This window comes from Sarcophilus harrisii, chromosome 2 (assembly GCF_902635505.1).
Source record: "Sarcophilus harrisii chromosome 2, mSarHar1.11, whole genome shotgun sequence".
Taxonomy (NCBI): domain Eukaryota; kingdom Metazoa; phylum Chordata; class Mammalia; order Dasyuromorphia; family Dasyuridae; genus Sarcophilus; species Sarcophilus harrisii.
This window is the reverse complement of record NC_045427.1, coordinates 427,065,927-427,138,015: the sequence shown is the minus strand read 5'-3', so window position 1 is coordinate 427,138,015 and position 72,089 is coordinate 427,065,927. Positions and strand designations below refer to the sequence as shown.

Sequence of the window (72,089 nt, the reverse complement as noted above, 5' to 3'; positions counted from 1 at the left end):
GGAAAATTAATGCTGAAAAATAGCCCTAAGCTCTCTTGTCGCAGTAATAGCTGAGCAGTCTCAGAATAATTAAACTGTTTTGAAATGTTGATACCTTCCCCTCTGGAAATGATAGCCCTGGCTGAACACATCAGCCTGGCACCAGGATGAAGCCTCTGCCTCCTAATCGGTGCCGGGTCCCAGGGCCAGGCGCCAACACCAGGTTGCTATGTGGGGAAGGACTGGAGAGTCTGCAGGAAGACTGGCAGGCCCTGGCATCAGAGAAGTGCCATGGCCAGGAAGGAGGAAGATGGCACTATGGGTTCTGGGAGATAGCATGGCTCTGGGGAAGAAGCGGCTTTTACCAGGGCTTTTCAGAAAAGCTCCTATCCTGCCCCCACTTCCTGAACTCTTTGGACAACAAATTCCCATTAAGAGTTTTGGCCTCCATTGTGTGGATTTGTTTTGCTTAACTATACTTATATGTTACGAGTTTTGTTTAGTTTTTTCTCTTTTTCTCTGTTTTTTAATTGGGGTTGAGAATTGTAGTGGGGGAAAAAGTGGGCTATTGAAGTATTTTTAAATGCACAAAAGGAAACAGAAGAAAGTTCAAAAGTAAACAAAAACATACGCGTTTTGAAAGTAATGTGAAGTAATACAATTTACTGTTTTTTAAAAAACAAACTGTATGAAATAGAGATTTGCAGTTTTGTATCAGTCTTTTTATGTCCTATGGACATGGAAGTGATGTTGGGCAGGGGAAGGGATATTTAAGTTCAGAATGAAAAGATAAAATTTGACAAAATAAAGAATGTAAATTACTGGGGGGGGGGGAGGTTTGTCCTCCTTAAATCTTCTGTGTGATTTACAGTGGAACTGACCCTGGTTTGGGGCAAGAACTGAGCTAATCTGGGGCAGGTGTTGCCCTCAGAGAAGCATATCTCTTCATGACAAAAAAGTTTCAATACTAAAAGAATGGTATTCCTCAACTAACTTCACCTGCATATACAAGCAATGGGATCTTTGGACAATAATTGTGTCTAAGATAGAACAAGAAAGTCTAGATCTCGGTCCGGCTACCCACTACCACTGTACAATGTAGAACAAATCAAAGTCCCTTTCTGGAACGTACCTCCTCATCAATAAGGAAGGAATAATATAGTAAAAGACCCTTAAGTCCATGCCAACTGCTATCCAGAACCAGAATATGGTTTACCATGAACAGGGACATGGAAATATTTTTGTTAGAGTTTCCTAGGGGTAGTGTGATGTATTAGAAAAATTTAAGGAAATTGTCAGAGAAACAGATCCCATTTTAGCACCTATTCACTGTGCTTTTACCTCAACCTCACTTAAACTCAGAGTTCTGGTTTCATCATTTGTTGTTGAGTAATTATCTGACTCTTCATGACCCCATTTGGGATTTTCTTGATAAACAGAATGGAGTTAGTTTGCCATTTCCTTCTCCAAATCATTTTATAAAAGTAAGGCAAATGGGTGAAATGATTTGTTCAGGGTCACACAGTTAGTAAATGTCTAAGGTTGAATATGAATTCAGGTCTTCCTATCTGTAAAACATGCATAATAATGCTTGTAGTATTGTACAGAATGGAGAAGGTCAAAAGTGACAATTCATATAAGTAAATGCAGTTTGCTAAAGTGTTAGATAAATATCAACTATGGTTTTTCCTTGCTAGATTATTTGAAGTCATCCAATTCCTCAAATCCGTATATTATATTTGACTTCAAACCCTTTCACATCCAGTCATCTCTCATTCACAAGGAAGTAAATCTCATAGGGATGAACTACTGCCTTCTTTTGAAAATCAGTGTTATTCAGTCAATAAATATTTGTTAAGTGCCTGCTATGTGTCAGACACTGAGCTAAGTGCTGCGGTTATAAATATGAGGGGGGAAAGACAGTTTCTGCACTCAAGGAGCTTGTTGTATTTGTTGTTATTTGTCCTTCATTCTCGAAGAGAACCAATGACACTATGTGGGTGATGGGTGACTTGCTCGAGAATTTTAAGATTTAAGATTTGAGTGAGACAGGGCTCTGCAAAGTCATCAGTCTCACTCTCTTCTCCAGAGTCACTGAAATCCAGTGGTAAGGCAAAAGTTAAGATGACGAGGGATGGCCCAGGATGCAGTGGATGACCTTGGTCTTTCTAAATTAAAACCTTTCCCAGGCCTCAGTTTTTCTGACACAGCACCCATTCAATATGAGTTCCTTTCATTTTTGTCTATCTCCCCAGTGCCTAGAATAAGGTCTTAAACATAATAAGCATTTCATAAATATTTGCTAAAGATTTTTTAAAATATATTTCCCTTGGCCTCCTATATAAGAGGTCCTCTCTTTTTGCTTTAAATTTCTCAATGAATTTTACAAGAATGTAATCATTTGTCCCACTCCCATCACCATTAGCTGGTGCTCACAGGAGACTAAGGGATGCTTGCTCCAGGGACATCTTACTCCATAGAGTAGCAACCAGGAAAGGTAGCAGAAGCACAGCGGAGTTACTTAAGAGTTCAGTACCCATTCTCTATTAAGGAAGGCACTGGGCAGAGTTTGATGCTCTACCTTCCAGCCCTCAATCAGAAAGGAGAGGAGGTAGAGAGGGGTGATGTTAATCAAGATAGTAAATTTAGTTAGAAGTGATTAACTTAATCTTGAGTTGACTATATAGATGTTAGCTATTATCACTATTATTATTATTAAATATTATAATATGTACTGCATTACAAATAGAAAATCAAAACAGTCCCTGCTTTCAGGGAGCTCACATTCTAATTGGGGGAGACAACCCAAAAAGAAAATTCATGTTCATATTCAATACCAGGATACCAGATGGAAAGGCCAGGTAATATTCAGGCTCTGATAGCAAATTAATAAGGCCAGTGTTGGTGGTTGCTCCCAGTTGTCAGCCCACCCATAAAGGGGATGGGGAAATAGAGAGTAAGATCAATGGAATCATTTCCATGGTGAAGTGGAAGAAGCATTGGATTTGATGATAGAGGATTTGGGTTCAAATCACAGCTGTGACACTTTCTATCTAAGTGACCCCAAGTCATTTAACCTCCCTGAGCATCAGTTTCCTTCCCTGTAAAATAAAGAGGGTTGGGTCAGACGCTCTTTGAAACATAGATGAAATCTGTGGTTCAGTGATCCCTATGGTTTTTCCATATGTTATAACATTAACCCAATGTATTAGTTATTAGTTCTCCTAATAAGGGTGAGAATTATTGTCTCTTTGAAGTTCTGGAAAATACAAACTTAGCATCGGCCATCAATGTGAACCCCAGAGAGCCAGCACAAGAAAAACAGAAGAAGTGATGGTCCATTTCAGTGGGTCTTAAATTTTGTTCTTAGTATCACTTTATACCACTAAAAATTACTGAGGAGCAGCCAGATGGTATAGTGGATAAACCATTAGCACTGGAGTCAGAAGGATCTGAGTTAAAATCTGGCCTCAATATTTAATACTTCCTAACCCTGAGCAAGTCTTTTAACCCCAATTGTCTTGCCCCCTCCAGAAAAATTACTGAGGGTCTTTCCAAAGAATTTTTGTTTATGTGAGTCATATTTATAGATAGTCTCTATATTGGAAATGAAAACTGATTTTGAATTTGTAAACCCTCTGAAAAAGGTTTCAAAAACCTCCCAGGATCCTCTGAACCACACTTTAAAAACCACTAGTTTATTTATATTCTCCACAAGATGTTTTCAAGGTTATTGGATCATACAGACAGCTGGACAGTAATAACACCTGACTGTTCGAAATTCCCTTTTTCTTTCGAAAGGAAAACTAGCTTGAATTTGGGTAGATGAGAAGCCACATGATAGCATTCAGGTTTTGGACATTGAAGGCTTAGCACTAGAAAAGTTTCTAATCAATAGCCCTTTGCGACCTGGCCCCAAACCGTGTTTCCAGCCTTGTTACACATCACTCCCTTAACTCATTCTAAAATTCAGTCAGATTGGACTTCTCACTGTTCCCCGTACATATTATTCCAAGTCACATGTCTGTGTTGACAATCCCTAGTGCTTAGAAATGCACCTCCTCTTTATTAATACCTCTCCAAATCCTTTGTTTCCTTCAAGGCTCAGCTCAAATACTGTCTTTAACATGAAGTGCTTCCTCATCCTCTGACCTGCTAGAGACTTGGCCCCTACCCCCCCAAAAAAAAAAATCTCACATCTATTTTGAAAATATACCTATGCCATGCCATTTTACCTTGGCTAGATTATAAGTTCCTTTTTGTCTTTGTACTCTCAGCAAATAGCATATTGCCTGGGTCAGAGTAAGTACTTAATAAATGTTTCTCAAATGATTAATTGAATAGCAACAATGCTCATATTTCTAGAACACTTTTAAGATATATGTTTTCCCTCACAACCCTATGAGGGGAACTATTATCTCCAATTAATGGAGGAGGAAGCTGAGTTATGACGTACCCAATGTCATAGAACTGGAAAGATCTTAGAAGCCAGAAATAAAACCTACATCTTCTTTCTCCAAGTTCTAGACCATTTCTGGGAGACCACACATCCATACTAACAACCCAATCTGCAGTAGCCACATCTCTGTGGTTTCTGCCCCCATTCCTTTTTCTGGCATCTCCTTTCCTTCTAATAGAATATGCTCGATTCATCCAAAACTTTTCCTTTATCCTCGAACCTTTTTAATTGAGCTAACATTATTAGAAGGTTTAAAAAAAAAAAAACCTCCCAAATTCCCTTTGCGTATCAGTAGCTCTTTAATATGCGAGGCAGCGAGAGATGAGCTGGGTCTAATTACAAGTCCCTGGAGTAGCCAGTCAGAAAATGAATTGATGCATTTTTTCCTTATGAACAATGCATGTCCCACAAATTAGAGCCGCCATCACCAGAGATTTAATTACAAAATATCATTACTTTCACACATCATTTCAGATTTGGCCTGATCAAATCAAAGTTGGGGAGAGAGGGGGAAAAACTGCACTCCTAGCAGGGTCAGATGTTCAGGGGGACGTGAGCGAGTGTGGGAAGGAGGGAGGGAACTGTCGTTATTGAAGCTTCCTCCCTCAAAGCCTGCTCTGGAGAGGGAACTAAAGGGAGAGGCAGGCAGGGAAGGGCTCAGATTGCAGGGTGTCAGGGTTCCTGATTTGGAACCCAAATACCACCAGTCCAGAACTTAGAAGGGACAGAGATGGGAAGTAGTTTGGAAAGAGGGCCAGATCTGAAGTCAGAATACCTGAATTCATAGCCCCATTCTATTCCTCACTACCTGTGTGACACTGAGCAAGTCACCAGCTCATCTGCCCAATGATGGGCTGAATTGGACAGCTCCTAGAAAATCTCTTATAGTTCTCAATCTTCTGATCTCTTAACTCTCTCTAACTCCCCTAGAGAACCTCAGTTGAATATTGTTCTCCTTTGACCATTGCACTTGAACTAAACTATGGGCTTGCCTTATCTGAAAGACCTCCTGTTTAAAAGAGAAGTGCTTCTTTAACACTAAACCTCTTGGATTCCAAAGTGAACCTCTAACAATTAATTCTGTATGGAATACCAGATATGATTATGAAGGTTTCCTGTGACTTATCATCTGAGCTGAGAAAGCAGAGAGGCTTAGACTCTGCACTGTGCTGGACAACCAGCCAAAGGGATCAGAAATGGCACTATTGAGTTTCTTATTGCTGTCATTCAGTCTTTTTGATGACCCCATTGGGAGTTTTCTTGGCAAAGATAATGGGGTGGTTTGCTATTTCTTTCTCCAGCTCATTTTACAGATGAGGAAACTGAGGCAGGCAGAGTTAAGTGACTTGGCCAGGATCACACAACTAGTAAGTGTCTAACACCAGATTTGAACTCAGAAGTCTTCCTGATTATAAGCCCAGAGCTTCATACACCATGGTGTCACCTAGCTGCCCATTGAGTTTTATGGAGAAATACTGAAAAGTCATCTGCTATATTGGAAAAAAATTTGGATCTGGAATAAGATAAACTTGAATCTCAGCCCTGCCATTTACTTACTATCTGTGTGACTTTGGACCACTTACCACTTATCTCTGAGGTTTGTACTAGATGGCCCCTGTAGTCCTTTCCAGCTCCAGATACTTGAGCCTGGGATCCCAACTTAAATGTAGACAGTTCCTGCTCCAAAAATGAGGAACATCAACTGGGGATTTAGAACAAAGACAAGAAATAAACTTGGCTTTTTGTCCCTGCATCCCAGCCCCTAGTACAGCACCTTGTGCATAAGAGGGACTTTAATAGTTATTTTCAATTCATCACTACATCAGACTGAGAACAACCTCAAATTTTAGCTACTGAGCCCTTCCTATTCCAAAATTTCAGTTCATCTTAAGGGGAAAGGAGCGCTGATCTTGTTCCAAGAAAGACTTAGGATACAAGTAATAACAGTCCCAAAGTTATGGGACTGGGAATGCTTGCAAAGGCAGGAGAAACCTTCCTTGGACTACCATTTGCATCAGGGGCCAGTGGACACCAAGCCCTGATGTGGATTTTGAATCCTGGCCCATGGACAGAGCCATCAGGCCAAGGGCACTGTAAGAAGGCATATTTCTCTTTGCCAGGAATGAAGAAATGAAGGTTTGTTCTGTTTTCCATTAACCTAAGGGGCAATGGGGTCAGTAATCATCCACTATGGATGATGACGAGTCCCAGATGAGAGGACCCCATGGGAGAGGGACATTGAAGCTGCCAGATGTGATATACAAGGGGATGGATCAAAGGAAGTCAATGTGTGAGACAGGAAAAGCAGTCAGGCTCACTGATCACAAGGGAAGACAGGCTATCAGACAGGGTCATCAGCTTCCATGTTCATTCCAGTAATTTGTACAAACATCAAACTGTCCAGTTTGGTAGGAAAGGTCACTGACAATCATAAAGTCATAAAGATAAAGAAGCATAATCATAAGGATAGCTGACATTTATAGTCAAATAATCTATCACTTTAAGATATGCATACATATACTTGGCAAAAATAATTTCCCTAATTTCTCTGTGAGATAACTACTACAGGTATTATTATCCCTATTTTACAGATGAAGAAACTGAGGTTTGACAACTTGTTTATGGTCACAAATTTCTAACCAGGATAGACAGGATTTGAATGTATGGTTTTTTCAACTTCAGATTAATACACATTTATTAAGCAATAATTTTTTTTGGATACAAAGAAAGTCAAAGAAAAAACAGTCACTGCCCTCAAGAAGTTTTCATTCTAATGGAGAAAAGACCAGGTCTGACACTTGCCACTACATCATGCTGCTTTTCAATAAAAGAGGGAAGACTACAAGCAACAATGAATATTAGGAATTTAGAGCAACAAAGAAAGGCTTAAATGAACTAATACTGAGTGAAAAGAACCAAGAAAATAATGACTGCAATAATACAAACTAAAGTAACAAAATTAAGTCAAATTCTGTGTAATTATAATAACTAATCTTGGCTTCAGAGAAGAGATACCAAATTCCTTTCAATGAAGAAGTGGAGGACTATATGAGTGGAGAGCATTACATATGCTAGCAGACATAATCTTTCTGTCAGCTGGTATTGTTTAACTGTTTTTCCCCCCAAGGGAAAATTCCTTGGATTGAAAGGGTATATCTAGAAATAACTTTGACATAAAAAACCAAGTCATCAATAAAAAAATTTTTTTTAAATAAAGGGCTTAAAATAGGGGCATTTGGAGGTAGAAACATTACAATTATCAATCCAAAGCAGTAGATAAAATAGATTCTAAGGCACCAGTCCCTAAGACCATTTTAGGGGATTCTCGGAGTCAAAACTATTTTCACAATACCAAAGCATTTTAATTTATAATATGATAAAATAAATTTCTGATGTGATAAATAAACTTTTAGTATGATAGATTTGATAGCTCTAATCCACATAAACAAAAGCTCTTTGAGGGATCCTCAATAATTGTTTTTTTGATTCAAATAATGTTTATTACAACTAAGTCAGATTTATACCAGGGAAACAAGGATGTTTCAATATTAGGGGGTAAATTTGGCATAACTGATCACATTGAGAAGGAAACCATAAAATTATAGGAATATATTCAAACAAAATCTTAATCAAAACACAACACTCACACTAAAAAAAAAAACCTAAAGCAAAAATATCATTGGGATATTTATTAATTTGAAAATGTATATGGCTAAAATCTAAAGCAACTATTATTTACAAAGGAGAAATTCTAAAATTTTCCCAATATATGCAAGGAAAGCAAAGATACTTTTTTTTTTACCACCAACCTTATAAATTCCAGTCATTGCAACATTAGAAAAGATGAGACAAAATTTGTTGATGACCCAATACCTCAGAAAATCCAGAAAGACACTAATTGAGAGAATAATTTCAGTAACATAAACAGACAAAAAAAATACCCTCAAATCAACAATTTTGTGTAACAATAATAAAAATCAGGAGGAAGTGGTAGAAAGAAAATTCCTTTTCAAAATACCTCCAAATACATGAAACACTTGGGGACTAATCTACCAAGATATACTCCAGACTGGTATTGATAAAATTTAAAAATTTTTAACAGAGATAAAGGGCAAATAACAAAATACAAATTCATAGCAGGATCATAAAAATATAATGAGCACACCACATTTAGTGTCTGACTATTAAACAGACAAAATAATAATAAAATTTATTTGGAAGACCAAAATGTCCAATATCCCAGGGTAAATAATAGCAATATTTAGGAATGAGGGGGAATAGTACTGCCAAACCTTAAAATATCTCAATAACTTTTAAGGTAACAGAATGTAGAAGCTATAATGTGGAGGGGTTTATTTATTATGAACTTAGCAAATACAAACATTTTCATGTTCAATGAAAAAAGTGGATTGATTATAAATGAAAAAAAATGTTATACGATGTTATTTTTAAGCTTATATTAAACAACAGCGATAGTACTAGGACTTCTGTATTTATTTGTATCCCCTTCTAATTTTCCTTCTGCTCTATTCCCTATTTTTTTTAATGTTCCAAAGATGCTTTTTTCTTTTCCTTTATTTTCATCATTAGCACTACCCATTTTCCCATCCCACAATTCTTCCCTTTCAAAATAAAAGTCCTCGCCCAAAACAGCTAAGTATAGGCAAGCAAGATAAATCGACATATTGTCTGTATTTACACATTTGTCTCACTTGCACTTCTAGTCCGTCACCTCTCTGCTAAGAGGTGAGAGTTAAGACGTGCAGTCTTCTGGGATGATGATTGGTTATTGAATTGATCAGAGAACTTAAATCTTTCAAAGCTGCTCCATTTACATAATCATGGTCACTATATAAACTGTCCTTCTGGAGTGGTTCACTTCACTCTGAAACACACAGTACATACAAATCTTTCCAGATTTCTCTAAATCTGTCCCTTTCATCATTTTCTACAGCACAACAATATTCCATTACATTCACCTACCAATTTGTTCAGCCATTCCCCAATGCACTTTGTTTCCAATTCTTTAGTAACGCAAATATCATTGCTACAAATATTTTATGCCTATAGGTCCTTTTCCTCTGTTTTTGATCCCTTCAGGGATATATATCTAGCAATAGAACTTTGGAAGGTTAAAAATGCTTTTATTAATTCCAATTATTTATAAAACAGATGAGAGAAACCTAGCTAATCAACACACAAATTGTTACCACAGAACAACATATTTTATTACACCAGGAAATTTGAGAACATACAAATGTTTTATCATATCTACACTCAATTGTTTGTGTATTTCCACTGAATTAGTATTTTTTCATTCCAATTATCCCTGTTATTTCTTCTGTCCTACTTATATTACAATGACAAGGAGGAATGAGGTTTATTACAACAATATTCCATGCACTACTGATCCTTTTTTCTGCTAATCGTTTTTTTTTTTTCAATCAAACCTAGCAATATTATGGATGGATTCAAGGGTGTAGACAGTTTAATGACTTTGGGGTATGATTTCAATTTTCCAGAATGGTTCGACCAATTCTCAGCTCCACTAACATGTTATACATGAGTATGCTGATACTCTCACTATCTCTTCTGCAATTGTCATTTTCTTTTCTTTTTTATTATTTTTGCTTATTTGATGGGTTTGAACATTATCTTAATATTCATATCTTTTTTTATTAGTGATTTGGAGCATTTTATATTTTATAAACTATTAACAGTTTGCATTTCTTCTTTTGAAAACTTCCTGTTCATATCTTTTAACCATTCAACTATTGGCTAATAGATCTCATTCTTTTATATTTGCATAATTTGTTATATAGGTTAGATATCAGACTTTTTCCTAAGAAATGTAGTGAAAAAATTTTCCCCAGTTAACTTTTTTCCTTCTAATTCTAACTGCAATGATTTTGTTTATGTAAAACTTTTCAATTTTATATACTCAAAATTCTATTTTATTTTTTATGATCTGCTTTTTATTTGATCAAATACTACTTCATATTCAAAACTGAAAGGTAGCACCTTCCTTTCTCTTCTTTTTTATTCATAATATTAACTTTTTAAAAATGTAAGTCATATATCTATTAGATGCTTATATAGTGCAAAATGTTAGTTGAAACTTAATTCCTTATCTCCAATTAAAGTGTGAGCTGAAAAACAGAGATTATCTCAGTTTTCAATTTGTACCCCATAGTACTTAACACAATGCTTGACACGTTGTTTCTATTCAGTCATTTCAGTCATGTCTCCTCATGATACATTTGGGGTTTTCTTGGCAAAGATACTAAAGTGGTTTGCCATTTCCTTCTCCAAATCATTTTACAGATGAGGAAACTGAGATAAACAGGGTCACACAGTAAGTAAATGTTTCAGGACAAATTTAAACTCAGAAAAATGTGTCTTCTTAACTCCAAGCCCGGCCCTCTATCCACTGGGCCACCTAGCTGCCTGCATGGCACACAGTATGTGCTTAATAAATGCTTTCTCCTTCATTTATATTACTGTTAGTCCTGTTTGAAAGCTGAGCTGCATTGACGTCTCTGTTCTCATCTGAGAGACACCCAAACAAGTTGTGAAAGTGACCTTGAACATCCAAGGGATGGAGAGAGCATCTGCAATACTGAAAATACTGCAATAGAGAACATTCATGTTATGCACAGAAAGTCATACTAGAATCCTTCTTTATACCTGAAATTTTGGGTAATTTCATGAAGAAGAAACCAAAGAAGTAAGGAAGAGAATAAGTATGCCCAGATTTCACTGTGACACAAAGAACAGTACCTGGACTGCAACCCTAGCTATGATCTTTGGCATCCTCTCCCCAAGAGGAGTTTAAATATTTCTGGCCTGATTTTTTCAGAAAAATTCAGGGCATCTAGGTAGCATAGTGGATAGAGCACTGGCCCTGGAGTTAGAAGAACCTAAGTTCTAATCTGACATCAGATACTTTACACTTACTTAGTGTAACTTTAACCCAGATTGCCTTAAAAATAAAAATCATTTTTCTTGTGCAACATGATAATGGTGGAAATATGTATAAAAGAATTACACATGTTTTACATATATTGGATTACTTGCCATCTAGGGGAGAGGGGAAAGGGAATAGAGGGAAAACATTTGGAACACAAGGTTTTACAAGGATGAATGTTGAAAATTATCTATGCATATGTTTTGAAATAAAAGGCTTTTAAAAAAATTAAAATCAGTATGAGATTGTGGAAAGAGCAAAGGACAGGAAGTCAGACTGTTGAGCTCCAGTCCCATCTCTACAACTGATTACATTATGTGATACTCAGTGAATCCCTTCTTCTCTCAGTTTCCTCATCTTCAAAATGAAATTCCAGGAGGACCCTGTCAACTCTAATTTTTTCTGTAGCTATGAATCAAGTGTAGAGGGCAAAACCTTTAATCTGAGCTAGGGTTCTAGAAAGAAACAACTAGCCAGGATTCCACTGGAGCAATGAGAGTCCACATATATGAAACAGGAAAGGGAAACTATTCTCCTCTGAGAGGTGGGAAAAAGAGATAGATGTGATAGAGCTAAAAATATACTTGCAATTGTATCTGTGGGAAGCAACATACTCATGAATACAGTGGACTTGGAACTGAGAAGCCTGGATTCAAATCCTGACTCAGATATATATTAACTGTGTGATCCTGGATAAACCCTTTCTTCTCTTGTTTTTCTCATCTGAAAATTATATCATGATATTTATACCACTCACCTCATTGGGGTATTGTAAGAAAAGTGTTTTTCAAATCTTAAAGCATTACAGAAATGTATGTTATTGTTATTGTTGGTAGTTTTATAGGTCTTGATAGATGGTTAAAAAAAAATCAGCCATCCATCTGGCTACATGATCTCTCAGCTTAGAGGCTAGATAGAGCAAAAGGGGAAAAAACCTGGGTTCCTCTTGAAAAATGGCTGGTGAATCTCTCCAAAAGTATAGCAGGAATAGGAAACTAGGATTGAAGGCACTCTGAGTACAATCTAAACACAATTGACAGGGTGGAGGTGGTCCATTTCCTGGTACATCCCCTCCCCTACTCCCACTAATCTGGACTGGCTGCTAGGTCCTAGGCACCTCTTACATTTTTCTGCCTTGATACCTTTGCACATGTTGTTCCATATGCATGTAATACCCCCCCATTCCATTTCACCCATTTAAATCTTATTCTCTTTCAAGGTTCAGCTAACTGGCTCTCTTCCACATTGCTATGTTTGCCTTCTCTCTACTAAAAGTGCTTTCTCCTTCCTCTGAACCCCAAAAGCACTTTGTACCACTTTTATGTGCTTACCACATTCTATTTTGTAATATAGTTATCACCATATTAAGCTTATTGAGAGAAGAGACACATTCTTATTTATTTCAGTATCTCCCCTAGGGCCTAGCACAGAGTCCTACACAGAATGAGTACTTTGATAAATTTCAATTGAATGAATAAAAGAATGAATTGTAATATGAACGAGACGAATCAGAAAATCATTCTCTTTGGAACTCTCCTTGTTCCTTGGGGCAAAAAGGGTGTTGTTCCTATTTTTATTCTCTTAGAATTGATAGGGATTTTGTTTCCCTTGAGCCTCTGGTTGTCATTATGTGAATTGGATGGAAGAGCAAGTGGAGAAGATAAAAGAAATGGAGTTGAGATAGTAAGAAGGAAAACAGGGGAAAATAGGGAGTAAAGGGCCCTAACTAGGGTAGAACAAGCAAAGCTTCACTTCCGAGGAAATTAAATTTAAAGGAAACCAGAAGTACCATGACAGGATGTACTTTCTATTCCCCAAGTACCATGAGTGTCTCTTGAGTTATCCCCTGGGGATGAATGCATCCACATCCACAAAATGAGAAGGCACCAATGGGACAATGCAGACTCTTACACAGAGCACCTTTCCAAGCAAGCAGCACCTGTCTGATACAACTAATGCCATCCCACATTCCCAGCTAGGAGAAATTAAGCCTTCTCCTTCCACTTGTATGCCAAACGATGCGAAGGGGTCACGTTAGATAGGGGAGGAAAGAGCCCAGGTGCCCTACGGAGAGGACCCAGGTACCCTACGGGGAGGGCCATCATGAATGTAGTTACTGTGGGGGAAGAGTCTCAGAAACTATTCTAACCCTAATCAGAAAAGTCTGGTTAAGTTTGCCATAAAGCTGGTGGGGCTGAGACTTGAAGAAATTTGAAATCAAGGCTGCAGGAAGTCAGGGGTTGAAGACATAGGAGGCTGGATGACTTATGGCACCTATTACAAGAAGGAAAAATGAGAGGGATTGATTGGTATCAATTATCAGGGACAAATTGTTGCCGCACACGGTCATGTTAATCACCTCTCTGCTGCAATTCTAGGCAGCAGGATTTTTGACCAATTTGAAAGGTTTATAGCAACAATATGATGCTGATTTATTTCCCCTTAATAAAAAAGTGATCAAGTGAAACCTGCATCTATCATTCTGTTTATCACTCAAGGTGATTTATTAACTAATTATACTTACAGTGGTCTTTTTCTGTAAGGGTGGATAATAGAGTGATGCTGTGTTGGTCCAAGGCATCAGTAACGCTGGGGTACAGAATGTTTTATCATAAGGCTGAGGCACAAACACTAAAACCCCCATGGTGTGGTGAGGAAGCCCTGGCCTGGGAGCCAGGCAAAGTGGGTTCTAGCCCCAGTGGAGTCAGTCACTCCTAGTACAGACAAATTACTCTATCTCTAAGACTCTCCATTTTTTTCTCTATAAAATAGAGTTGAAATTAAATGGAATTAAATTAAATTAAAAATTCTTCCAGCTCTGATATGCCAGTATCTATGATTCTCTCCACCAAGATAACCAGAAGGCCTTGTGAACAGATGAAATGATAGCAGAACTAATGACTTCTTTTGCTTTGTATCCTATATTTTTACTAATGAGACCAAAGATGGCATAACTTTATTTAGCAGCAACGTCATGTTGTCGGATAATATTAAGCTTGTGGCAAAATAAAACCTATAAGTCTTTCCACATAAAATTGCTGTATAGCCATGTTTTCCTAATTCTCTTCTTGTATAGTTGATTTTTTTAGCCTAAATTTAGTTCTTGGCATTTATCCCTGTCAAATTTCATTCTGTTGACTTAAGCCTAGTTTTCCAAACTGCTGATCTCTTTTAAAACATTTATTCTGACATTGATTTTATTAGTTATCCCTCCTTCCTTTGAATAATCTAGAAATTTGATCATAGGTCAAAAAAAAAAAAAAAAACAAAGCCAAATAAAACTTTATGGTAGTTATTGTGTTTTGAGGCTAGCCCCTTTTCAGGTCAACAGCTATTCATTTCTCTTTTTCTAACCAGCTCTGAACTCAACCCCTTATATCAATTCATATTTCTCTATCTTTGCCATTAAAATGTCATGAAAGATATTGGCATACCCTGGTGCATTATTTCTTCTGTAAGATTCCGTCCTGGGAATACTATCAAAGAATGAAAAAAGACTAAAATTATTTTGGTATAATTCATTCTTAGTAAACCCTTGCTGGTTCCTACTGATCACCGTATATTTTCTATTCACATTCACATGCCCACCAAGCAAAGTAAATTCTTCCTTCTTAGATTCTTCATAGTATCTTACCTGACCAACTCATTTGTACACTGTCTTAGATCATTAATTATGTTTATATCTTATATACACATACACCATTATATTATAAGCTCCTTAAAAGCAGAAGTTAGGACAGAGCTACTTTTGTTTCCATGGTATCTGGAATAGCATCCTGCACATAGCAAGCACTTAGTAAAGGTTTATTGAATTTGTTAGATGATCTGCAGGATTTTTCTCTGAGATCAATATCAAACTCACTGGTTTGTCTTCTTCCAGAATCTAGACTTGTCCCTCTTTAAAAATTGATACAAATTTTGTCCTTCCTGACCCTATTCTTGGGTCAGCTAAGATGATGCAGTAGATAGACTACCAAGTCTAGAGTCAAGACTCATTTTTCTGAATTGAAATCTAACACTTACAAGCTGGGTTATCCTGGGCAAAGCATTTAATTCTATTTGCCTCAGTTTCCTCATATGCAAAAGGAGCTCAAGAAGGAAATGGCAAATTACTACATTATCTTTGACAAGAAACCTCTAATGGGATCACAAAGAACCAACACAATAGAAAATGATTCAATACTCCTATTGTTAGAGGTCTTAAAGGTCGTATAAGCTCAAACTATTCTTAATTACGTTCCACTACTTCAATCTTTGATTTGTGCTCTTCAAACCTGAGCTCATCTGAAAATACTCTATGCAATCATACCATTTCATTAGATATCTTCCCCTTTTTTCCTTTTCAGAATTCCCTTTCAAAATGAACAATAATCACATTTGTAGACTCAAACCATTAAATCATAACTATCTTTATTTAAAATGTTTTTAAAATCAGATTTCTTAACTATGTATATCCATTGATCAATGATATAACTATGAGATCTAGATGTCCAAAAAGGCCAAAGAAAGAGAAGAAAAAACTGTGGAAAATTTTTATAGCAATTGTTTTTATCTGTGATCATTATAATGGTCAACAATTATAAGCCAAGAGAAACCCATCAACTGAGCAAGGACTAAACATATGACATATTAATGTAGTAGAACATTATTAAGCTATAAAATATGATGAAAGGGAATAGTTTCAGAGAAACCTGGTTAGAATTATATGAATTGATGGAGAATGAAGTAAGCAAAGCCAATAAAAATAAATTTATACAGCAACATTATAAGAACCAAAAACTTTGAAAGATGTATAGAACTTCAATTAATGCAATGACAGATCACAGTTACAGAAATCCAATGATTAATCATGCTACCCACCAGCTTACTGAAATATGTTTTCAAAATGTACAGAAGATGGCAGAAGAAACCCCAGAAAGAATCACTGATACAGAGGAACAACTTTAAAAGTAATGTGATGCGAATGTTTGTGGCAGCCCTTTTTGTAGTGGCTAGAAACTGGAAACTGAATGGATGTCCATCAGTTGGAGAATGGCTGAATAAATTGTGGTATATGAAAATTATGGAATATTACTGTTCTGTAAGAAATGACCAACAGGATGATTTCAGAAAGGCCTGGAGAGACTTACACGAACTGATGCTGAGTGAAATGAGCAGGACCAGGAGATCATTATATACTTCAACAACAATACTAGATGATGACCAGTTCTGATGGATCAGGCCATCCTCAGCAACGAGATCAACCAAATCATTTCTAATGGAGCAGTAATGAACTGAACTAGCTATGCCCAGAAAAATAACTCTGGGAGATGACTAAAAACCATTACATTAAATTCCCAATCCCTATATTTATGCATACCTGCATTTTTGATTTCCTTCACAAGCTAATTGTACAATAATTCAGAGCCTGATTCTTTTTGTACAGCAAAATAATGTTTTGGTCATGTATACTTATTGTGTATCTAAGTTATATTTTAATATATTTAACATCTACTGGTCATCCTGCCATCTAGGGGAGGGGGTGGGGGGGGTAAGAGGTGAAAAATTGGAACAAGAGGTTTGGCAATTGTTAATGCTGTAAAGTTACCCATGTATATATCCTGTAAATAAAAGGCTATTAAATAAAAAAAAATAAATCACATGACAGTAAAAAAAATAAATAAATAAATAAAAGTAATGTGATGAATTTAAAATATGCAAAAAGGAAAAAATTGCAAATTATAAAGATTTAAAGTTTATTCTACAACTCTTCTATTCTATGTATATGAGAGTGTTCATTTTTGTGTTTAAGTTTGGAATTTTTTAAAGGGGGAAAAATTTAAAATAGAACCATATTCCCTAAAATCTAGGGCACATGAGAGGCATGTAGTACCATGGAAAGAAAGAATTGCCATGTTAAATTTAACATATACTTTTTTAAACTGTACAGAAAATTTCAATGTTACAGCCACAGTCATCTATTCTGATCTTTTGTTGGTTTATTGAAATGTTTGTGTTTGCTTGATGTCTGTTAAATTTCTCAGAAAAATATTTTTAAAAACAACAACAGTAGTTTAAAAGTCAGAAGACCTGTGATCTATTCCAGGCTCTGCTATGGACTGTTTAACCATGTGACTTTGACTCAGTTTCACACCTTTCCTGAACCTCACTTTCTCTACCCATAAAATGATGGATTGGGCTAGATTACTTCATAGGTCCTTATCATCTCTGATATCTGAGAAATCTGTGTCTTACTATACCCAATATGCTTCCTTTACTCAAAATTGCAAACTCAGGGATAACAAGGTCACTTTCTCCCAAGGTTTCTATTACTTTTATGCTACCACTTAAAATAATATATTTTTTTAAATACTTAATTTGAGGTTATTTGTATCCACTTGGTTTTTGCAGCTGAGTGCTAATTAGGTTCCCTGAGCTGATGTCCGCATTCTCTCCTGGGGAGAATGAAGGTGTGGTCAGCCGCCCAGCTCTGTCCTGAAGGATCTGGTTGTAGCTTGATTAAATAATTACATAGCACATACTGTGTAATCATATTATCTCAAGGAGAAAGAAACTTCTGAAATAGCATATCACACTTCCCCAGGCCAAAAAAAAAAATTATGACGTACGTGCCACCACATATATGTGGGGAATGGAGTATACAAACTACCTTGTATGTCTAGGTTTATTCAGTTTTTATTTATGCTCTTTCTATTTATATATGTACTTATTTTCCTTCTCATTAGTCAACAAGCCTTTATTACAAGTCTACTATATACCAAATATTATGCTAAATATTGGATTAGAATAAGCTCCCTGTGAAAAAGTATTGTTTCATTCTTTTTATTTGTAAACCCAGTTCTTGATATACCCTAGGCACTTAATAAATACTTTTTTGATTGATTAGGTAGTATGTATATATATGTCTGATTTTCCTCTGAGAGCATACAAGACAAATAGGGGAAGAAGGGAGGGAGAAAAATTTGGAACACAAGAGTGAATCTTGAAAACTATCTTTGCATGCATTTTGAAAATAAAAGGCTATTATTTAAAAAGAAGAAGGAAGAAGAAAAAGAAGACTGGGAAAAAATTTAAATCTAGAAAGAACATGAGAGTCCTCCCATATACACATTCCATAAACTCATCTATACCTGTGCTACCCCAATCTGGAGAGGATCTCATAGAATCATAAAGCTAGAAAAGATCCCTTGATGTCTTCTAGCCTAGCTTCTCCATTTGACAAATAAAAAAACTAAAATCTAAGAAAACTAAATGATGTGACTGGAGTCACATGAGTCATAAGCATCAGAGACAGGATTTCCATCCACATTCTCTGACTTTAGAATCCCCCACGATCCCTCCACATCATCTGGATATTTTTCCCACTTTTTCCTCACAATAGAATCCTGCTTTACAATTCTCTGGATGTTTTCAGATCCATTAGCTCATTTAATGCTCCCAACAGCTTTGGGAAGATGGAAGTGCAGAAAATATTATTCCCATTTTACAGATAAGGAATATCTGTATTTTTACTAACAGAGAAGCCTTAACATGATTGTAGTAACAGATAGAGCAGGTTTTCAGACCTCTGTTCAGACCCTCCTTTATACCAACCTGCTGCTAATTTTTATTTTGAATAAAAAATTCCAGACTGAATGGGTACATAACATTATGTTCAAAATTAACATGCTATGTACATAACATACATAACAATAGTCTTATCTTACTACTCCATTCCTCTAGAACTCTTTTGGACCATTGGTTCACACTTTTACTTACCTCTTTTTCTACTTTCTGTTCAGATAGGCCATTCCTCCTCCTAAGGTCCCTTAAACACTGAAAAAATCAGCTCCCTCCCAAATGGTTCTCCTGCTGAGTTTAGTCTGGACTATACAAGTCCAAGCAGTCTCCAGTTCCTCAGAGTAGCAATGCTCCTCTGATGTTATATCTACTTCTTTTTTGTTGTAAGCACAAACCCTCAGTCTTCTTCTTCAGAGCCACTTCTGGTTCTCAATTCTTTCTTAATGCGGAGCCTTTTGGCTCCTGGACAAATTGTCCTGTTTTCAGAGCTTAAGTTTCTCTAAATACCTTCCTTCACTCTCCTTATTCCACACACACACACACACACACACACACACACACACACACACACACCTTTTTTGTTCACATTATTGCTATACAATATCAATACAAATAGCTGAAAAGGGAAGAATTAAATTCACCTGGTTATTTTCCATGTCATATTTCCCCAAAAAAAGTTTAATTAAAATTTCTTTAAAGATGAAAATATAAAATTATTGAGTTGAACAAATTGATGTGAATGAAGTGGAGAAGCAGACTGGCTAATGAGGAGTTAAATCTGAGTCTCTGGATCCAAACTCATTAGGCCGATTCCTCTGGCTCATATCAATATGTCACTTCATCCACATGGTTGCTCTCCCTGTTACCTATGGGCAGCATGACCTGATCAATCTCATTACAATGAAGCCCAAATTCATTAATAATGATAGCTTCTTATTGTAAAGGGTTGTGTAATCAAAGGGCCATTAAAATAAAGTGCTAGGGAGGAGAGAGAATGGAGGAAAGGGAGAAGGAAGGAGAAGAAAAGGAAAGGATCACAGGATTTTTGAGATGGAAGAAGTCTAAGAAATCATATAGGAAATACAAAGGAGACAGAAAACAGGAGATGAATTTTCTAAAATTACATAGAAAAATAAGAGAACCAGGATCCAGAACTCTTTGAAAGAAAAGAGGAGAAAGAGTGAAGGAAATGAGAAAAAAGAAAAAGATGAAGTAGAGAAGGAGAGAGAATCATGGGAGGAAAAGGAGGGGAAAGACTGTAGGAGGGAAAAGTGTGAGAAGAGTGGATTACTAAACCAGGAGGCTAAAGGATGATATAAATATAGTTTACCACGGTTTTAGCTAAGACTTTTTAAAGTTTGACCTGCATAATTAACATTTTCTCTACTGCTTTCTTTTAAAAAAAAAATCAGTTTTATTTTATTTTCAGCTCTCTTCATTTCTTCACCTGTACTCCTACCCATTGAGAAGGCAAGAAAAACAAAACCCATTACAAATATCTATTTGTATACATACAAATACATACATACAAAATAAATTTCTTCATTAGCAGTGGAAAGAAAAGAAGGAAGAAAGGAAGGAAGGAAGGAAGGAAGGAAGGAAGGAAGGAAGGAAGGAAGGAAGGAAGGAAGGAAGGAAGGGAAGAAAGGAACAAAGGAAGGGAGGGAGGAAGGGAAGGAAGGAAGGAGGAGAGAGGGAGGAAGGAAGAAAGGAAGGAAGGAAGTGAGAGAGGAAGGAAGGAAGGAAGGAAGGAAGGAAGAGAGGGAGGGAGGGAAGGAAGGAAAGAAGGAGGAGAGAGGGAGGAAGGAAGGAAGGAAGGAAGGAAGGAAGGAAGGAAGGAAGGGAAAGAGGGAGGGAGGAAAGAAGGAGGGAGGAAGAGAAGGAAGGAATGGAGGAAGGGAAGGAGGGAAGGAGGAATAAGAAAGAGAAGAAAACATGTTTCAGTCTGTACTGAATCCCTCAGTTCTTTTTCTGGTGATACAGAATATATTCCATTATTGTGAAGATTGCGTATTTTAAATCAGCAGGTGTCAGGAATGCAGGTTAGGGGAAAATCGTCAGTCTTTATTCTCGGTGAAGAAGGATCGGAGGTGGAAGAGAATGGGCAATAGCAATGTGTGTAGCTGAGTCAAGAAGCTAGCTAGACTAGCAGCCACATGACCAGCAGCGAGGAGTATCGAACCCAGGCCCAATCTCTCCCAGCTTCTCTTCCTGTCTCTCTCTGCCTCCACCCACCAAAATCGTCATTTCCTATACAACACATCAGGACTTGCACGGAGAGTGGGTAGGGACCATTCTTTATCCAATCATGTATATTAATAGAGTATAGCCCAATTACTATTTAGCCTCACGTACTTGGGACCTCAGTGCATCAACTCAAACCTCAGCCCATTACACATTATGAGTCCTTTGGGATTGTTGTGGGTCATTTGTGTTGATCAGAAGTTGATTAACCTTACAATATTACTTTTACTCTGTAGATTATTACCCTGTTTCTGTTCACTTAACTCTGCATCAGTTCTTGTTTTCCCAGGTTTTTCTGAAACCATCGTCTTCATCATTTCTTATGGAGCAATACTATTCCAATTAAATTAATATACCATAACTTATTCAATTAGTCTCCAATTGATGGGCATCCCTTCAATCTCCAGTTCTTTGCCACCACAGAAAACTTTAGCTGAGGTTTTGACAAAATATTCTGTATTCTTATGGAGAAGATGGAAAAATGTAGACCAAATAATAATATAATTAAATAAGTTCAGAAGCTGTTGGGTGATCAGAATTGAAGCGCAATTGTTAATGGTTCAAAGTCAAAATGACAAGATGACTCTAGTGGAATGAACGAGGGATCTATGTTTGATCCTTTGTTATGTAGCATTTTTATCAATGATTTTAATAAATTTAGAGATGACTTGCTCATTAAATTTGCATGTGACATAAAATAGGGAGGGATTGCTAACACAATGGATGATCAAGTCAATTAAAAAAAAAAAACTTTGATAGTCTAGATTCTTGGGCTAACAAAATGGGATGGAATTCAAAAAGGATAAATGGATAAATGCAAAATCTTATGCTTGAAGACAAAAATCAAATTGACAAGTATAAGATGGGAAATGCATAGCTAGCAGTTTGCCTGAAAAGGATTTTGGGCTTTGTTTTTGTTTTTTAGCTAGCTCAATGTGGTGTGGTGGCCCAAAAAAACTAAAGCAATGTTGGGCTGCATTGAAAGAGACATAGTAGCTTCCAGGAATGAGAAGAGGATAGTCCCCCTGTTCTCTACCCTCATCAGATCTCATCTGGAGTATCACATTCAGTTCCAAATGGCAAAGTGTAAGGACATAGATAGGCTGGAAAGTGTCCAGAGAAGAAAAACCACAATGGTGAAGGACCTTTTTCCATTTGCTCCAGAGGATAGAACTGAGATATTTTGGGTAGAAGCCACAAAGAGGCAAATTTAGACTATCCAAAATTAGAGCTGTCCAAAAGTAGAATTGGTGGAAGCTAAGTGGTCTAGAGGATAGAGACCCAGAGTCAAGAAGACTCATTTTTGTGAGTTCAAATCCGGCTTCAGGTAGTTGCTAGCTGGTTGACCCTGAGCAGTCACTTAACTCTCTTTGCCTTCGTTTCCTGATCAGTAGATGACCTGCAAAAGGAAGTGGAAAACCACTCCAGCTTTGCTAAGAAAACCCCAAATGGAATCATGAAGAGTCAGACATGAGTGAAAAACAACTAAATAACTACAAAAGTGGACTGAGACTACTTTGAGAGGAGTTGGAATTGCTCTTTGGAAGCCATCAAGGCTAAGTGACCACTTTCCTGGAATGTTATAGTGAGGATTCCTTTCAGGTATGGATTGTACTAAGTCATCCACCCAATTCTCAAATGCCATGATCTCATGATTCATTGACTGTTCATGATGAAAGGAAGTAACAGTTCCTTTGGAAATAAAAAGGTTTTTTCCTGGTCTAAGCTAAGTAAAAATTTGAGCCCTTCCCTCATGTTCCCAGCCATGTTTGACTTCATTTTGGGACACACACACACACAAAACAGCAGTATGGTCCTTGCTCTCAGGGAGCTTATAATCTAATTGGAAAAATAATTCAGTCTGAGACAAGGAACAAGAATGGACAGACATACTGCCTTGTATAATTCTGTGTTAAATTAGCTGAGTAGCAGAGACTCAGAGTGCACAGAGCACTTTGGGGGTTCCAAAAAGACAGATCAGTATGGACTGGGGTAGACAGGGAAGATTTCCTGGAAAGAGAACAGTTTGATTTGGGTCCTAAAGGATGGGTAAAATTTGAAAAGAGGATGGGGAGAGAGTGCAGAGGAAAGAATGAGCCTGACTTGTACAGAGATGAACCAACCAACAGAGCTGAAACAGGGAGTGCGGGTACTAGAGAAGAAAAAGAAATAAAGCTGAAACATAATAAGGAGCAGATTGTAGAGAGCTTTGAAGGAGGCTAATAGTTCAAACCTTAACTTAGGGTGTAGAACTTCTAGTAATGATGTTCCTTCCCTCTACCAGTGCAAATCAACACATAATCTTAGAGAGTTGCTAAGGCACTGAGATGCTAAGTAATTTGCTGAGGACCACAATGCAGGTCTTCCTCACTCTGGGGCCATCTCACTAAGCAACATTGCCTGAAATTTGCAGGTGATCATAGGATGATAGATTCAAAACTGAAGGGGACCATAGACATCATTTTGTCCAATTCCTTGTTTTATAAATATAGAAACCTAGAGACGAATTGCTTGCTCAGCATTACAAAGTGACAGAGTGGGAATTTTAAATCTAGTTTTTATTCCAAAACCCACATTCTTTCAACTATTCCATGCTTGCTCATAGATTTGTTTCATATGCATTTAATTCTAACCCATCTTCCAGAACATAGAGATCCAGATTCATCTTTTGAGGCTTCAAAAAACCCCATTGTGCCACATTTTTTTTATTTTGTCCTTACTCAGAAAACTCTAAGAACTAGGTATTCTGTGGTTCATCATACTAACAATAAGGACCAATATGGAAACAATAAAACATTTATTCAAAACACAAATGTCCAATAAAATTGTAAAAAGCATTCACTACCCACACTCCCACTGAGTAAAACCTCATTCACCTAGTCCTCCCCAGAACACTTAGAATTCCTCCACAAACTTGTGGCTCCTACAAGGAAGTCATGACTCCAAGATTCTTGATCTGAATACAGCCATTGCTCTCCCCTCCTCTTGGAACTCTTCTTTCCCCTTCTCAGAAATCTTTTTTTTTTTTTTTTTTTTACTAATTGACAGCATTACCATGAGAAATAACATCCCTATTCTTCTCCCATGACTGTTTGCCTTCTAGTGCCAAGCATCCTGGGAAATGTAGTCCTTTCCTTATCTGGCATGCCTGTTATATAATATCACACATTCGTATACAAGCATACATTAATTTGACAATATACATTTGCATAAATGACATTACACCAAATGTAACACATACCTAATTTTGCACTTTAAAACTATAATAGACATTTTATAATATTTGCACAGGCCCAACATGAGCTATGGGAGTGCACATCTTTTATCAAATGGATGAAGTATCATATTGACAAAGTATTATAGAAGTGAGGGTGAGTGGGTCCATCACTCACATTTAGAGAGTTAGAAAACACTTCTCCTTACTCATTTGTAACTTTCTGATAGCTTCTCCTCCTCTCCTGCTGAAGCAGCATGTTTGAACAAAAGTCACTCCCTGCATCCATATACCTGCAAAGTCAGCGGGAGGACTAAAGAATTTGTCCAGATTATTTTTGCCCCATATCCCTATGCTCATACATCCAGTCCGTGAATCCCAAATGCCTTTTCTGCTTAAAGTTTTCTAATAATTGATGGTCTTCCCTCTTCCTATTGCCTAAAAGGATGGTCATTGCCCAAAAAGATATATATGGAGCACAATCCAGAGCCCCCAAGTTCCAGAGCAGTAACAGCCCTTTACCCCCAGCTTCTTAGCCTTCCTTTCCACATCATACAACCTTGTGAATCCATAGGCCGTAGTTTTTGTGCACAGTGTCCCTCTGCCCTGTCCATTCCTGGAGCTAGTGTGGGGAGGGACTAAAGGGGTAAGGAGTCCTCCAGCTGAGAAGCCAGAGCAGAGCTGCCATACATGGGCTTACCAGGAACTAGGGGTACTGGGCTTCCCGCTGAATGTCTAGCTTTGTTGGCAACGGGTGTCACCCTCATTTGCAATGGTAAATTAGCTTGGTAGCAGACGTCATAATCTTAGGCAAAGTAGATCAAAGGCCCTTCCTGTCTCTCCACCTTTCTCAGACCTTACTGTCCTCCCTTCTCATTCATCTTTTCCACAGACTATCCCAAACTGCCAAACCTGACAACAGACAGCAATTTCCAGATTCATGAATTACCCCTTCTACAGAAATCTGAGGCACTGATTTTCTCCTATATCAGGAATTCTTAATCTTTCTTGTGTCATGGACATGTCTGGGTGAAGTCTCATTTTTTAAATGCTAAAATCAAATAAAATACATAAATTTAAATAATAACAGTTTCATTTAAATAACTTAAATAGAAATAATTTCAATTTAAATAAAATTCATTTAAATACTGAATTTTTTTTAAATATATGGATTTCAGGTTAAGAACTCTTATTTGTTCCTCTCTCCCTGCCTTCCTTAGACTGAAGGACCCAGTCTTGGCCCCTTTCCAGCAGCATGTGATTCCGCCAAATCCAGTATTTTTCTTCTTTGTTTTTTATAACAACTAAACAGGGTGAATGAATATGGAGAAATTACATCTTCTCTGTAATCTTATATTTTAAGTGTCCAGGAGACAGGATTAAACCCAAGCAAAGGCTGATATCGTGGTGAAAGAGTCAGACTGATGCTCAATCAGAAACAGGAAGGCAAGGGCATCAGTACCTCATGGAGGAATCTGTCCAGTGTCTGGTCTCAGAGCTAACAGAAATCCCCAGGACACAGAGGAGAGCTGGCCCGTTTCTCTCCCTCTTCCCACCATCACTGCCCAATGTCTGCCTAGATTCAGAGGTATCTTTATAACGAAGAACCTTTCATAAAATGAGGCACCCAAGCTCAAGTGGCCTACAGAGCTCTATGGGCAAGCCAGTGACCTGAAATATCTGTGGTTAAAGAATGTAATCTTTAGGAGAACTAGAGGAGTATCGAAGAGAAGGGAGAGAAAAGCTTTAAAGGCCCCCACCTTTCTGCCAAACAAACTGGCATCTTTGGTACCCATGGGCATCTTTTCTACAGGAAATGACCCTTTCCTAGTGCCTCTAGGGAGCTTTCTTTAAAATAAATAAAATAAAAGATTGAATTAAGAAAAAATAATTAATCAACCTCTCTCTTTCATTCTGTTCATTAGTCTGCGAGAGCTGACCAGGACTATCACTAATGCTGCCCCCACTTGTAGCCAGAGCTGTCAAATACAGAACTGTAACTCCCAGGCTCCTTCCACTCTGCCTCTCACTCTTGCCCCTGTCAGGCCTAGCAGCCTCTCCCAGAAGCCAACTTCCCAGGATGTGGTAAAGTCGGTGGCAGCATCCCCAGGGCAACCAGAGCTGGACCCCACCCAGACTCAGAATTGGAGGGCTAGATAGGAAACATCTGGTCAGGTCTTTTGTCCAGCCACACCCAGAGATGACCAGTGGTGGGCTTAGAAATGCAGAGCTCCAACAGCAAAGTCAAAAACATGTTGACCTCCTTTCCCTTTTGGTAACTCTAGAATGAACAGTTCTGGCAATTATAAAAAAAAGCGTTACATAAGAACAAGAATTACATATGTAGTATTTGTAAAGATGAAGAGATGATAGGGCTACATGGTGACCAGATACAGGGATTCAATTCAATTCTATAAATAATAAATGACTATTTTCTGTGCTTAGCTCTCTGAGTACAAAGATAAAAATAATGAAATGAACAATGAAAGACCTGACTTCAAGGAGCTTACATTCTATTAGGAAATGGTATGAGGCAAACAAAGTAAATACAAAACAATGTGAGGAAAGAGCAAGCACTAATAAGTAATGGGATGTGAAGAGCTTCAAAAAGTCCTAACACCTGAGCTAAATCTTGAAAGAAGCTAAGGATTCTGAGGGGTGGAGGGGGAAGAAGAACTGCATTTGGGTACAGAGTGGGAAATAAAATAACAAATTCACAAATATTTCATTTGATCCTCAATCCTGGGAGACAAGCACTATTATTATCCTTACTTTACAGATAAAGAAATTGAGGCTAAGTGATGGGCCCAGGATCATAAAACTGAATTTGAGCCTGAATTTGAACTCATATATCCTCTTGACTCAGATCTAGTGTTCTATCTTAATCACCTTTCCGCTCCCAGCTATGCTAGCATCACAGGGCTCCTTCTTCAATACCTCCATCCTTCTGTTTGCTGAATCTGAAGGTATTTGGTTACTGTCCTTAATCATCTAGCTATTTGTCCTCTCTCCTGATAGAAAAGAAAGCAGATTTCTACTGTGTAGGCCACAAAGAGAAAACTAGGAAACTACAAAGAGAAAATAGAAAAAAAATAGAGAAGAAAAATAGAAAATCATTTCAACATAATTTTTATGTTACCTTTTTGATATCTAAATATATATTTGTGTGTGTGTATATATATACATAAAGGTTTTAATACCTTTTTATAATACCTTATGAGGTAACAAACTTCCTATTAGTGGAAATGCTCAAGCAGAATCTAGATGTCCACTTGTCAAGAAGAACTCATGATTTAAGCAGGGGGTAGGATAGGCTAACTTTTTCCTTTTAATTCTAATTTTTTCAGATTCTAATCTGTAACTTTAATTATCAACTCCTTGGGGGAAGCTAGTTGGTGAGGGGATAGAGCACCAGCCCTGAAGTCAGGAGGAGCTGAGTTCAAATCTGGTCTCAGACACTTAACACTCCCTGGGCAAGTTACTTAGCCCCAATTGCCTCAGCAAAAAAAATAAAAATAAAAAAAATTTATTCTCTCTTGTCAAATACAGTTATTAGCTTTCAAAAAGAGACTTGAGTCTCCCAAGTGTGAAGGGTTTAACTGAAGTGGATATTAAATGTCAAAGTGCTATTTGACCATAGAGTCTTCAAGAAATAGCCCTGCTTGCCTCAGCAGAACCTCAAATCTGCATGCCAGATTCATGATAGCCTGCTTTCCCTGGTTCTGGACAATGCACGATGCTCTCCTCTCACACCCTCCCAGTCACTAAGGGAATGAAGCCGAGCTGTGTGCATGCTCCTGTGCTTTTTAGTATGATGTTTTCAGTGATACCTTCAGTAAGAACAAAAACAGCATCATGGTCAGCTACCTCACTGATTGTAAATTATGTGATTTTAAAAGGCTTTAACCAAGACCAAATTGTAGAGAGAGTTGTTTGCAGATAATTATATACTCTATTCAGCCTCTGAGGATGAGACGCAAAAGGGCATGGATCTGCTACTTGTGCTACTTTCGGCCTTACAATTAACACTGAGAAAACAGAGGTTCTCCTCCAGCCAGTATAACACCAAACATGCATAACATAATCCGTTACAGCAAATGGAGAAATTGTGAATGCTGTGCATTAGTTCAGTTACCTCAGCACGTACACATAGGCAACGAGGTTGATACACACATTGCCAGAGCTAGTTCAGTGTTTGGGGGTTCCCCAAAAAAATCATGAGAGGAAGGGAATATTAAGCTGCCTTCCAGCTGAAGGTTTGCTGATTTCATTGTTGACTAGCTGTGAAACCTGGTCAGCATGGCAGCACCATGCCGGCAAACAGGATCGCTTTCATTTGAATTACCTTAGGAAGACTCTGAAAATCACCCGGCAGGACAAGGTAACAGACACTGAGATCCCTTTTTGAGCTTTCAATCTCTACTACAGGAGCCCAGCTCCAGCGGGCTGACCACACCATCTGATCTAAGTGTGCCTAAAAGACAATTTTTTTTTGGCTGAGGCGGTTGGGGTTAAGTGACTTGCCCAGAGTCACACGGCCAGGAAGTGTTAAGTGTCTGGGCCAAATTTGAATTCAGGTCCTCATTTCAGGGCAGGTGCTCTACCCACTGCGCCACCTCGCTGCCCCCTAAAAGACTATTTCATGGAAAACTCACAAAGCCATTGCTCACACAGAGGTCAGAAGACGCAATACCCACCCGAAGAACTTTGGAAGTGATTGTGAGAATGGGAGACAGTGGCCCAGGACCGCCGTGGCGTGACGGCATCAAAGAAAGCCCCGTCCTCTGTGAGCAAGGCAACATCACAGCAGCTCCACAGAAGTGTGAGATGTGCAGATTCGGAGCCACTTCTTCCAAGCGCCCCTGTTTGCGCCCGGCACGCACAAGGGCCTTCCACGCTCTCCTCCCACGCCTGTGCCTTGACCCTCGATCCCCACACAGAGACGTCCCTCTGGTCTTCGAGCATTCAGGACAACCACCAACCAGCCACGCCTTCAGACGCGGCAAACAGGAGGCTGACGCTAGGGCAGCCGCCGACAACGTCCGCCCCAGGACCTCCTCTTTCCCCACCGGGGAAAAAAGGCGCCCACGAGGCCGGCGGAGCCTCTGCCCCCTGAGTCGGGCTGTGGGTACAGTCTCAGCCCCACTGGGTGAAGAATAAACCACGTCTGTCCCACAGAGGGACAGACCCCGAGGGGGCCGTAAAGATGGAGCGCCGGGGCTGGGGAAGGGAGGGTCTTTATTTCGCAGAAAAGACTTTCGGCTCAGAGAGAAGGCGCACGCACCGCCGGCGCAGCAAGAACTACCCCGGGCGCGCCGCGCTGGCCCCTCCGCCCGGGCTCCCGCCTCCGTTAGAGGGGCATCCCCGCGGGTCCGGAGACTGAAATGCTCGCAGGCGCCCGGGGCCGCGCGGGCTCTGACTGGGGCCGGGAGGAAGAACCGCCTGCTTCTGCCCAGGGCATTCTGGGCCTCGGACGGGGGCTGCCGGGAGGCAGGGATCGTCCTGCTTGGCTCTCTCCCTTGTTGGTTACACCTATTTCAGAGACTCCGGGGACTCTCTCGACCACGCGGTCCCCTCCGTTACCGGACACGGGAAGTTCCGGTCGCTCAGCCCTGACCCAGCGCCGGGGGCCGGGAGGCTGCTGGGAAGAGCAACAGCGGCACCTAGCGGGACAGCGGGACACACGGCCCAGGGTCAGTCCCTGAGCTTGGGGCCCAGAAGTTGCCCGGAAGCTCCATCAGTCAGCCCGGGGCGCTTTCGGACGGCGCAGATTCAGAGCTTGTGCTGCCTCCGCACTCACTCAGCCGGTCAGAACCGGAGTTCGGACTCCCCGGGCGCCCAGCAGGCAGGGTGGAACGGTCCCAGGGGGCTAACGTCACGTGCCGGCGCGCTAGGGGCGGGGAAGGACACGCCCTTGTCGGAGGGGTCCTCGGTGACCGCCAGAGCACCTGGGAGTCGTTGGTTCCTGGGTGACAAGAGACCTCCGACAATGACCCCAGGGCTAAATGGGGGAGGGAGGGCACGGATCGGGCGCTAACTGGGTGCCCAGCGGGGTCCCTGGGATGGCCCGGCCGGTAGCTGCCCGGAGGCAGGAAGTTCTGTCTTCCCGGGTTCGAATCCAGCCTCAGACGCTTACCGGCCGTGGGACCCAGGACAGGTCACTTAGCCCTTGCCTCGGGCTCTCCTCCATAAAAGGGGCCGAGGAGGAAATGGCAAACACCCCAAACGGTCCCGGGAGAGTCCCAGACAACGGAAGGGACTAATCAGCCACAATACAGCTCTGCGCTACCCCGAGGGTGCAGATGGGAAAAGCGCAACCGCTCCCGGAGTCCGCTCTCCCTGAGAGGAAGTTCCAGGCAGGGCGGCCCCGATGCCAGGCAGGGCGGCCCCGATGCCAGGCAGGGCGCCCCCGATGCCAGGCTGGAGGCCACCCCCGATGCCAGGCTGGAGGCCACCCCCGATGCCAGGCAGGGCACCCCCGATGCCAGGCTGGAGGCCACCCCGATGCCAGGCAGGGCGGCCCGATGCCAGGCTGGAGGCCAGAGATGAGCAGGCCGTGGCGGGACGGGGCAAACCGTGACTCAGGGACAAACCCAGCCGCCGCAGGGCTCTGTGGGGTCAGTAAGCAGGGAACGGAGTTTCATGCTTTGTTTAAAAGGCAAAAGCCATTCTTAGCTCATGTATGAAGACGGGAATTGACCTTCGGGTCAGAGTTTGCTGGCCCCGGTGCAGGGGTCCCTGGAGCCGAGGGAAAGGTGCTGTGGGGGATGAAGGCAGGCCCTGCAGATGACTCACTGGGCCTGGCAACCAGGCCAGCCACGGGCCCAGAAGGCAGCCATCCAGGAAGCTCTCACTGGTGCCAGGCCTTCTTCCCAGCTCTGAGGGGCACAGAAAGACAAAGATGGTCACAGTCTAACGGGGGAGGCAGCAAGCAAATAGGTACAGAAACTCTATAAACGGGATAGATGGGGAATAATTAAGGAAGAGAAGTCACTGCAGTTAAGAAGGATTGGGAAAGATTTCCGTTAGAAGGTGTAGTTTTGTCTAATTCAGGGAACAGCAAAGAGACCTGGGTTACTGCATAGAAGAGGTTATGGAGGATTGTAAGATGTAAGAAGACTGGAAAGGTGGGGCAGGGGGGAGGTCATGAAGGGCTTTGAATGCCAGAGAATTTGATACTGGACTTTATGAGGATGAAGATGACATGGTCAGACCCAGAACCATTAGAAAATAAACCAGGTGTGTATTCCCTACAGAACAGTCCTCCATAATACCGATTTTTCTGAGCTTTGGTTTCCTCATTCCTCCCCTCCCCATAGCTCATCCTTCCTTACAACATCCCTCACACACACACATATAAATACATAAACACACACTCACACTCCCATAGAGAGAACAGAACCCATTCCTGAGCTCAGAAAATACCCACCGTCCCATAAACATCTCCATCCAGATCTTGGAGCAATCTTTCTTCTCTTCACCTCTATCCTAACCAGGTATTTTCCCTCTTTTTCCATCAAGACAATGTCTAAAGTCTGAATATCTGAGATTTCCTGACATAGAGTCCAGAGACCAATAAACAGGAAACAATTGATGTTTTCCCTGATGAATACAGATTCACAATGTCTGGGCTAGAACATAGGAAGGCAGCATGGGACAGTGGGCAAGGGCAAGGCTCTAGAGTCAAGTGCTGATTGCACCCCCTCCTCAGATACTTACCGCCTGTGGGTAAGTCACACTCCCTGTAAATCTGTAAACTAACCAACCTCTGAATTCCTGCCTATTTCTAGATGAATTAACAAGCATTTATTAGTGTCTACTCGGCACCAGGATCTGGGGTGAAAAGACAAAAATGACAAAATAAATGTGAGATAGTGGAAAGGGTGGGGGATGGGGGATGGGGCATTAGCAGTTGGGTGGGTCAAGAAAGACTTCATAGAGGAAGTGGCTCCTGAGCTGAGTCTTAAAGAAAACAGAGAATGATAGAAGGTGGAAGAGAGAGAGTGCATTCCAGGCATAGGGGACAGCCAGGGCAGAAACAGGGAAAGGGGGAAGAGGTCTCCAGGGTTGTGGTCCCTGCAGGACTATGGGATGACTCCAAGGGCTGCGGACTGACCGGAGAGGGTAGGTGATCAACCATGGGGCCTGTCCCATCCTAACCTCAGAGCCAATTGTGAGCTTATCTCAAACATAGTTACCCCATCCCTTCTGACATCTATTCTGTGCTCCATGCCCTGCCCCTGCTGAAATCTGTGGGGCTGTCCTGGGCTTGGTTCCCTCTGGGTCATCATCACCTAATCAGCCCAAACACAATTCCTTACCCTTGTCTCCTCCCAAATATTCTTTTTCCTGGGTTTTTGTACTACATCTCTCCTAGTTCTCTCCCTACCTGTCTGACCTTCTCAGGCTCTTTTTTTGGATCATCATCTCTATTATTCCTCATGTAATTACAGCTATACCTCCAAAGTTCTGTCTAGGATTTTTTCTTTCTGCATTTCTCTCACTTGGGGACTTGTCAAGGTATAATTTTTTTTTTAATTTTCAATTAATAAAAATCTATTTTCTCTCCCACCTTTCCCTTTCCCATTGGAAAACAACAACAAAAAGAAAATCTTCCTAATAGATATGTATAACAAAGCAAAGAATATCTCCATATGGGCCGTGTCCAAAGATAGGTAGATAGATAGATCGATAATCTTGTTCTGTACCATTAGGCCAATTAGAGGTTTCCATCCTTCATATTATCTTTTATTATGGTATTATTGTATAAACTGTTTTCCTGATTCTGCCCCCTTTATTTTGCTTCAATTCGTATAGGACTTCTCTAAAACAATCCTTTTCGTTATTTTTTTCCAGCACAACATATTCCATCATATATATATGTGTATGTGTATAAAATTAAAATTGAGTGTTTACTTACATATGCATGTGTATATATAATAGATGTACATATTCCAAAAGTCGTTAAGCCATTCTTTCTTTTTATATATAATTTTTCAATAGCATTTTAGTTTCCAAATACATGTAAAGATAATTTTCAACATTTTTTGTAAGACTTTGTGTTCCAAATTTTTCTCCCTCCTTCCCTTCCCTCTCCCCTTCCCAAGAAAGCAACTAATCTGATATAGATTAAATATGTGCAATTCTTTTAAACTCATTTCCATACTTGTCATATTATACAAGAAAAATCAGATGAAAAGGGGAAAAACATGAGAAAAAAACAAACAAAAAATGAAAATATTGTGCTTTGACCCATATTCAGTCTCCATAGCTCTCTCTCTAGATACAGATTGCATTTTCCATCCCAAATCTATTGGAATTGCCTTAAATCACCAAATTGTAGAGACAAGACAAGTCCATCACAGTTGATCATCAGATAATCTTGTTACTGTGTACAATGTTCTCTTGGTTCTGCTTGCTTTACTCAGCTTTAGTTAATTTAAGTCTTTCCAATAAACCATTCTTTAATTGATGAAATAACCTTCATTTCCAGTCTTTTGCCACTACAAAAAGAACATGCATATGGGTTTTTTCCATTTTCTTTTATTTTGGGGTGGGGAGGGTTATTGCTGGGTCAAAAGGTAGGTAGAGTTTAATAAATCTGGGGCTTAGTTCCAAATTCCAAATACTTTCCAGAATGACTGATTGTTTATAGATCCTCTAACAATGTGCTTTTTTTATATCCTTTCTAATTTTTGTCATTTTTTTGTGTACTTCACCCAGTTACTCTATTTCATCACATCAGAACATCAGAATTGCTCTATTTCACATTTCTCTAATTAATAATGATTTGGGACATTTTCTGATATGACTGTTGATAGTTTCAATTTCTTCCACTGAAAACTTGCTATTCATGTACTTGACCATTTTATCAACTGGAGAATAGTTCTCGTTCTTATACATTTGAATTAATTCTTCATACATCTTGGGAATGAGATCTTTATCAGAGAAACTTGTTGCAAAGATTTTTTCCCATTACTTGTTTCTCATAGATTTAACTGTCACCTATGTATCTCTTTTTACTTTCATTATTAAACTCCTTGAGAAAGTAATATATACTGAGTGCCTGCACTTTTTTTCCTTAACTTTCTATAGTCTGATTTCCCACCTCATCATTCCACCACAACTCTCTCTTCAAAGTTCCAATTGATCTCTTGCTTGCCAAATCTAATGGTTTCTTCTCAAATCTCATCCCTCTCGATTTCTCTGAAGTATTTGACACTGTGCATCATCCTATTCTCCTTTACATTCTCTTCTTTCTAGATTTTTGTAACATATCTCTCTCCTGGTGCTTTTCCTACTTGATTATTTCTTCTCTGTCCCCTTTGCTCTATCTTCCTCCCATATCACCTCCCATATCATTTCTAGACTGTCAACTCCTATACCTTCCTATTGACTATCAGTTCCTTCAAACTCTATATCTACAATGTTACTTATATAATTCTAACTGATATATGCATATTACTATGCATAATTACAAATACATATATACATACATATATTGCAGAAGTCCCTTGGTGGGTCTACATAGGATATATGCTCAGATTTCTTTTTTACTTATCCTGCATGTTCAAAAGAAAATTTGGAGACATCTATTGTACTATGAGAGAAGAGGAATAGTGTATAAAAAACTGGAAACATAGTATAGGGCTAAGTTATAAAACATTTTAAAGAAGACTTTATATGTGATCCAAGAAATCATAGGGAATCATTGAGATGTACCAAGTAGGAAAATGACTTTGTCACATCCTTCTGCCCGTTAGAAAAATCATATTAGCAACTGAATAAAAGATGGATTGGAAATCTCTGATCCTTTAAAATGTCAGAGCTAGAAGTAACTTCAGAACAAGGACAGAGGATGTTGGATATTGGAGGCACCTTAAAACAGGAAAGGGAGAAGACTAGAGACCATGACATAGGAGGGCAGGATAAAAGGAATATTTAGCTCAGACCTGTAGCCTGGAAAAGAGAAATGGACATGTGATCTTTTGGGGAGTTTTTTTCGAATAGTTGTCTTCTGAAAGATTATTAAAACTTGTTTTGTTTGACCTCAAAAGAGCAGAGCTAAGAGAAATGGGTCAAAGTTGAAAGGAGTCAAATTTCATTGTAACAAAAAAAAAAAACTAATCATTTTGGATGTGGAGCAGATAGGGATGGTCCATACTTGTGAATCCAAAAATATAGGAAATGGGACAGAAAAGAAACTCCTTCTGCCTGGGAACAATTATCCCACAATTCATGGGCTTAATTATCTGCCTGTCATGCTGAAATGTTAAGTGACTTGCCAAAGGTCACATAGCCAAAGTGTGTCTAAGGTATAGGATTTGAAACTCAGTCTTAATAATTGGTATTTCCTGATGTTTCTCTCAAGAGTTGTCCAAAAGTGGAGATACTTCCAGTCTAGACCATCCAGAAAAGTAATCCCAGTAAAAAAAAAAAAAAAAAAAAGGAGGGGCCACCATTCTCACAACACCCCCACCAAAATCAATCACAGCCAGCTGTCACCGATGGGCAGGTAAGCTCAAGATCCCTGGGAACACTAGGAAGACCTGTATGAAATGATGCAGAGTAAAATAAGTAGAAACCAGGTATTACTGGTATCCAGTAACAACTTAAGGACTAACATCTTTGAAAGACTTAATGACCCTGATCAGCACAGTGACCAACCATGACTCTAGGAACTGACTGATGAGGAAGCCGGCTGCCTGGCTCCTGACACAGGGGAGATGGACTCGAGGTGCAGAATAAAGCAATCCTTCATCAGATACAATCAATGTGGGGATTGGATTGGCTTGACTATTCATATTTGTTATAAAGGGTTTTGTTTTACTCAGTTTTCAATTGGGAGGAGAGGAGGGGAAGAGTTAGAGAAAATGATGCTCCTTCCAAAAAAAATAAAGATAAAAGAAACAAAGGAGATTACTGAAGCATTTCTTTACAATTCACAGAAAACCAAAAGGAATTGCAGAAGAGCAGGATAGCTTTAAAGTGACACATCGACATTATACTCTTAAGTGATATGTTGATATTATATGTTTAAGAGGAAAATAAGCTGCACATGATAGAGAGGATCAGTTTTGTGTATAATTCTTTCTTTTCTGTGTAGATGGAAATGATCGTTTTATTTGCTGTCTCTTAAGTTTAGATTTTTTAAAAAACAATATGAGATCTGTGAACTCTTCTCCTTGTGTTCTCAGCGCTTAGCACCAAGCCTTGCTCGCCATAAGCACTTAAATTTGTGCCTTTTGTTCATTCATTTCATTGACAGAGGGTATTCAGCAAAGGCTGTGCGACCACTGTTCAGGGAGGGGAGGGAGAGCTGCTTCTGCAGAAAATAAGGGGCAGGATGGAGGATGTGAAGGTAGCCCGGACTGAATAGCTGCCCTCTGGGTCCCGTTCAGGCCTGAGATTTCCCGATTCTGCGCAGAACGCACAATATCAGAGCAAAAAGGGGCAGAACGCAGAATGCCAAAGCTGGAAGACCGGGACGGTTAAGGACTGTAACCCGGCCTTTCCTCTTGCAGAGGAAGAAGTTGGGGGACAGAGAGAGGAAGTGACTTGTCCAAGTCACTGCGGGATCTACGGATCCGTCAGAACTAGAACCGGGGCAAATGGTTAAATTCTCAGCGCGAGTCTCTCTCTCCGAAATCGGCAAAAAAGTAAAGTCAGGGACCGGTTACTTAGCGTGTTGTCGATCCCCAGACTTCAGAAAGGGGCGGGGAGAACGCTCACGATTCGGATTAAACTTAGCGTCTCGCGTGTTTCTGGCCGAAAGCGGGCTGCTGAACCTGTCCCAGCCCGTCCCTGACAGACTCCGCACCCGGCTCCCGCGGGACACTCGCGTCCCCCCATGAGCTTCCGCGCCCGCGGGGCGCCTGTGCCCTGAGGTTCCCTTCGGGGCCGCGGCTTCGAGCGTCTCCCCGGCGAAGCAGGACACGTTTCCAGGCGTTTCCGAAGGGATCCCAAAGGAGAGAGCAGAGAGCACGAGCCCTCGGGCCTGCGACGTCCGTAAGCGCGAGGCCGCTCCTTCCTCCCAACAGCGCCGCGGTCCCTCGGAGGCTCTGGCGCCAGGGGCGGAGCCAGAGGCGCTAAGAGGCCTTTCCCGCGCCCACCGGGCCAGCCTCTAGCCCCAGACCGCTCCCTGGGCATTTCACACCGTGGCCACCAGGTGGCGCCACAAGCCCGTCCCTGGGAAAGCAGACCCGGCTGCGCGGTACCGCCGGTCTCCCGGCCGTCCCCGACGCTTCCCTCCTCCCCCTCGCTTCCCTCAGCACCCAGCCGAGGGACCGGCCGCCGGGGAGGGCGGCGGGAAGGGAGAGGGAGGGCGGGAGCCGCGGCGTTTGTCTGCTTCCCTGCGATCTAAAAGCGCAGTGAGACTCACCTCGGGACACGAAGCCCCGCGGGCGGCGCTGTCGGCGCCTCCACTTCCGCGCGCCCTCGTGCTCAGAACTGCCCGAAGCTCCCGGGCACCGAGAGTCTCCCCGCCTAGTCGGGATGGGTCAGGGGGAATCCCCGCTCAGGCCAGGGGCCGCCCCGAGCGGCAGCTCCGAAATCCCGCGGGCCTGGCGTCGCCGACGGCCAAAGTCCGACCCTCGGGCTGAGGCCGCGAGCGTCGGCCGCGCCTGAAGTCCGCCCGAAGCCGGTCTCGCCTGCCCTCGGCTGGCCCAAGGTCTGCGGACAGCGGCGCTGACCGGCCTGCTCGTGCCGCCGGAGAAATCTGTGCTCGCCTCTGTCAAAAACCTCTAGCCCCCGTCAGCCAGCCAGCCAGTCAATCAGTCAGTCAGTCAGTCAATCAGTCAGTCAGTCAGTCAGTCAGTCAGCCAGTCAGTCAGTCAGCCAGTCAGTCAGTCAGTCAGCCAGTCAGTCAGTCAGTCAGTCAGTCAGTCAGTCAGTCAGTCAGTCAATCAGCCAGTCAGTCAGCCAGCCAGCCAGCCAGCCAGCCAGTCAGTCAGTCAGCCAGTCAGTCAATAAGCCTCTATTGTGCTCATCCCTGAGAAAAGAAAGGCAGAAGATGTAACCCCTGGGAGTTCGTACCGCCTGTAAAACGCAGCTTAGCCTTCTGGCCTCCCACAATCCTGACGCCAGCCCAGCCTCATCCCACACCATCTCCCACACACCGACACACGTGTCCCATTCTCTAGGGCCCAGACAAACCGGACCGCTCCTCGCCTCCGCTACTAATCCTGCCTGCGGCCCTGCCTTTTTCTGCACGGATGCGACATCCATCTGCTGAAGACCTCCGAGGCCTGTTTCAGGCGTCCATCACCTCCTCAGTGAAGCCTCCCTGAACTTCCCCGGGGAAACCAGTCCCCCCTTCCTCGAATTCCTCATTGGCACCTTTCCTCAACCTCTCCTTTCAACTTGCTTCATTTGCCTTTTGTATCGTAGATATTTGTGCTTTTCCCCTCTTTCGGTTAAAAGCTTCTTGATGTCAAGGTCTTTGTCTAATCAACACTGATGCCTTATTGCTCAACAAGGGGCCCTTCCTAAAAGTTTGTCATGTAATGGAACCTCCCTTTCTCATTTTCCAAGCGGCCACCACTAGGGGTCAGGACTCGCTTGCTCTTGGAAGGATCCCAAGTCATAAGAAACAAGTTTCAGGCTGGAACTCTGAGATGTCGCAAATCAACAGATTTCTAAGCATTGCCACATTTGGGGGTAAACAAATGATAAACAGAACCTATTTGGTGTTAGAGTTTCGGGGGAGAAGATGGAAAGGGTAAGCTAGAAAGAAAACAATAGCAGCCGTTGGGGCAGAAGGGGAAGAATGGATTCTAATGAGGTTCTCAACCGCCAGAGCCCTCTCCTCTCAAGGCCAGTACCCTATACCAGGGAGGGAAGGCTAGAAATTTCTATCTCAGGGTCCCCAACACAGAAGAAGTTCATTCACTATCATTGTTCACCCACTAGTTGTTCATACTCCTGTCCTGGTTCACACTTCTGTCCTAGTTGTCCCTGTGTGGTTCACACACTCTGCTACCCCTTTCATATTTCTGTATTATACAAGTAGGTCTCAGATTCCTACAAATAGAGAAACCCTTGACATGGATCCAACTTTCAAACTTGTACTGTACATTTCTTTTGGGATGGAATAAATTAACACATTTTATATAATTATAACTCTGAGAGCCCTGAGAGCAAATACATGGGACCACTTCAGGGGAGTCATTATTCTCACTAATCAGACCCTATCTGTAGTTTGGCAAAGCTTCTCATTTTTCTGGCCTATTCTCTCTTTTCTTGATAAATTCTACTTAAGTGTAGCATTGACTTGTGCCTTCTTCTCTTGCTTAGTACATTCTCCCTTCTGCCCAGTCCCTCCTCTGGAACATTTTCCCACCATCATCTCATCACTATCAATTACAGAGAATATTGATGAAAAGCCACAGTTTTCTGTGATCCTGTGTTGATATTAGTCAAGCAAAGTGGATTGAATATTTCTGTTTTAGAACGTCAGAATGGTACAGGAATCATTCATGGGGAAGGGGTGCTGATAAACACACACAGTGGGAAATTGTGGCCTGTTTTATTGAAAGATTGTGGATGATGAGTCAGAGAGATAACATTTATACAATCAACTAATCCAAGAAGAATATCACTGTACCATACAGAGGCCAGTTTGGGGGAGCAACCCCATAGAGGTAGTGAGATGACAGATGTCAGAAACAGAAGACTTGTATGGACAGATGAAATAAACAAAACCAGAAAAACATTGTGTTCAATGACTACAAACAACGCCAATGGGAAGAACAACCATATAACAATCAAATACTGTGAAATTATAACGTCCAAGCTTGGCCCCAAACCAAAAAGATGAGAAAGCAACATCTCCCTGATTCTTTTGTGTTTCATCCCAGAGGTAATAGGAAACCCATAATGTCCAGGCTAGCTTTCTGGAGGTCAGACCTTAGTCTCAGAAAGATAGTCACCACAAGGATCGACGGGATTAGAGTCTAAAGCAGAGGTCCTCAAACTACGGCCGTGGGCCAGATGCAGCAGCTGAGAACATTTATCTCCCTCACCCAGGACTATGAAGTTTCTTTAAAGGCCCACAAAATAAAGTTTTGTTTTTGTTATAGTCCGGCCCTTCAACAGTCTGAGGGACAGTGAACTGGCCCTCTATATAAAAAGTTTGAGGACCCCTGGTAAGTCTTTATTCTTGAGTCTTGAGTCTGAGATCAAGCTAGAGCACACTCACTCTCACCCTCTCCTTCACTCAGTCTCTCCTCCACAGTCTGTCTGACTGACTGACTGAATCATTCTTGATCTTAGTGGAGAAGTGTAGGAGGTAAGAGACCACCAGGAGGATGGTCAAAAATGGAATCTCTCTTTTCCAGTCCTTCTCAGCCCTTGAATACCTCAGTATAATTACATCATTACAGCATACTGATTATGTGTGAACATAGTGGAAACTATGTGTGAACCATTACATCACCATGCTAAATACTAAGTATACTAGAGAACCATCATCTCATCAATTCTACTGAGTTAACACCTTGTTATAAGTAACCTTATTTCAAGTATACTTCTCCTGCTACATCTGCCCTTTTCTTTTGTTTTAGAACACAGGTGGTCACACCCTCCCTGACTTCTCAGTAAGAAAGGTGAAAACACCAAAAAAGGGGGTGATCCCGCCCTCCCTGACTTCTCAGGGAGGTGAGAACACCAAACCAGATATAGTTAACAGGCTTCTTCTGGACTGAAGGGTCTAACTTGAAACAGGTATACATAAATCCATCAGCATGGGAGGTATTACGCAAGCACATAGTAATATAGCACAAGCTAGTAGTGATGTAACAAACAATATGAATCACCATGAGGAATTATACCTGTCCATAAGTCCTAGAAGGAGGATATATAAATAACAATCACACATATACCTCTCTTCAGCAGCCAAGAGATAGTCCAAAACCAATCTATTGTCCATTACTTCATGTGTCAGGGAATCCAATGATTCCTGCAGATTTTGAAATCCTGTAGTAGTCTCATTAACAATTTTTGTTGTTCATTGGCACATGTAGTCAAAGATGGAACCACCATGTATAACACCTTTGTTTTGTTATTTGGAAGTTCTCTAGGGTTACCTGTGGTTCCCCCTTTCTTTTGTTTCTTAAGGAGTATCTTGATGTCTCTGTTTCTCCTCTCTACTATTGCCTGTCCTTGAGGATTAAAAGGTATGCCAGTGGTGCATAAAATCTGATACTGTGCACAAAAGTGTGCAAAATGTTTAGAAGTACATACAAGGCCATTATCTGTTTTTATTGCTTGTGGCATACCCATAATTGCAAAAGCTTGTATAAGGAATTCAGTGACCACTCGGGCTGTCTCTTTTGCTGCTGGTATTGCAAAAGTGAATCTTGAAAAGGTGTCTACCACAACATGGATAAAAGACAGATCACCAAAAGATTTATAATGGGTCACATCCATTTGCCATATTCCCTTGGGTCTCAAACCAAAGAAAGGTCTTCCCTAGAGGAAGCATAGGAGCGTGGATAGGAAGGCAAGCTGTACAGGCTTTTACTATGCTCCCAGCTTCCTCTCTTGTCATCCCAAATTGCAAACGTAAAGCTCAAGCAGCCTCATGATATTTAGAATGAGATTCTTGGGCTGCCTGAAATAAAGGAGTATTGGTTAAGATAGTTAGAAGGCTATCTGCCTTTGAATTTCCATTCACTGCATTGGTATAGCCAATTCATGAGTGAAGAAACTTCTTTTATTAGTGCAGACTAGAATTCCAGACTGAATGTGGATCAAAACATTGTATTTTCACTTTTTTTGTTGTTTGATTTTTTTTCTTATACTTTTTCTCTTTCACCTTTTGATCTGATTTTTCTTGTGCAGCATGAAAAATATGGAAATATGGGTAGAAGAATTGCCTATTATATGGTAGAATTGCCTATTATGTATTATGCTTATGGGAAGAAGAATTAACCTACATTAGATGCCTTGCTTTGGCTTGGAGGGGGTAGAAAAGAAGGAGGGAGAAAAATTTAGAACATAAAGGTTTTGCAAAAATGAATGTTGAAAACTACCTTTGCATGTATTTAGAAAAATAAAAAATAAAAATCTATTAAAAAAATTTAAATGAACATTGAAAATTACCTTTACATGTATTTGGAAAAATAAAATACTTTTGGGAAAAAAGAAAGGAAATGACCACTGAACCCACAGGAGCTGATCAGATCACCAAATGAAATTACATAGAGGGAGAAAAGAAAGGAGGACAATAACAAAGCTTTGAGAATCACTCTACATTAGTGGTGGGACTGAGAAAGAGATGCAGGAGGAGAACCAGAAGAGAGTATTGTGATTTAAAAAAGAAAATAGGAGAGAGAGAAAAAGAGAATAGTCAACAGTGTCAGAGACTTCAGAGAGGTCAAGAAGGAAGGTCTCTTTCTTTGAGAAAAGTCCATCAGATCTGGCAATCACGATCACAGTCACTTTGAAGAAAACTTAATGTGTGAATTCACACGTTATGTTCAGGCCACAGTCTCCATTAACATTTCTTCCTTTTTTTTTCCATTAAAACTTTTTATTTACAAAGCATATGAATGGGTAATTTTTCAGCATTGACCCTTGCCAAACCTTGTGTTCCAAATTTTCCCCCTTTCCCTCCTCCACCCCTGGCTGTCAGGTAGTCCAATACATGTTAAATATGTTGAAATATATAACATTTCTTTCAGGGTTCACACAGGTGACACTGTTCCTCATTATATAAATTTTTCTTTCCAGAAAAGTGTTAAGCTCTCAAAGATATTTTCTCAATAACAAGCTTGTGACATAGGCCTCTCTGAAGCTCATCTGCAGCACAAACAAGAATACCAACCTCAGACACTTAGTTGTGTGAACAAATCACTTTACATCTGTTTGCCTCTATTTCTTCAGCTATAAAATGGGGATAATAACAAGATCTACTTTGCAGGGGTATTAGGAGGACAAAAGGAAATAATATTTGTTTTTTGTTTTTTTATTTATTTATTTTTCTTAAAGCTTTTTATTTTCAAAATATGTGCATGGATAAGTCTTCAACATTAACCCTTGCAAAACCTTGTGTTCCAATTTTTCCCCTTCTTTTCCACCTCCTCCCCTAGATGACAAGTAGTCCAATATGTGTCAGACATGGTAGAAATACATGTTAAATTCAATATATACATACATATCTATACAATTATCTTGCTGCACAAGAAAAATCAAGTCAAAATAGAAAAAAATGAGAAAGAGAATAAAATGCAAACAAATAACAAAAAGAGTGAAAATGCTATGTTATGAACCATACTCTGTTCCCACAGTCCTTTCTCTGGGTGTAGATAGCTCTCTTCATCACAAGACCACTGGAGCTGGTCTGAATCAAGGAGATAATATTTGTAAAGCAGTTATGCAAACCTTATGGTGCTATGAATACCTCAGTGAAATACTGGTCCCTAAAAAGAGTGTGCATGTAAAGTCTTTTACAACTTTGAAAGCACTCTATAAATGTCATCATTATCAGATGATTGATTACATTAGCACCATGTTATAGAGGAAAAACTGATGTATCAAAGGGCCTAAAAATCCCTGCCCTTTGAAGTTTATAGGGTTGTAGTGAGAATTCAGAGAAATAGCTGTATGAAATGGCTTTGTAAACAGGGCAGTAAATGTGGGAAAGTTCTCTTATAAATACTTAATGCAAATTTGTTCAATGAATGAATGCAGTGGAGCTGGAAGTGGCCAGTATTTAATCAATGTCTGTTATAATTCACTGCTCACATCTCTAGGTCACTCTAAGATTTCTAAAGTATTTTCCCCACAAGAACTCGGTAGATCCTGTGAATATTACCAACCCCATTTTATAAATGAGGAAGCTGAGACTCACAACTATTAAATCAATCTAGTTAAGTGAACAAACATAGTAAGAAGTCTCTTACCATGAGTTAGATACTGTGTTAAACATTGGGAATACAAACACAAGCAAAAAGAGAGACAGTTCTTGTGCTCGAGGAGCTTACATTCTAAGGGGGGAAGATACTGTGTGAAAGGAAAATAAGAAGGAATGTGAAAAGGGGAATGGAGGAAGAAATTAAGGTACCTGGGAAAAGTAAAGAAAAGTCAGAAACTGGCAAACATGTTTTCCTTCCTTGTTTTGTTGTGCGTCTAGATTTAAGAAAGTGATAGAGAAAATGTTAATGATGCAGAACAAATTTAAAAGGGTGTTGTGCATACGTAACATGTATTGGTCATCCTACCCAACATCTAGGGAAGGAGGGGAAAAATTGGAACAAAAGGTTTGGCAATTGTCAATGCTGTAAAATTACCCATGCATATAAATTGTAAATAAAAAGCTATTAATAAAAAAAAGTGTGTTATGGTTCTTCCTAAATTAATTGACTTATTCAGTGTAATTTCAATCAAAATACCAAAGTACCCCAATGCCTTTAACCAACCAGAGGGCAGAAATGATATCAAGACTCTTTGCCTTCTAAGTTGCTGCCTCTTGGATACATTCCATTTTATCAACTGCTGAAATGTAGAGGCCAGAACTGAACAGGGCAGGTTACAATGGAACAGATACCTGCCTAGTCCCTAGACACTATGTCTCTCTCTCCATGCTGTCTAAGGCCCATTAGCTTTCTGGGTAACCATTTCACGCTGTTGATTCACAATGAGTTTGTAATCCAGTAAAATCCTCAGATCTTTTCAGGAAATTGAATGGATGCCCATCAATTGGAGAATGGCTGAATAAATTGTGGCATATGAATGTTATGGAATATTGTTCTGTAAACTATTACTAACCATGCTTAAATTTTACATTAATTCCTATTCAGCTTAAACTTACTACAATCTACCAAAAGGATGATTTCAGAAAGGCCTGATGCTGAGTGAGATGAGCAGGACCAGGAGATCATTATACACTTCAGTAATACTATATGATGATCAATTCTGATGGGCGTGGCCCTCTTCAACAATGAGATGAACGAAAAGTGTTCCAAATCACTATTGATCAGGGAAATGCAAATTACACAACTCTGAGATACCACTAACACACTTGTCAGATTGACTAAAATGACAGGAAAAGATAATGATGAATGTTGGAGGGAATGTGGGAAAACTGGAACACTGCTACATTGTTGGTGGAATTGTGAATACATCCAGCCATTCTGGAGAGTAATTTGGAACTATGCTCAAAAAGTTATCAAACTGTGCATCCCCTTTGATCCAGCAGTGTTACTACTGGGCTTATATCCCAAAGAGATCTTAAAGAAGGAAAGGGACCCTCATGTGCACGAATGTTTGTGGTAGGTCTCTTTGTAGTGGCCAGAAACTGGAAACTGAGTGGGTGCCCATCAATTGAGAATAGCTGAATAAATTGTGGTATATGAATGTTATGGAATATTATTGTTCTGCAAGAAATGACCAGCAGGATGATTTCAGAAAGGCCTGAGAGACTTACACGAACTGATGCTGAGTGAAATGAGCAGAACCAGGAGATCATTATATACTTCAACAACAATACTATATGATGACCAGTTCTGATCTCTCTGATCTGGCCATATTCAATAATGAGATGAACCAAGTCAATTCCATTTGTTCAATAATGAATAGAACCAGCTACACCCAGTGAAAGAACTCTGGGAAATGAGTATGAACCACAACATAGAATTCCTAATCCCTCTGTTTTTGTTCACTTGCATTTTTTATTTCCTTCACAGGCTAATTGTACATTATTTCAAAGTCCAATTCTTCTTGTGCAGCAAAATAACAGTATGGATATATATGTGTGTGTGTGTGTGTATTGTATTTAACATATTTAATATGTATTGGTCAACCTGCCACCTAGAGGAAGGGAGTGGGGGGAAGGAGGGGAAAAGTTGGAACAGAAAGTTTTGCAAGGGTCAGTGCTGAAAAATTACCCATGCATATATCTTATAAATAAAAAGTTATAATAAAAAAGAAAAATAAATAAAATAAATCTAGTCTATTGAGACTGTTAAGGATCCTGACCCTCCCATCCACTATGTTAGCTATGCTTTCTAGTTTCATGTCACATGCATGTTTAATTAGACTATCTTTTTCATTCTTTTTTTCCAAATAGTTGATTTTTAAAATTGCACCATGTAGAAATAAGCTCAGATCAGTGGAACCTTCCATTTGAGATCTCCTACCAAAATGACATTAAATCATGAATGACATCTCTTTGGATCTACTCAATCAACTAATTCCAAATCCACCAAACTGTATTATAGTCGAGGCCTCAGGGGTCCTCAAACTACACAGCCTGAGGGTCAGATGCAGCAGGTGAGGATGTTTCACCCCCTGACCCAGAAGTTTCTTTATTTAAAGGCCCACAAAACAAAGTTTTTGTTTTTACTATAGTCTGGCCCTCCAATAATCTGAGGGACAGTGAACTGGCCCCCTAATTAAAAAGTTTGAGGACCCCTGCCGTCTATATCATGCACAAGAATAAGAAATTTTGTCTTGTGCTTTGCTAAAATTTAGGTAAATGATATCTTTAGAAAAAATGTAGAAAAAGAATATATATGTGCATTTCACCACAAGCACTAGAAAGAGAAATCTTAGCTAGGCATGGAATAGAAGAGATTGAAAAAGACAACAGATGATTTTGATTTAAAAAAAATTTTTAATTCCCACTGCTGTTGCTGCTTCCTCGACCTCACTTGCCCATCACCTCCTTTGCTCCAAGGCTTGATCCTTACCCAGGGCCGGGGTCGGAGCAGGTCTGTGCCTCCTATCGCCCGGGATAGGAGTGGAGCTGGATGGAAGTGCAGCAGCAGCTGAAGGGTCAGAGAAGGCTTCCTCTGTGGAGGTGGTGCTGAGCTGAATTTTGAAGGAAGCAAGGGATTCTAAGAGGCATCGATGGGAAAGGAATATATTCCAGACATGGGGAGGGTCAGTGCAAGATGGAATAGATGTAATGTCATGAATGAGAAACTAAAAGTAAAATAGCCTGTTAAGGGTCATTAGTTCTATGAAAAGGAATAATGGATAATAAGCCCAGAAAGGTAGGCTGCAGTCACATTGCAAAGGACTTTAAATGCCTAACAACAGAGAAATTTGCATTTTTGCATTTTATCCTCAAGACCCTAGAGAATCATTTGAGATTTTTGAACAAGGGATTGACATGTGATTATACATGTAATGCACCACAGATCTGCCTGACAACAAAAGGTGGTTGTGAGGAAAGCCTTGTGTAAACCTTGAAGGATTGGGTTACTGATTGGACCTAGGATTTCACTGGACTAGAGAGTTTCCTGACTGGAAACGCAGGCTCCCTATTTGTATTTTGCCCAAGGTCATACAGCCAGTGTATGTCATAGGGAGAACCTTGATTTGAGATAGAACTGTGAGCTATTATGACTAGCACTGGGCAGAAAGGGGGGAATACGAGGGGAATATGCATAACGTAGAACCTGAAATAAGAATAAAGCAGAAAAGACAGTATAATGGCAAATGCACTGAATTGGAAGTTAAATGATCTGGTTCTGGCTCTCTATACCTGTGAGATGAACATGGATAACTTGTCTCCCTTCTAAGCCTCAGTTTGCTCACCTATGAAATGAGGAAAAGTGAACTAGTTGATATATAAAGGAACCTTCCAAGTCTAATATTTTATGAATCAAAGAAGGGAGGAAAACAGGGAGTATGAAGCCAGGAAAATATTCATTACAATCTCACAAATATGATATAAAATGTAACAAGTGGAAACTTACAATATTACTACTGGAAAAAGGAAAAAAAAAAAAAACCCTCTTATTCCGGGCTATGACAAAAGATCTACAAAATAGAAAAGAGTATGTGATCCTGGGAAAGTCACTTAATCACCAAAGTAAAAAAAGGAAAAGAAAAGGGAAAAAAGAAGGAAATAAAAGAAGAGGAAAGAGAAAAATGGAAGGGAAGGAGAATTTGAGCTTGTAATTCACCAAAAAAATCTACCATCAACTTTTTCCAGTTACAAAATCTATTTCCAATCATGCTTTTCACAATAAGTCAGCAGACTGAAGCAAAACGTTACCACAGCAAATCTATAGCTTTGATAGATCTATAATGGTTAACTCCATTTTACAGAAGAGCAAATCAAGTCTCAGAGAAGTAAACCAATTTGCCCAGGGTCACACAGTTAATTAGCAGGGCTAGAATCTTTTTCTTCTGGCTCCTATTCCAATATACTTTCCATTCTACCAGGATGCCAGCCAGCATCATTGCTATCCCTGAGGGAAAATGAGATGTGATTGAGTGTGGAAATATTTTAATTGTAACTACATATTTACAATTCTTTCCTAATCTACCAAGCAAGTAAAAAATATTAGTTTTCTGCCCTGTGGATGTAGTAATACATGAAGTGATTTAGCAAAAGAGACTCCATCCATATTCATTCATTCATTTCAGCAAATGTTTATTAAGCACCTATGTGTAGAACACTAGATTAGGTGCCAGGGAAGGGGAAGGAGAGAGAAGACAAAATCTAGGAGAAGACAGGGTCTTTGCCTTCGTGTATTTTAGAGTTCGGGTAAGGAGTTAAGATATGAAATTCATACACGTAATAAACTGTGATCTCTAAGGAGAATATTAGAGAGGTAAGAACAAAGTAGTATAAGAGGCCTGATAAAGTACTTTTTTAACCAAGGGCCCAGGGAAAACTTCCTGAAAGAAGTTGAATTTGCTGTTTAAACGATGCACAGGAATTCAACAGTGGAAGTGGACAATTCAGGAATATCAAACAATGTAAGGAAAGGTACATGGCAGGAAGGTACCTATCTATTGAGTATTTTCCTATTCCTGAGTCATCTCATTAGTCATATCAACAGCCTTATCTCCTAAGATCACTTCCTATGCAGTTTCAACTACAGAACTTAGAACTTCTGCTTTAAGGTACTTTTATTTCTACTGACATTGGTCTCAAGCAGCCTGCTGGAATTGGCCACTAGGTTATGTCTACTAAGAATAAATATGATCTTCCTCTCTTTCTTTCCTCTACAGTTCTGAAACTATGATCAAATCAACTCTGCCATTGTTCCTAGAAGGAGTATGTCAGCCTACTTCTCTGTGGACTTACTCACTATGCCTGTAATTTTCTGACCCAAAGTTCTCTCTGACTACTACCTCTCTATATGTATTGTCTCCTTTTAGGAGAATGTAATCTCCATAAGATTAAGGATTATCTTTACTTTTGGATTTGTATTCCCAGAGTTTAGTACATAGTAAACTCAATAAATACTTTTTCATTCATTACTTCATTCATTCATTCTACTCCTCAGGGGCACCCTGTGCTCAATATTGTCATGGTCAAGGATTATTATGTAGGGCTCAGCCTGCTTTCTATTTGGCTTTTCCATGTTAAACTAGGATATTTGCCCATTCTTGTTCAAATGGTTTCTTTTTGCCCTTTCTTCCAGGTCTGTGCAACATCCATTGAAATAAGAAAATATTTACATGGAAAGAAATCCAACTAAAATAGGCTTTTGCCATTTGCAAATAAATATTTATTTTGACAAAAATCGATGGAAAATAATAATGAATCTGGTTACAGTTTGAACATTTAGGCCCCACTTTATATTACATATTTTCAAAAATATTGTTAAATATATTATAATGTTTGTTAATTATGTTATAGTTTCATGTATGGGACTACCTGCCATCTAGGGGAGAGAGTGGAGGAAAGGAGGGGAAAAGTTGAAAAAGAAGGTTTTGCAAGGGTCAGTGTTGAAAAATTACCCATGCATATGTTTTGTATATAAAAAGCTATAATTTTAAAAAATCACAAGCCAATGGAATAATTTTTTTTAAGCAAAAGACATGACAACAAAAAAATTACGTTGTCTTTCCCCTTCCCCTTCCTTAAAAACTATCTCATATAATAAATAGTATTAAAATTGAAATAGTATTTGATAATACTATTTAAGGATGGAAAGGTAGCCAGCTAAATGGTTCAGGGAATAGAATAGCCAGCCTGGAATCAGAAAGACTTTTCTTCATGAGTTCAAATCTGACTTCAGACACTTATTAGTTGTGGGACTATGGGCAAATCACTCAATCCTGTTTGCCTCAGTTTCTTCTGTGCCAAGAAAAACCTAAATGGAGTTATGAAGAATTGAACAAAACTGAAATGACTCAACAACAGCAAGGATGGAAAAAGAAAGAGGAGGGGAAAATCAGCCTAACCCATCAACACGGGTTACCTTGTAGCCATTATATACATTGTTTTCTTTGCTTAGCTTCTCTGCACATCCCTTCTTCCCTTGCTCCTCTACTATTTACCACACTCATCATTTCGTACAGTTCAGTCACAGTCCCTTACATTCATGAGCCATTCTTCCTTTCACCATGGCCCAGGGCATGGCCACCTACTTTGCTTCTGATCCTTTGCTACTATAAAAAGTGCTGCTATATTTTAGTGTTCACATCACGTGAGCCACTGGGACATCCAGATCTGAGTTCAAATTCAGCCTCAGACACTTAGTAGCTGTGTGACCCTGGGCAAGTCATATAAGTCTTGCCTTAGGTTCTTCATCTGTAAAATGAGCTGGAGATGGAAACAGAAAACCATCCCGGTATCTTTTCCACGAAAATGCCAAATGGGGTAGAAAAGAGTTATACAGAACTGAAATAACTCAACAATAAGAGTTCCTACCCTTCTGACATCCAATTCTAAGGATAGTTCTATCACAGAGTATATCTGAAGGCAATTTTAAATTTTTTTTTAATTTTTAATGTTTTTTACATTGCTAACTTATTCACTATGCCTGTAATTTTCTGACCCAAAGTTCTCTCTGACTACTACCTCTCTCTATGTATTGTTTCCTTTTAGGAAAATGTAAGCTCCATAAGATTAAGGACTATCTTTACTTTTGGATTTGTATTCCCAGAGCTTAGTACATAGTAAACTCAATAAATACTTTTTCATTCATTACTTCATTCCTTCATTCATTCTACTCCTCAGGGGCACCCTGTGCTCAATATTGTCATGGTCAAGGATTATTATATAGGGCTCAGCCTGCTTTCTATTTTGCTTTTCCTCCTGACTTCAGAGCTGGTTCTCTATCCACTGCCCCACCTAGCTGCCTCTCAATCATTATTTCTCTGTGCATGAGTCCCAGATCTATATATCTAGTCTCTGAACTCCAGCCCTTCAACATCAACAATCTTTAGGACCTCTCAAATGGGATGTCCAGTAGGCATTTCAAACTCTACATCTCCACAATAGAACTTATCTTTTCTCCGACATTTTAATGAACACTGTGAGAGTTTCCTCATCCTGAGTAGCCACATATTGCTAGTAAAGTAAGAGGTGAAGAGATCAAGAGATCAAGAGATTCAGTCCTTGAAGATCTTAGAGAATGTCTAGCCCAAAATGGTCACTGAGCTTTTTACATTGGGGAGTTATAGCAATTACTCCCTTTCTCCCTCCCCCCACACTTTAAATACAACCCTTCCTTGCTTTTTTTTGTTGTTGTTGTTGTTGGTTTGTTTGTTTTTTTAGTTAAAGCTTTATAATTTTCAAAAGACATGCATGGATACTTTTTCAACATCAATCCTTGAAAAACCTTGTGTTCCAATTTCCCTTCCCTTCCTCCGACCCCCTCCCCTAGATAGGAAGTAATCCAATATATGTTAAACATGGTAAAAATATGTTAAAAGTAATACTGAATTAAAAAACGAGAGAGAGAACGAAATGCAAACAAACAACAAAAGAAAGAGAATTTTATGCTGTGGTCCACACTCAGTTCCCACAGTCTTTCTCCGGGTGTAGATGGCTCTCTTCATCACAAGAGCATCGGAACTGGTCTGAAGCACCTCATTGTTGGGAAAGCGTCACATCCATCAGAACTGATCATTGCATAATCCCGATGTTGCCGGGTACAATGATCTCCTGGCTCTGCTCACTTCACTTGGCATCATCCTGCTGCTCTATGGCCAGTACTGCCTTGTAGCAAAGCCTAGTGGAAACGCACAAGCCACCGGAATACACTCCCACGCCTGCTTTATCTCGAAGCTATAGTCCATCATTTACTCACTAAGAAGAGTCAGATCTAACTGGCTTTTTAAAAGCAGTTCCTTCCTTACAAGGGTTGAGTGGCCTGTAACGACGACATAGATTGGCCAAGGCCGCGAGGCCTAGATCGAGTGGCCAGCATCCTAAAACTTGGAAGCTGGGAGGGACTTGGAGATACCACCTACATCAGGCCTGTGAAGGTGTCCTCACTACCTCCCACAGTAGGCAGTACAGAGAGCAACGGACCGGAGCCGAGAAACCTGCGTTTCGAGTTCTAATGCTGGCCGGTGGCTGGCCTTGTGATTTTGGAACCGTCCGGTTGTGAGCCTCGGCTTTCCGGTCTGCTAACGAAGAGGCTTGCACTGTTTACTTCCACTTCTGTGGGGATGCTCAGCGAGCGCCGAGGCCGGCAGGCTTACAGGATCTAGCGCCAGGGAGGGGGCCTGGAAGAGCCCGAGTCTAACGCTCTCCTTTTGCGGCAGAGGACGCCTCTTTAGGAAGGCTGCCGCTTCCCGGGGTGACGCTGCTCGGACGGGGGTGCTGGGTGCGTGGGCAGAGAGGGACGTGCACATTTAACGCTTAAAATTCAGGCAGGTTAGAAAGCTCTCCAACCGGCGCCTCCTGTTGCTTGCGGCCGCCGGGCTTTAAAACCCACCACGTGGTGAGCGCCCGGCAACTCCGGAGGCCCGAGTGGCCAAAGGCGCCTGCGCACGGCGCATCGCCGGGGGTTGCCGACGCCGGGAGCAGCCCCTTGGATTCCTAGCCCCGCGCTTGCCAGCGGGCTCCAGTTCCAAGAACCGAGTCGTGGAGGTGGGGGGAGGAGAGTAGCTGAAGGAGGAGAGCGGGGACTCTGGGGGAGCGGTGGAAGGAGGAGTTCCTTATGCAAATGAGTTCCGCGCTGGGTGGGGTGGTTGGGGCTGTCTCGACGTGGGGCGTGGCTTGAGATGCAAATCAGAGCCAACCATTTGAGTAGCGAGAGGCGGGTTCTCCCAGAACCAAGCCCGTTTCCCTCCAGGCTGCTGGTTTTCTTCTTCTTCCTCCCTCCTCCTGTGCTCTTCCTCCCTTCCTGTTTCGCCCCCCTCCCTCTCGCCGGGTCCTGTTTAAAAGCGGCCGCGCATGCGTCCCGTTAGTCTGTCACACCTCCCGAGCTTCCCGCCCTCCGCAAGGTCCGCCGCTGCCGCCGACGCCGCCGTTCCCGCTTCCTCGGCCTCGCTCCTTTGCTCCGAGGCCCGGTCTCCTTACCCAGGGCCGGGGTCCGAGCAGTCTGTGCGCCCCGTTCCCAGGCCCGCCGGTGCCGCGGCTACGTCGGACCTGAGCGAAGACGGTTACAGGTGGCCCGAGAAGCCCAGGAGCTTGCCCTGCTTCTCGAAGCACCACCACCTCCCCCAGCTGCAGCTTGGACGCCGGCCGCCCGAGCCCGGTTTCTAAGAACACGAATGGAGGGATCCATGAGACTGTCCGTGGCAGAAGATGCAGTGGAGTATCATCTTTCTGTTACCAGAAGAGCCAAGAGATCCAGAAAGACACAAAGGTCCTTCAGAAGTATATTGCAGCAATAACAACCCAGTTTGCACCTCTGCTGGTCTCCTATCTCTGGCAAAATCAGCCTTTCAGTCTCAGATATAAACGCGCTAAAGGTAGCGTTCCTGCTCATATCGTTGGTGTAACTAAGTTTGGGGACAACATTGAGGATGAAGGGTTTATTGTTTATCTGATAAAGCAGATTACAAAGAAGTTTCCAGAGTTAGTAGCAAAGATCGAAGACAACGATGGCGAATTCTTGCTAATAGAAGCTGCTGAATTTCTCCCTAAATGGTTGGATCCCGATAATAGCACCAACAGAGTATTTTTCCACCGTGGAGAACTGTGCCTTATTCCAGCACCATGAAAAGCTGGGGAAATATCCTGGTTACCTGCCACACTTCCGACAATCCATCAGGCGCTGTCCATTATCACCAGACACTGAAAAAATCCTCGCCTCCGAATCTATCCGGGCAGCAGTTAACAGGTGCATCAAGGGGTACCCAGAAAAAATCCAGACGTCCTTTCATCGAGCTCACTGCTTCCTCCCAGCTGCTGCTGCTGTGGCAGTTTTGAAACAACGTCCTCAGCGGATAGCTGCAGCTGTCCGGGCCTTTTACTTACGGGATCCTATTGACCTTCGAGCTTGCCGAACTTTCAAAACGTTCTTGCCAGAAACGCGCATCCTGGCTTCAGTCACATTCACAGAGTGTTTATATGCGCAGTTGGTATAACAGAGGTTTGTGCCAGACCGCCGAAGTAGCTAGTCTGCCTCCCCAGTCTCACCCCCGGTATCGAGCACATGAACTGGGCATGAAACTGGCTCATGGCTTTGAGATTTTGTGCTCTAAAGCCCGTCTGCTTCCCGGGTTCAAAAAGTCTCCAGTGACTACCACTCCTCTCTGGAATGGCTTTCTTGACTATCTGAAACAGAATGACTATTTTGAGGGAGAGATAAAAGGCTCTGCTAAGTACCTGCAGAAACTGCACATGCTGAAAGTAGTTCTCTGCCAATCTGTAAATGGCCCAGAAAACTTTCTTGACATAACTCCAGGGGAAGAAATCTTAACCTTACTACAAACAATGCCTTTTGAACTGGAGGAACTTAAGAAAGAAGATGCTGATCTCCCCTTAGAGGATGATGATCACTGGTTGTATCTCTCACGGGATCAGCTGGACCAGATTCTGCAAGAGACCTCCGGTAAAGGCGAACCGGATCTCATTCCCACTCCCCAGTGGGAGGCGGAGGGGCCCTATGACCTAACCAGTCATGGACAGTATGAAGGCCTTTGTGTCCAAAGTCTCCACCCACAAAGGAGCAGAGCTGCCCCGGAAGCCATCGGAGGCACCTGTCACTTTTGATGCAGATGCTTTCCTTAATTATTTTGACAAGATTTTGGGTCCAGATTCTGAGAGTCAGACTCTGAGGATGGCGACAATGATGATCTGGATGAGGAGAACTCCAAATACCTCGACAGCGGTGACGACTTAGACCTTGGAACCCAGGACCCTGAGGGAAAGGTCTCTACCAAGGAAATGCTGGAAAGCATCAAGTCATTAACGGCACAGATGGACCAGGAACTTGCCCCGACAAGCATCGGGAAAAGCTTCACCACCTGGAAACAAAGGGACAACTTGACAAAGTCTCAGGTCCTTGGCAACGATTTTGATGAGGATAAAGCCACAGCAGATGGTTCTGTTCTGGAACCTGTGGATGTGGATCTCAATTTGGTCCCAAATATCTTAGAATCCTACCATTCCCAAGCTGGACTGGCAGGACCTGCTTTCAACCTTCTACAGAGCATGGGTGTACAGCTCCCTGATGACCTAGATCACAGGCATCCCAGCAAGTAACTGAAAGTATAACAAAGTTATACTTATTGTGTATCTAATCTATATTTTAATATATTTAACATCTACTGGTCATCCTGCCATCTGGGGGAGGGGGTGGGGGATAAGAGGTGAAAAATTGGAACAAGAGGTTTGGCAATTGTTAATGCTGTAAAGTTACCCATGCATATATCCTGTAAATAAAAGGCTATTAAATAAAAAAATAATAATAAAGTCTTTGTGTTTATAGTTTTTTGTAACAAAATGCAGAAAGAATAATCTTATGAATAAAATAATCATGTTACTTTTCTACTCAAAAATCTTCCATGTCCCTATTGGCTTTATAAAGATTTTCTAATAAAGATTTTACATTTCCTAGCACACACACACACACACACAAAAAAAAAAGTATAACAATTTCCAATAAAAAGTCTGATATGCCCTTTGTTATTCTACTCACTTAATAAATGCCAAACAAACAAAAAGCCCTTCCTGAGCTATGCCGGGTACCAGAGTCCTCAGAGTTAAGAAAGTCCAGGAATAAGAAAGCTTCAGGCTGCTCCCTTGGAATAAACTGGTTACACTGATGATTAATTCAAAAACCCTAAATGATGATGTTCTTATCTGAAGTGTCCCTCTTTGTCAATCTGGCTTGTATTGCCCTGGATGCCCCTTCTCCATGTTCTCAGTGGTGGCTGAGTCCCGTTGTCCCTGGCCCCACTGAACTGGGGAAAAGAAAGGGATGAACTAGCCTGATGACTCAGTAAAGCAGCAGCAGCAAGGACAATAACATTTGGGGCTCACAGTGGGTCACTGTACAGCCTCACCTTGACTTAATAGTTGGCACCTTCTCAGAACCTGCCAGCCTAGTCACGTGGGAAGAAATAGGGGAAGTCTTGCCTTTTCTATTTAGGAAAAGGCCAGGAGGAATTGGCCACGTTCCCAAGTAGTGTTGGGTTAACTGGAGCTCCGGGGTCGTTTCAGTGGCAGAGGCTACAGGAGACAGGTTTAGGAGGTTGTCAGTGAGTTTGCAGAGGAAGGAAAAGATCTGATGACTTAGCTCTGAGGCTCAGCCTCAAGGAAATTAAAGGAACAGGAGAAGATGCAGAAGAGTCCTGAGCAGGGCTGGGCTAAGCCCACTCTGGGCCCAGGGCAGCTCTGTGCCTTTTCTACATAAGAACAGTTAGCAGGCCAGAAGGGGCCCCAGCTGGAGTTTACCAAGCCCCTGGTGTAGAAGGGACGGCCTCTGGGGCAGGACTGGAAGGGTTGGGGACTTGAGCCTAGCAGGGCCTAGGTCAGAGGAACAGATAGGACCCAAAAAAGGCCCATCACGCTCACAGAGGCTTAGCGACCCAGCCGGGGGTGGATCTGTCCCTCTCAAACTGACTGGTACCAATTTGCCTTACTGAGGAGAATATGGGATTCCTCTGAGAAAGCTTTCAAGGAGTGTCAGTGGTTTGCCTAGGCCCCAGATCCCAGACCAGCAGCCTTTGAGCTGTGGAGCCGGACATCTCCATGATGGGAAGGACTGCCCTCGGCCTCTTGTCTCATTCACCCCGGGCCTGCCTTTATTCGGGGTTCTTGCTCTTTCCTCCCTGGGCCCCCTGCTAGGGGTCACCTGCTCTTCTCAGCATAGAGCTTTACTCACCCACTACCGGTCCACACCAAAGATCTCCTGGCTCTGTTCCAAGACCTGACAGCTGCAGTTGCTCCTTCCCCTCCAGCTTCCAACAGACTCACACCCAGGCTTCATTGGAGCAAGGGGATGGCAGTGCTTTCTCCTCAGCCCCTCTCCCCCAAGTGGCTCCCTCCCCAGAAGCAGATTTTCTTAAATAGCACTCACACTAATTCTACAATGGGAAACCTCTGCCTTTTCTTAGCCGAGGATTTAAAAATCTTCACCTGGGTCTCATTCAGTTGTCTCTAGTGTCTTGTAGAAAAGCAGAGCTTGGCTGTATTACACCAGGAATTGAAGATGCAGTCTGCATCACCTGGAGCGATTTGGCTTACTGATTTACTATCCCCTGCTGAGGCGTTGCTGAAAGAATTTGGGGCCGCAGCCTGCTTCCCTGGGCTTTGATTTTACCCTAAGGTTTTCCAGCACAGTCCCAGCTGGTGCATTGTTTCCTCCCATACGACTTGTATCAGTGCATTATCATATACCTGGACTTTCTTCTACTCATGAGCCAAACCAGCTAAATAGCATCACTGACTGTTAGAGCTGGAAAGTCATCGTTGTCTGACCCTCTCTCTGTCTCGGCTCCTCTTCTCTTGTTCAGGTAAGGAACCCTGACCTAGAAAGGTTAAGTGACCTTCTGGGGTCTGCAGCATACAGTAGCCGAGGCAAGCCTGTCACTTGGGCAGGGCTTCTCACTTCCATTTCAGCGGTCCATCTGTTATACAGTGTTGTCACATTTATTTACACATGGTTCGTGTATATGTTCCTTGGGAAATCATGTTAAAAGCTAAGTAGATATGAAAAATGATGCATTATTTTGCTGGGGGAGAGGGGAGGCCCAGTTCAAGGAAGCCGGGAGGAGCTGGTGGAGGGAATGCAAACCTCGGGAGGGCAGACTCGAATTGTGCTGAATCAGCCAGTTTTGAAAGGCTAGGATAGAGACAAAACTGGGCTCCCTCCCCCCATGGCAGAACTGCTCCCCGGAATCCCCCGTCTCCTCCCCCTATCGGCCTCCTTCCCCCCCCTTCAGCAGTAACTTCACTGCAATGGGCCAGAACTCTGGAGAAATTTATTTAGGCAAGGACTCCTACAACAAGGTGTTAGCTGAATGGAATTGATAAGTTGTTTTTGTTTGTTTGTTTTTTTTAAGTAGGGTGCTTAAAGTTCTCTAGTTGAGAACTTAATATAGTTCTACAAGATTCACACCTACGATGATGTAATTATAAGAGCATATAAGCTGGGACAAAGTCAGCCAGACATTAATTCCGCCTCACACCGCTGTGGTGGCTGCCTGTCCTTCATTTCTTTAGTGAAACCAAGGCTGGTGCAAAGGGCCTCGAGAAAGCTAAACCAGAACACTGCAAGCCACACCGGGTCTAAGACTTGGTTTCCCCTTGGGAGTAGGACCACACCCACCGAAGTTGGGGCCCCCAGGCGAGGAGGTGACCTTGTGACCCTGTCGGAGGAAGGCCGGCTGAAGCTGGCCCAGCAGGGGCTGGCCGTGCTGATGCAACAGGAGGAAAGGGCCAGGATGGTTCGGGAGAAGCAGGCAGCTGTGTTACCGGAACAGCAGCAGCAAGAGATGGCCAAGATGGGTTCCCCTGTTCCTCGGCCCCTTCTGGCTACTCGAGTTGCAGTTCCTGTAGGTCCTCCATCTCCTGGTGTTCCCGTTGGGGCTCCAGGCCCCCGTCCTCGAAGCCCCCCACCTTCCCCAGGAGGAGAAAACAGAGAGACGGACTATCCCAGTGTGGGTCCCAAGACCCCCCGGGCCTTGGAGAGGAGCCTGCAGCGGAAGGAGATTCGGCAGGAAGAGCGGATCTCGGTGCATGATAAATCGGACACTGAGAGGGATGCAAGCTCATCCCCCGGGGCCTCTGCTTCGGAGATTGCAGAGGACACCGCGTCCTTATCCAAGAAGGAGAGAAACCGAAAGCGCCGGAACCGCAAGAAGAAGAAGAAGAAGTTCCAGCGTTCGGCATCGAACGGGGCCGCCGCCGCCGCCGGGAGTCCGGGCGATTGCGAGAAAGAGGCGCTGTGTCCCGAGGGCGCGGACTCCCCTGCGGCCACAATGGAGATAGAGTACGTGACTGAGGAGCCGGAGATCCACGAGCCCGACTTCATCTTCCTCAAAAGGATTTTTGAAGTTTTCAAGCTGACTAACACGGTGAAGAAGGACAAGGGGTCCAAGAAGCTGGGCAAGCCGGGGAACTCGGCCGCCCCCAGGAAGAAGGGTGTGGAGGAGAAGCACGAGGACAGCGATGACTGCAGCAGCGACGACGAGCAGAAGAAACCCAAACTCCCCAAGAAGAGATTGCGCAAGAGGAACCGTTTGACGGTGGAGGAGCTGAAACAGCTGGTGGCCCGGCCGGACCTAGTGGAAATGCATGACGTGACGGCCCAGGACCCCAAGCTCTTGCTGCACCTGAAGGCCACGAGGAACTCGGTGCCGGTCCCACGCCACTGGTGCTTTAAGCGCAAATACCTGAAGGGCAAGCGGGGCATCGAGAAGCCGCCCTTCGAGCTGCCAGACTTCATCAAGCGCACGGGGATTCAGGAGATGCGGGAGGCTCTGCAGGAGAGGGAAGAACAGCAGACCATGAAGAGAAGGATGCGGGAGAGGGTGCGCCCCAGGACGGGCAAGATTGACGTGGACTACCAGAAGCTGCACGACGCCTTCTTCAAGTGGCAGACCAAGCCCAAGCTGACCCTTCACGGGGACCTTTACTACGAGGGCAAGGAGTGGGAGACTCGGCTGAAGAAGAAGCCGGGGGATTTGTCTGACGAGCTGAGGATGTCCTTGGCGATGCCGGTCGGACCAAACGCCCACGAAGCGCCTCCCCCGTGGCTGATCGCCATGCAGCGGTATGGGCCTCCCCCTTCCTACCCCAAGCTGAGGATCCCCGGGCTGAGCGCGCCCATTCCCGAGGGCTGTTCCTTCGGCTACCACGCCGGGGGCTGGGGCAAACCTCCTGTGGACGAGGCCGGGAAGCCGCTCTACGGAGACGTGTTTGGCACCGGCGCAGCGCAATTCCAGACCGAGACGGAGGAGGAAGAAGAGATTGACCGGAAGCTGTGGGGAGAGCTGGAGCCCGCGGACGAGGAATCCTCCGAGGAGGAGGGGAAGGAGCAGGAGGAAGAGGGCGAGGGCGAGGAAGACGACCCCGACGAAGCCGGCTCCATCGCCCCTGCAGACAGCGGTCTCGCCACCCCAGGGTGCTTCTCATCGGTCCCTGCTGGGATGGAGACGCCCGAGCTGCTCGAACTAAGGAAGAAGAAGAAGACTGCAGAGGCCGTGGATGGCGGCGAGACACCCCAGCTGTTTGCCGTGCTGCCGGAGAGGAGAACAGCCAGCCTGGCAGGTGCCTTGATGGGCTCCACCCATTTTTATGACCTGTCCACGTCGGCGAGCCGCAAGGGCCCGGCTGCTGAACTCCAAGGGGTGGAAGTGGCCCTGGGCCCCGAGGAGCTGGAGCTGGATCCCGCGGCGATGACCCAGAAGTACGAGGAGCACGTGAGGGAGCAGCAGGCCCAGGTGCAGAAGGAAGACTTCAGCGACATGGTGGCCGCTCACGCCGCCAAGCAGAAGCAAAAGAAGCGGAAGGCTCAGCTCCAGGACAGCCGCGGGGGCAGCAAGAAATACAAAGAATTCAAGTTCTAACCCCGAAGACATCGGCCCCCTCTGCGTAACCTGGACCCCGCCTTTGGCTCCTGCGCCCCGGGCCCTCAAGATTCCAAGAGCTCTTGTTCTTTCCCATGTTCTTATTTCAGACTTTTTTTGTCAATGAAGCTCTTCCCTCCCAGGGGAAATAATAAATAAAAATAAAACCTGATCTGGTCAACCTCTAGATTGGAGCAGCTTTGAATGGAACTAACCAGAAGAAAATTGGCTCACTTTTGCAGTCACCAAACCGTGGAAGTTTACCTTGGGACTGCCAGCTTGGAAAGCAAAGCAGCAGAGAATGCTAGAACTCAGAGCAGCCGGCTGTTTACTGAATTTGAAAACCCTTTGATTTCCTGTTGCATGGGGACAGGCCAGGAACTAACAGGGATTATGCAGTTTAGCTTGTGTCTCATTTGTTTTTATTTTTTATATTTTTCACATACTTGGCCAAATCTCTTCCCATTTCCATAATACTTTTCTCATAACTGTTCTGTACACATTGTATCTAGGATGCACTGTGACATATTTAACATGTATAGGACTGCTTGCCATCTGGAGGAGGGGGTGGAGGGAGGGAGGGGAAAAGTCCGAACAGAAGTGAGTGCAAGGGATAATGTTGTGTTTAAAAAAAAAAAAAAAAAAAAAAAAAAAAAAATTTACCCAGGCATGGGTTCTGTCAATAAAGTTATAATTATTAAAAATTTCTTAAAAAGTTTGTGACTAATTTTGAAAAAGAAAATACTTTTCTCATAACAAATTTAAGTTGGGGAATAAAAGCATTCTCCCTATTTTACAGAAGCAAACATCCTAAGAAATGAAGACTCCCCCTTGGTCACATAACTAATTTTGTATCAGAACCAGGATTCAAATTGAAGTCTCAGTCATTCTCACTATAATAGAAAAGGGAAAAACATTAAGTCTCTTGCACTAAGACAATTATTATCTTAAAAAAAAACAAAAAAACAAAAAAAAAAGAAGAAAGAAAGAAAAAGAAAAAGTCTCGCATTAGAAATGCTCTAAAGGCCGGGCAATTTGATGGTGTAGTGGATGGAGCACCAGCTCTGAAGTCAGGAGTACCCAAGTTCAATCTGGCCTCAGACACTAACACTTACTAGCTGTGAGGCCCTAGGCTAGCCACCTTATCCCAATTGCCCTGTAAAGAAATGTTCTGAAGAAGCAGAATTCTCTTAATCTGTCATACGACCAGGGTAGAGGAACAGTGATTCTTGTTGAAAGATTCCAACTCTTAAATTGCTTTAAATTTTCTCAGTGTAAAGCTAGTTTGATGGTGGTTGGATTTGTGGTCTACCATTCTTCGAGTAACCCAGGTTGGAAAGCTTTCTTTCTCTCTATCCCTCCTCTGTTTTTGTACCTTATATCTATCCAGCCATATTCTATATTAAATCCTTATCACCTCTTACCTGCAATAATATAATTAGCTAATTGAGCACCCTACTTCTAGCCTTCCCCATCTCCACCAATTTATCCTTCTCAGAGCTGTCAAAATAAATTTGGTAATGCACAGGCTTGGTTGTCACTTCCTTGCGAAAAGGCCTTCCTACTGTCTTATTTCATATACAATAATTTGGAAATCCTTAAACATCTTTTGCATTCTGAGTCTAGATTGCATTTGAGTGACCCGCCTTTCTAGCATTATTTCACATTATTCCCCTTCATGCACTCTGCATTAACAATCAAGTTTAGCCAGAATAAAATCAAGTCCTACCTTCGACTTTCTTAGTCATATAGAACCACAACACTTTCCCTTTCTTATCTTTGCTGAAATTCTTTTCAAGACCCAGCTTGCTGCTGCTTCTGTGAAGCCTTCCCTGAATTCCTCAAGTTGAAAATTAGGTTGCCTTTCCTTGGGCTTTCTTAGATTTTTCACAATATCTCTTTTGTTTTCACATTTTTGCTCCTATAGTATTATGGAAAGACTACTATAATGGACTCAGGAGGCCTATCTTTGAATTCTAAATCTGACAAGAAGTCACAGCTATGGTCCAGTCATTAAATCTCGTCGACCCTCAGTTTCCTTACTTACAGAATGGGAACATCATGTTCAACTCTCCTTCACAAAGTTGAGGAAAAACTTTTAAATTAAATCTTAAAATACTATACAAGATTGTATACCGTCTTATCTATCTAGCAGGCAGGGAACATTTTCATCATTGTATCCTTAGTATATCACATAATACTTTGACTTCTGGTAAGTGCTTAATAAAATTGGGACTTGGATCAAAGGATATTCTAGACAAACATTTCAGGTTTTTGTGACTCAATTTGTGTGTTTTTAATCACAAAAAAAAAAAAAAAACCTGAACCAAAATAAATTTTTGACTCTTCAATAATATGTAAAGTGAGAGAGATGAACTGAATCTAAGTTCCTTTCCAATGTTCATTTAAGTTGCCTGTCCTGTGTAATATGCTGGATGTATACAAAGACCTGACCAATCCTGACCTCTGGGAGCTTAGATTTTATTGGAGGGAAGGGAAGAGATGTGTAGAAAAATAACCTGTCAAACCCAAAGACCCCAGCTTTTGGGATAAGAACTTACTGTTTGATAAAAATTGCTGGGAAAATTGGAAACTAATATAGCAGAAACTAGGCATTGATCACACTTAACACCGTACACCAAGACAAGGTCAAAATGGGTTCATGACCTAGGCATAAAGAATGAAATTATTAATAAATTAGAGGAACACAGGATAGTTTACCTCTCAGACCTGTGGAAGGGGAAGGTCTTTATGACCAAAGCAGAACTAGAGATCATTACTGATCACAAAATAGAAAATTTCGACTATACCAAACTAAAAGTTTTTGTACAAACAAAACTAATGCAGACAAGATTAGAAGGGAAGCAATAAACTGGGAAAATATTTTTACAGTCAAAGGTTCTGATAAAGGCCTCATTTCCAAAATATAGAGAGAATTAACTCTAATTTATAAAAAAAAAAAAATCAAGCCATTCTCCAATTAAAAAATGGTCAAAGGATATGAACAGACAATTCTCAGATGAATTGAAACTATTTCTAGTCATATGAAAAGATGCTCCAAGTCATTATTAATCAGAGAAATGTAAATTAAGACAACTCTAAGATACCACTACACACCTGTCAGATTGGCTAAGATGACAGGAAAAAATAATGATGATTGTTGGAGGGGATGCAGGAAAACTGGGACATTGATGCATTGTTGGTGGAGTTGTGAACTAATCCAACCATTCTGGAGAGTAGTCTGGAACTATGCTCAAAAAGTTATCAAACTGTGCATACCCTTTGATCCAGCAGTGTTACTACTGGGCTTATATCCCAAAGAGATCATAAAGAAGGAAAGGGACCTGTATGTGACGAATGTTTGTGGCAGCCCTGTTTGTAGTGGCTAGAAACTGGAAACTGAGTGGATGCCCATCAGTTGGAGAATGGCTGAATAAATTGTGGTATATGAATATTATGGAATATTATTGTTCTGTAAGAAATAACCAACAGGATGATTTCAGAAAGGCCTGGAGAGACTTACACAAACTGATGCTGAGTGAAATGAGCAGGGCCAGGAGATCATTATATACTTCAACACCAATACTATATGATTTGATGGACCAGGCCATCCTTAGCAACGAGATCAACCAAATCATTTCCAATGGAGCAGTAATGAACTGCACCAGCTACGCCCAGAGAAAGAACTCTGGGAGATGACTAAAAACCATTACATTGAATTCCCAATCCCTATATTTTTGCCCACCTGCATTTTTGATTTCCTTCACAAGCTAATTGTACAATATTTCAGAGTCTGATTCTTTTTGTACAGCAAAATAATGGTTTGGTCATGTAAAAAAAAAAAAAAAGAAAAAGAAAAGAAAAGAAAAAAAGAAAAATAACCTGTTAAAGAGTATAAGAATTATAAGCAAGGTGTTGTCAGAAATTTGGTGAGGGAGACACTCTTGGGAGAGTCAGAGAAGGGGTTGTTCTAAAGACACCATCTTCAGGAAGAGTTGAGCCAGGAAGGAAAACACTTAAAAAAGTGTTAAGCATTTGAGAGTGGAAGTAATAATCAGTTTGAGGAATGAACAAAGGCATAGATTGGAGAAGGTGAGAAGAACAAGGAACTGAAAAGGTAGTTTGTCTAAAAAGTAATAACATGAAGAGGAAGTGTAGTATACATGAAGCTCTAAAGGGAGGTTGGAATCAGAGTGCAGAGCCTTGCATGCCAGGATCCTGAATTTGTGTTTGATTTCAGAGGCAATGGAGAGCCATTAGGTTCAGGGACTTATGTGGAAGAATGAATTAGAGGTATACTGGAAGAAAATGGATTAATTAGTTTAATGAAAACTAGTCATACAATATCTTTTAAAGGGAGAACAACTTGCACTAGGATGGTTGCTGTAGGTTTGGAAGGGACAGATAGGAAAAATGGCGGAAGTAGAATTGACAGACCTTGACATTCTATGAGTCAAAGATGAGTGAAGAGTTCATCTTGGTGACTGGAAGATGGTCATATCAGCACTTCCCTGGGCAACCCGTCTTGCCTTATCACTGTGAAGACAAGATGAACTTGGTTTTGGATACATTCAGTTCCAGGTATTAGCTGGACATTTCATGGGTAGTGGGCAGATAGTTGGGAATCCAGGAAGAAATAGGGTGTGGAGGTAGAAGCATAATGGTGATCATTAAAACTGTGGGATCACCAAAAAGGCAAGTGAAAAGAGGGTAACCTGTGAGATTACCCCAAAAGACTTCTCACACTTAATGTGCAAGAAGAGATAAAGAGCCAGCAAAAAAAATATTAAAATGGTGGTCAAAGAAGGAGACCCATAAAGATCGCCTTGGCCAAAGAAGAGGGTGACCCAGGCCAAAGTCTGGAAAGAAAGAAGTCAGAGGAAGACAAGGAGAGAAGGGGGAAAGTCCACCAGATTTACCAACCTAGGGGATGGTTAGTGACCTCAGCACTGACATTTTGTGATTCTCCTTTCTAGCTCCTTATCTCCTGCTATTCGGTAGAAGCCCTCTGGTTTTGCTGTGTTGCTATGGTCTGCTTATGGATTTGATTCTCCTGCTGTTCTTACCTGAAGTGTCTCTCTTTGTCAATCTGGCTTGTATTGCCCTGGATGCCCCTTCTCCATGTTCTCAGTGGTGGTTGAGCCCCGTTGCCCTTGGCCCCACTGAACTGGGGAAAAGAAAGGGATGAACTAGCCTGATGACTCAGTAAAGCAACAGCAGCAAGGACGATAACATTTGGGGCTCCCAGTGGGTCACTGCACAGCCTCACCTTGACTTAATAGTTGACACCTTCTCAGAACCTGCCAGTTCAGTCACTTGGGAAGAAATAGGGGAAATCTTGCCTTTTCTATTTAGGAAAAGGCCAGGAGGAATTGGCCACGTTCCCAAGTAGTGTTGGGTTAACTGGAGCTCCAGGGTTGTTTCAGTGGCAGAGGCTACAGGAGACAGGTTTAGGAGGTTGTCAGAGTTTGCAGAGGAGGGAAAAGATCTGATGACTTAGCTCTGAGGCTCAGCGTCAAGGAAATTAAAGGAACAGGAGAAGATGCAGAAGAGTCCTGAGCAGGGCTGGGCTAAGCCCACTCTGGGCCCAGGGCAGCTCTGTGCCTTTTCTACATAAGAACAGTTAGCAGGCCAGAAGGGGCCCCAGCTGGAGTTTGCCAAGCCTCTGTTACAGAAGGGACGGCCTCTGGGGCAGGACTGGAAGGGTTGGGGACTTGAGCCTAGCAGGGCCTAGGTCAGAGCAACAGACAGGACCCAAAAAAGGCCCGTCACGGTCACAGACGCTTAGCGACCCAATCGGGGGTGGATCTGTCCCTCTCGAACTGACTGGTGCCAATTTGCCTGACTGAGGAGAATATGGGATTCCTCTGAGAAAGCTTTCAAGGAGTGTCAGTGGTTTGCCTAGGCCCCAGATCCCAGACCAGCAGCCTTTGAGTTGTGGAGCCGGACATCTCCATGATGGGAAGGACTGCCCTCGGCTTCTTGTCTCATTCACCCTGGGCTTGCCTTTATTCGGGGTTCTTGCTCTTTCCTCCCTGGGCCCCCTGCTAGGGGTCACCTGCTCTTCTCAGCATAGAGCTTTACTCACCCACTACCGGTCCACACCAAAGATCTCCTGGCTCCGTTCCAAGACCTGGCAGCTGCAGCTGCTCCTTCCCCTCCAGCTTCCAACAGACTCACACCCAGGCTTCATTGGAGCAAGGGGGTGGCAGTGCTTCCTCCTCAGCCCCTCTCCCCCAAGTGGCTCCCTCCCCAGAAGCAGATTTTCTTAAATAGCACTCACACTAATTCTACAATGGGAAACCTCTGCCTTTTCTTAGCCGAGGATTTAAAAATCTTCACCTGGGTCTCATTCAGTCGTCTCTAGTGTCTTGTAGAAAAGCAGAGCTTGGCTGTATTACACCAGGAATTGAAGATGCAGTCTGCATCACCTGGAGCGATTTGGCTTACTGATTTACTATCCCCTGCTGAGGCGTTGCTGAAAGAATTTGGGGACGCAGCCCGCTTCCCTGGGCTTTGGTTTTACCCTAAGGTTTTCCAGCACAGTCCCAGCTGGTGCATTGTCTCCTCCCATACGACTTGTATCAGTGCATTATCATATACCTGGACTTTCTTCTACTCAAGAGCCAAACCAGCTAAATAGCATCACTGACTGTTAGAGCTGGAAAGGATCATCGTTGTCTGACCCTCTCTCTGTCTCGGCTCCTCTTCTCTTGTTCAGGTAAGGAACCCTGACTTAGAAAGGTTAAGTGACCTTCTGGGGTCTGCAGCATACAATAGCCAAGGCAAGCCTGTCACTTGGGCAGGGCTTCTCACTTCCATTTCAGCGGTCGATCTGTTATACAGTGTTGTCACATTTATTTACACATGGTTCGTGTATATGTTCCTTGGGAAATCATGTAAAAAGCTAAGTAGATATGAAAAATGATGCATTATTTTGCTAGGTCCCCCAACTTCTCTAGTTCTGTTTTGCCAAAGAGTTTGGGCACATTATTAAGAAACAATTTATGGGAAACAAACACTGAATAAAATGAGTGCTTCTATCTATATTATAGAACAAAAAAGGGGGTTTGTGCACAAAGCTGCTCTTCAACCATCCTGCTTGTCTGTTTTTGGCCTTGTGTTCTCATTTGAATGAGAAGGGGACGCTATCCCTAATAACCCCCTCTCCTTTTTACTATCACTCCCACTTGAAAAAAGAAAAGCAAAATCCATGTAACAAATCTGTAGAGTCAAACAAAATGAATTCCTATATTGTCCCGATTTTTTCTGCATTGAGTCTGTCACCTGTCTAATGGGGGAGGAGATGGGGAAGGGAATACAGAGAGCTGCCCCCTCATTGGTATTTAGCAATTATGAATGGTCATTAATTGATCAGTTGACTTTTTATTTTATTTATAGCTTTTTATTTTCAAAATATAGGCAAAGAATAGTTTTCAACATTCACCCTTGCAAAATCTTGTGTTCCAGATTTTTCTCCCTCCCTTCTCCTTACCCCCTCCTTTAAACAGCAAGTAATCCAATATGTTAAACGTGCAGTTTTTCTAAGCATTTTTTTCCTGAGGCAATTGTTCCCCGACTACTATCAAACTAATGAAATTTTATTTCATTAATACAAACTGTAAGCAAATTGTCATCAATGCAGAAGTTTGGTTTGTTTTGTTTTGTTTTCCTGTTCAATAGAAGAATCTAAAAACAGTAAATTATCATAATTCCAACAAAATTTGTTTTTCCACTATGTCTTGTTGCAGCCATTCAAAACTGACTTTTTTGCAATGGCATTTAGCTCTTGCTATATACCTGAGCAGCCATCTTCCATCCACTTTTAAATATGTCTGCATTCTTCAGGATGAAGTAACTTCTCCTCTATGCAATATGAAAACTTTGTTGATTGTGACTTGGTGATCACATTGACTCTTTTTGCTTTACTGTGTTACTCTTTTTTTTAAATAAAAGAAAAGAAATCATTTGAGGTGGAAGAGAAGCTGTTAGGGTCAATATTTAAAATAATGGACAGTTGGCTAGGGTGAGGGTAAAAGCAGTGAAGTGAAGAGGTAGAAAATAGATGGTGGACAGGAAGGAACTGAAAAGATGGATAAAGGCAATCCCAGGGCTGTGGAGGCAGAAAAGAGACAGCCAGTTTCCAGTTAACCCTCTGATCTCTGAAAGTGAAGTCTAGATCACTATGACACAATGATTATTTTGCCAAACCTTTCCCCTAGCTAGAATAGGGTAATAGATGTAAATATCCATTTGGTTAAGCCTGTACAAAGCACTTGTGGATTAGCTGCCATAGTGTATCACAATCTCCACGTGGAGATCATTTGGCATTGGGTTCCTTAGCAACTGCTATTTCAGAATAAAGTTAGATTCTCAAAGTGTTGTTTTCCTGTAAGCCTTCAGACACTTTGAATAATAACAATCAATAGAGTTTTACACTTAGAAGATGCTTTATAAATTGTTTGACCGTTACAATAAATCCTGTGAGCCAAGTAGTAGATACATTTTTGTCCTTATTTTGTAGATAAGGCAACTATGGCTCCAAGAAATAGAAATTCCACTCTATTTCCAAGATTTCAAGACCAGTGTTTCTTTAGCTGTACTATCCCCTCACCTTCTACAGCCTTTCAGATTATTTTTAGACATTTTAAAATGACTTTAAAAGTGTTTTATTGATGCATCTTTCAATCCTTCTTTCCCTATTTCCTTCCTTCCCCTTTCCTTCCTTCTCCCCTTCTTTCTTTCCTTTTTTTCCTTCCTTTCTTCCCCACTTCCTTCCTTCCTTCTTTCCTTTCATCCACATTGACTATCATACCCTTACCTGTGGGTGTGCTGCTCAAAGAAAGCAACTTTTTTTAATCCCTGAAATCTCTCAAGATATTTTGGGATTTACTAGCAAGATTTCTTTCTTAAAGATCTTGCCTTAAATCCAAATCACTCTGACTTTCATTAATTGGTCAACAATAGGTCCCAGGCTAAGCCCTAATTAGTCATTGTTTGGGCCCTAATTGATTCAGAGTGAATTTAAATTGCAGTTGTTTATATTTTAGCCAGAAACCCTCCAGTTTTCTCCTCTCAGATTGAGTTTTTTTCAGTTGTGGCTGAGTCTTTGTGACCCCGTTTAAAGTTTTCTTGGCAAAGATATTGAAGTAATTTGTCATTTCCTTCTCTAGCTCATTTTACAGATGAGGAAATTGAAGCAAACGGGGTTAAAGGCCTTTCTTAGAGTAACAGCTAGTCAGTGTCTAAAGTTACATTTGAACTCGGGTCTTGCCCTGCCTCCCATATAATATAACTGGTAAAAGGCAAAACGTTACTCACCTATTCAAAAACCTTCATTGGTTTCCTATTGCCCAGACGTTAAAACACAAATGCCTAAATTTAGCTTTTAAGGCCTTCCACAATCTGCCTCAATCCTAACTTTCCATGCTGATTTATCTTGCTTTCTTTGTGTTCTCTATATACATTCCAGCCAAACATGACTAATAACTGTTCCCCAAGCTTGGCCCGACCTCTCCCTCCTCAAGGCTGTTCTCCCATACCTCCAAATTTCCACTTTGGCTCACCTGATCCCTTTCCTGTTCTACCCTCCCCACTTCCCCACCCCCCTTGTCCTTAAATTTTCAGAGCACTTTGGTTGTCTCTTTTCTCCTGTCATCTCCATTGGATCATAGATTCAGAATTGTGGAGAGCAATTTGGAATTATGCCCAAAGGGTTATCAAACTTCTATACTCTTTGGTCCAGCAGTGTTTGTTCTGGGCTTATATCCAAAGAGATCTTAAAGGAGGGAAAGGGACCCACATGTGCACAAACGTTTGTGGCAGCTCTTTTTGTAATGGCCAGAAACTGGGAACTGGGTAGGTGCCCATCAGAGAATGGCTGAATAAGTTATGGTATATGAGTGTTATGGAATATTATTGCTCTATAAGAAACGATCAGCAGGATGATTTCAGAGAGGCCTGGAGAGACTTACATGAACTGATGCTGAGTGAAATGAGCAGAACCAGGAAAACATTGTACACAGTTACAACAAGATTATATGACGAGCAACTATTATGGACTTGGTTCTTTTCAGCAATGCAGTGATCTAAGACAATTCTAGTAGACTTAGGATGGAAATGCTATTGGCATTCTATAGCTATGGAATCAAGTACAGTATTTTCACTTTTTATTTGTTTGCTTGATTTTTCTTTCTCATTTTTTTCCTTTTTAGTTGGATTTTTCTTGCATGACATGACAAATATGGAAATAAGTTAAAAAGGAATGTACATGTTAAAGCTATGTGTTGGGGAGGGGAAGATAAGGAAGGGAGGAAGAAGGAAATGTGAAACACAAAGTCTTACAAAAATGAATGTTGAAAACTACCTTTACATGTATTTGGAAAAATAAAATACAGGGGGGAAAAATAATCTTTCTTTTCAGTTTCTTCTGAAATAGAATGGGTATAATTGAATATACCTCCCAGGGTTGTTGTGAGATTCAAACAGTATAGCTAGCTGTAATTATTTTGGGAGGAGGAGAACACAGAAATAGGTGATTTTACAAGTGTGGAAAATCCCCATTGTGGAAACTTCATCCACTAATGAAAATCAACCAGTTTACTTAATTTAGCCTCAGAAATTACCTGAAGCATGAAGAGGTTAATTTGCCTGCAATCTCAGGCTGAGCATGACTGACTGGAAGGGCTTGGTCCCACATCCTCCCAACACAGAGACTGGTCTTCTAAGCTAATAATGTACCAGTCCCCCAAGCACAAATGATTCTCAGGCACTTGACACGAGCACAAGAAGATTAATTCTTGATAAATTCTTTAGAAGTTTCAGCAAAACTTGCCTTAATTCTTCCTGTCCTAAGGGAGGATTTAGGGAAAACTGTCCTTTTTCAGATATACTTAGGACAGTTGCAGAGTTTAGGACTCTGTCCCACTCAAGACATTGGAAAGTAAAATAAACAAATCCCAACCCAAGAGAGAATTCATTCCTAGGCCTGTTTC

General features: G+C 41.6%; 1 long non-coding RNA gene and 2 pseudogenes across 1 annotated transcript; 2 read left to right on the top strand and 1 right to left on the bottom strand.

The window, feature by feature from the left end:
* Window positions 1-52,528: 52,528 nt before the first annotated feature.
* Window positions 52,529-55,863, top strand: LOC100923909 (annotated as a pseudogene).
* A 395-nt stretch (window positions 55,864-56,258) lies between these two features.
* On the top strand, window positions 56,259-61,653 carry LOC100923644 (annotated as a pseudogene).
* Window positions 61,654-64,941: 3,288 nt separating this feature from the next.
* On the bottom strand, window positions 64,942-67,457 carry LOC116421151. The gene is made up of 3 exons (XR_004231457.1): window positions 67,184-67,457; window positions 66,162-66,262; window positions 64,942-65,631 (listed from the first exon to the last, which is right to left on the bottom strand). It is a non-coding gene; the product is annotated as an uncharacterized LOC116421151 (long non-coding RNA).
* Window positions 67,458-72,089: the final 4,632 nt, after the last annotated feature.